Raw genomic sequence first — 69,306 nt, 5'->3', positions numbered from 1 at the left:
GACTCCAAATTATTCATCTCCATGTCTGATGTCAAAGCACTCTTCAGATCTCCAATTCCTTTCAGCTTTGTTGATTGCAAATACTCCCTCCCTTCTTCCCTCCCTCAGCAATGCCCACTCCCTGGTACCAACTTCTATCTTAGTCACTATTCTATTGCTTTGAAAAGACACCATGGCCAAGACAGTTCTTATAAAAGATAGCATTTAATTGCAGGCTTGCTTACAGTTTCAGAAGTTAGTTCTTTATCATCATGTCGGGGAGAATGGCAGCATGTACGCAGCTATGGTGCTGGAGAATCAGCTGAGAGTTCTACATCTATATCCGTAAGCAGAGAGAGGCAAAACATCCTCATTTGGCTTGGGCTTTCAAAGCCAGTCCCCACTGATACACTTCCTTTATAACAAGGCCACAGCTCTTAATCCTTCTAATCCTTTCAAACAGTGCCATTCCTTGGTGACTAAGCATTCGAGTATATGAGTCTGTAGGGGACACTCTTGTTCAGACCACCACAGAGAACATAGTAGCATACATACAGGCATGGCTCTGGAGCTGAGAACTTTACATCCTGATTCACAGGCAGCAGGGAGAGAGCCTGGGCCTAGAATTTTGAAACCCTCAAAATTGCTCTCCCTAACCCTTACCCCATAACACACTTCCTCCAACAAGGCCATGCCTGTTTTGTGTGTGTGTTCATTCTTCTAATCCTTTCAAACAGCCCCGCTCACTGATGATTAGGCATTGGACTATCTGAGCCTATAGGGGCCAGCCTTATTCAAACCACAACACTTGGTTATTCACCACAATTCTCTTATATTTGAACCTAATTTACTTACTTATTTACTTACTTATTTTGGGGTTTGGTTGGTTGGTTGGTTTTGGTTTTTTGAGACAGGGTCTCCCTATGTAGTCTTGACTGACCTAGGGCTTGCTATGTAGATAAGGCTAGCCTGGAACTCACAGAGATTCTCTTGTCTCTGCCTCACAACCATTGGGACTAATGGTATGCACCACCATGCTCAACAATTTAATTTCAGTGCTCTTTTTCTTACTCTCAAAAAAGAGGCTAGAGGCCGGGCGGTGGTGGCGCACACCTTTAATCCCAGCACTTGGGAGGCAGAGGCAGGTGGATTTCTGAGTTCGAGACCAGCCTGGTCTACAGAGTGAGTTCCAGGACAGCCAGGGCTACACAGAGAAACCCTGTCTCGAAAAAAGAAAAAAAAAAAAAGAAAAAAAAAAGAGGATAGAGACAGAGTCCATCTAGGTTTAATTGAAAGATCTCAATTAAAAGGGGTACAATTTCAAACATGTAGGATGTTAGGATAATAAATGAATCTTGGGTCTCCAGCATCTTCTCCTAGTCCTTTGTAATATCACACCACACACCAGCCTCTGGTGGGCTTCTTGCCCTCCATCCTGACAGTGGGAACATGAATGGCATTAGCTTGCACACATACTTGGCTGCTTCCTTAGCATATAGTACTTTGAAATAGACTAAAAAGTCGTTAATAAAGCTTGATAAGTACTAGGGGATATAGCTCAGTGGTAGAGTTATTGTATATCATACACAAGGCCCTGGGTTCAGTCCCCAGTATGCCAGAAGGGTATAGTTGATCCATTACATGTTTATGGTGGAGAAAACCTAAAAGAAAATAACTTTGTTGTCAATTCCTGGAATGTGAGTCAAAGTTTTTCGTCATTATTTTGGACCTTTATACTTGTTGATGGAATTTATAGATAGGCATTTTGACACTTTTCTGTTGGATAGCTCTTAACAGTTACCCCCTCTGATATTTAACTAGCACAAGATGGCAAGTCTGCTTTGTTGTACGTTTGAGGAGTGTGAGGAAGTGCGTTTTTCATTTGCTTTTGCTTAGCTAGGAGTTCAGTTAGCTAAGTTGTAAGGAAGATATCCAGAAGAATGAGGTTTCTCAATTGGTTTCTAAGTGGGTTTCAGACAAAGGAAACTTTGAAAAAATGGAGTCAGATGAATATTACTTCCATAACACCCAGACATCTCACAATTTGCTAAGAACCAGGTTCTGCTTATTCGTTCTCCATTTCTGTATGTGTTAACCCTTTTCTGTCTCCTCCTCCCCTCAAGAGGAAATCCTGAGCAGCCTGTTCAGCTAGAAAATCAGTGACCAACAGACTAGCTACCAGACAAGGTTTTGTAAACAGAATCTGTCACAGAAGGAAGACAGGGAAAGCTTGGGACCTAAGTGAGCATGCTCAGAGAGAGAACTAAAGTGCTCTGAGCCTTATGGGATCTGTTGGCCATCTTCCTTTGATGGCATCTAGATTTCTTCCACCTGTGTCAGGAATGTGGAGTATTGCTATAGAAACGTACACTTATTGAGTCACTTTTGCTCACTGCTTCTCTGTCATAAATGTTTTATGTGAATGGCTTTGATCCCCTGAGTAACATGAAGTAGATAATGGATGAGGAGACTAAGGCAGAGAGAACAAGAGCTAGAAATCAGCCCTAAACAGTTTGTCTCCAAGCCCATTCCTTGAGAACCATTAAGCTTATAATTATCTTCATTTATAATACTTAATTTTTGCCCTGAGTTCTGCGAAGATCTCACACAGAGCCATGAGTGGATGAAAATCATTTCCGGCAGAGTTGGAGCCCTCTTGAGTGTGCCTCCGCGGCATGTTAGATCTCCTGTCTTCAGTCAGGACCACCCATCCACCTTTTCTCTTCTAGTGCTGAGGAATGTAAGCAAGTCTGCTGGGCCCTGCGAGACTTCACCAGGTTGTTTCGATAGCTCAAGCTCACACTCCTGCACTGTGCCTGTCCTCCAGGTGAGTTGTGTGTACTTCTAGTTCTCTCTGGGATCTTGAGGGGAGGAGGGTTAAGGCCCATAGTTCAAATCAAGGAAGAGCTTAGTGGCTTGGCTGAAATATTGAGGACCTTGCTTCTCTTGGGCCAGAGCAGGCTGATCATCAGTGTTTCTGGAGAGCATTTTCCACTTGCTAGAAAGTACCTATTATATCAGAATATCAGAATGCATCAGAAAAAGTTCTACTTTGATGTGTGCTTGGTAACAATCAAGTCAGTACTTTTAGCCTCTGCTACTTTGCTGAGAACAATGGTGACCATAATTCCTGACACGTGTCTTCTCAGACAGACTTGCCAAAAATAGTCTGCAAGCTTTTATGATTGAAATGCCAGGGAGATGTAGGGAAGTAGAAGTTCCTCTGGCTGTCTCCTTATGGCGAACTTTCTCCATGGCTGTCCCTTTTGATCTGAAGCAAAGGAAGAAGCTCCACTAAAGAAAGGAGTGACAACTGGGTAGTAGTGTATGCTTGCCCGAGTTCACTAATGCGTACGTAAAGAAAGGCCGTTCTTTAACATCTTAAAGAGACTTTATTGTCTTGTTTTTGTTTTTTGTTTTTTTTTTTGTTTTGTTTTTTTGTTGTTGTTGTTTTTGAGACAGGGTTTCTCTATGTAGCCCTGGCTGTCCTGGAACTCACCCTGTAGACCAGGCTGGCCTCCAACTCAGAAATCCGCCTGCCTCTGCCTCCCAAGTGCTGGGATTAAAGGTGTGCGCCACCACCGCCCGGCGACTTTATTGGCCTAATAGGCAGTATTCAGAATCTATGGCACTTACGGGTGGTTTCTGTAGTAGATACATTAATAGGTCAGGTAATGTTCAGTGTGTCTTACCACACCCAAAAGTATACTAACTGTGGCTCTTCTATGAGTAATCATCTGGGGTTGTCAGGGTTTGCTTGTAAGCAGCTGTAGATGGTCATCAGGCCCTGAACTGTCAGGTATCATTCTTGTGTTGAATGTATAACCAAGAGAATCTTCCTGCAGCTTTCTGTTAACTGTTCTCATTTACAAAGAAGAAAATTGGAGGTCAAAGATGTTTAACAATTTGTTGCAGTTAGAAACTAGGGGAATTCAGGTGTTCTGGTACTAGGGTCCTCACTTCTAACCATTGTAATAAATGACACTTCTGTATAGCACTCTATCCATAGAATCTAGATCAGTGGTTGTTAAACCGTTGTTAGTAAACAGAGTGTTCTCTCAAAATTAAATCATACATGAAAACTCAGTATTTACTAACAAACTAAAGTGGAGCTTTGCTGATGGTTTTGCATAGAAGATTCCACTGTGTTGGCTTCCAGCCTTTACGTCATCCTGAGTGTCTGCAGCTCAGCACAGGAGGATGCCGTAAGCAATGTTTCAGCAAAGTGAATGTTACCTTGGAATTGCAAGTTGGAAAAAGCCAGACTTTGGTTTTGCTTGTTTCTTAACCAGAGTTCTGTAATGGAGCACACAGCACATGCCTCCAGGCTGGCTCTGACCCTTCTCACCCTGCTCACTTCCTCTGGAGCTCACTAGACTATCTCTTCTCTTTTGTCAGGAATGTCTTTTTTTATTAGAAGACAGGAAGAAAACAACCCAGACTGTGTCCCACAATCAGGAACCTCCATTGTGGCAGAGGGGCCCTCACTACCACCAGACCATCCCGCCACAGGGAGAGACTTCACCCTCCTCAGCATCCTAAGGAGTCCTTGTTTGGGACGTGAGGGAGAAACAGTGCGACTTTTAAGGATGGCTGCAGCCTGTCCGGCGCGGTGGGAGGGGAACTAGTTTCCTGGTGAACTTCTTTCTAAAAGGAAAAATAATTTAAGGAAAGTTAAAAAAAATAATAAGAAAAAGAAAAGAAAACTTTACAAAAAGGAAAGCTGAGATGAAACCAGAACTGAAATACGCACCTGGTAGCAGATGCTGCACGCACACGATAGACACACACCAGCATGCAGTGTACACACTGAAACATGACAGTGAGAACCTTCTGTGAGACAGACACATTACCTTAGGGAAATGTGGGAATGCAAGTGAGTAACATAGCTACAGTTGGAATTAAAGAGGTAGGGGCCGTCTCTGCTCTCCTGCCTTTAAACACAGGTGAATAGAGGAAACGCCCTGCCCTCCAACTGTTCCTCCACCTTTAGAGATGTCCAGACAAGGAGCCTGTTCTGCTTATATCATGGTTAGCGATGGTAGTCAGGACTAGCCAGAGTCAAAGTTGCTTTTCATGGAGATCCCAACACTGGTCCTATTGAGTTGGTACGTCCACTCCAGTTCACATGCCTTTGTCATCAGCCTTGGGGAGAAAAGCTAAAACTGGGGTGGGTGGAGAGGACAGATGTGTATTAAACCTTTCTCTCCTTTTTTTTTTTTTTTTTTGTGAATTATTCATCCACAAACATGGGGTGGGGGGGATAAAAAAGAGGGTGAAGAGTATGGAGGGAAGGTATTTACAGGGCTACCTGTATTTTGCTAAAAAAGTGTGAAAATTAATTGCCTTCAAGGGCACTGTTCTGTCCTGTGGTGTAGCCATCTTATGAATAAATCAACAACAACAGCAACAACAACAAAAAAAAAAAACAGAAAAAAAGAAAAAAATAAAAACCAATTTTTAAAATTTTACCAGTGTTTTTATTTCCATTCACTACCCACTGTTCAGAGGTGACTTGGCTAATCCACCTATGAAATCAGCTTTCATGGAACCTAATAGGCATCTGAGCAAAGAGTTTAAAAGGACTTACTGTCTTGTAGGGATAATCTCTTGCTCACTGTAAAAGCATCACCTGTCAATAAAGAGCTAAGCGGCCTATAGCAAGGTAGGATGATAAGGTGGGATATCCAACAAAGAGATGGGAACTTGGAAAGAGTCAGGCCTGAGAGACTAGCCACTGAGATGTGGAGGAAGTTGGACATAAGAAACTGAGAGGTGGGCTGGAGAGATGGCTCAGCGGGTAAGAGCACTGACTGCTCTTCCAGAGGTCCCGAGTTCAATTCCTAGCAACCACATGGTGGCTCACAACCATCTGTAATGAGATCTGGTGCCCTCTTCTGTTGTGTCTGAAGACAGCTACAGTATACTCATATACATAAAATAAATAATTCTTTTTAAAAAAAATGAAACTGGGAGGTAACCAACTCTGGTAGATGTAAAATAGTGTAATTGGGTTATTAGAGTTGCAAGCTTGTTGGGGAACAATCCTACTGTATGGCCTATGTAATGGTTCATAAATAAATAAGCCTCCGTGTCATTATTTGGGAACTGGGTCAGACATAGAAAAAACAAATGGTTACAAGGCGCTGCTGGTTCAGCATCCTTTCTGAAGCTCTTGCTGGGTCTCACCTTCTACACAGCCTCAGTGGGAATGAACTGTGTGCTCACATAATATATACAAGCGCTCATAAGCTGAGGATGTGTATATTTTATGCACATCTTCATGGTAGAGAGAGACATGTACCCAGTAGAGGTCAAAGGAGGGCCGTTTCTGTCGCCTTCTATACTTAAACCACCAGTATCAAAAACCTCACAGACCAGGAGGTAAAAACCAAATACAATATCTTGGATGGGATCCTGGACCCAAAGAGTGGGAGAGAGTTAAGAAATAATGAAATCCTAGCTGGGTGGTGGTGCCTCACCTTCAATCCCAGTTCTTGGGAAGACAGCCTGGTGGTCATTTATAGAGTGAGTTCTAGGACAACCAGGGCTACACAAGAGAAACCCTGTCTTGAAAAATAGAACAAAAAAATCCAAACAAAGCAAGGAGTTAATACTATTTAGTTAGAAATGGTGTAAAGTGTGTAAGAATGTTATCTTAGATGCTTTTCCACAAATTTGAAACTAAAGTGCTTACTAGAAGGTGACGGTTTCTGCTTTGAGACGGTCTTGATAGCCATGGAATGGCTTTGACCCAGTTGTCATCCTCATCCTCCCAAAGTGCTGGGAATCTGTGTTCAATCTGTGTACTCCACATCTGCTACTGTTTTTATTGACTGTTGACAACTGGAGCTGTCACTCAACGCTTCCAAGGTGGGGCTAGCACAGCGAGCCTTACGAAGCTGGCTCACCAGTTCCATTTAACTTTTTAAAAGTCTGCATAGACCATGTAACCATGTGAAAAGCTCCTTATCCTTGCTCGAGATAGGGAATAGGAGTGAGGTAGTATTTTTCACTCATCAACAAAAATCACATTTGAGAGTATTCTCTGTTGGTAAGACATTCCTAAATATGCATGGCATTTTTACCAGTACCTAACAAACATAAAGAGAGAAGAGTGTGCAATGCTAGCTTTTCTTTGCTATTATGATTTTATTATGTATATTTGTTATGATGTGAGTAGGGGAGTGTGTATCACGGCTCACACATGGAGCTCAGAGGACAACTTTGGAGACTCAGTTCTACCACGTAGGTTGCTGGAATTGCACCATTAGGCTTGGTGGCAAGCACCTTTACTGGCTGAGCCATTTCTCTGGCCCTCTCTGTTATTTTAAGAATCAATGTGGGAAACTCAAATTCTCATTCATTAGTAGTCAAAAATCACAACCTGAATCCAATCAAGCCTCTGGACTCCAGCAACATACAAAATATGTCACTCAGCAGGTGTAATTGGGAACAGTGCTGTTTCGCCACTAATGGAGAAGTTCTTTGGCTGCCTTAAATTTATGAGCACTAGATTGTGTGTGACGGCTGGTACAAGTTCATGTGAATGTGTATGTACGTATGTGGAGGACAGTCTCCTTAATTCTTTGAGACAAGATATCATAGAACCTGGACCAGTGAGATTTGGGGATTCCCTTGTTCTGCCTCCTAATGACAAATACACCTTAATGCCTGACCTACCTACCTTCCTCCTTCCTTCCTTCCTTTTTTCTTTTTTTGTAACATGGGCTGGGAATCCAAAGTTGGGTCCTTGTGAGCACTTTATTGACAGCCATCTCTAGCCTCATAAACTGGATACTTGGTAAGAATTTTTTTTTCTTTAAAGGAAAAATATTTTTTTTCTTTAATAGCTGGGAATTTTAGCTCACAACCTTAGAACATCCCCCCAGGGCAGGGGGCGGGGAATGGTTTTAGGAGGATATATATGAAATGTTCTTTCTAGTATTTACTTAAAAATAATCACTGTAGGGAGCCTGGCTGGGAGTTGCAATGAGAAAGAGTACATTCAATTGATAATCTTTAAAACTGGTACAGAGGTTTTCATACCGTTATTGTTCTATTTTCACAAATGTATAAAGTCTTCCATAATAAAAAGATAAAATGTCTCAGGCACGTTGGCACACATCTTTAATCCCATCACTGGAAGCAGAGGCAGATGTACCTCCTGAGTTCAAAGCCAGCCTGGTCTACAGAGCAAGCTCCAGGACAGGTAGGGCTGCATAATAGACCTTGCCACCCCCACCACCCTCATAAACCTCCCCAAAAAGATAAAACAATTGTTTGGACTAGAATATTCCTGAGCCACCAATTTGCATGTAGTATCCTAATATCAGTATTAGTTTCTTCGACTCTGCCTCAGCTTCTTAGACTCTGAAGGAGGGTAGCTGCCAGCCCTAAATGCCTGTCATAAATTCTTGTCATAAGGATGTTGAGAAGGTTCAAACTAGGGAACCCCCAAATCAGGCCCATTCTCTGCAGAAGCCCCACAACACTCCTTGGCAGATTTTGCTAGAGGGATTGGGGAAAACTTAAAAGTTGGCTACCCTGGGGTAATTCAAGAAGACAAGACTTGTGTTTTAAACATGTTCAGCTCTTACTGAAGGCTGCCTGTTCTAGGCTGGCTTTGAACTGCTTAGCTTCCTGTCTTAGGCCTCCTTGTGATGGGATTACAGGCGTGAGCCACCACACCCAGCTAAAGCTTTGTTTTGAATGTCTGTTACAGGGAATCGAACCTTTGGCCTTGTGCATTGCTAGGCAAGCCCTCTACCACTTAGGCTACTAGATTAGCCACTTTAGGAAACAGAGGCAAGGACAGAGATCAGGAGTTCAAAGGCAGCTTCAGTTAATACCACAAGTTTAAGGCCAGTCTGGCCTCAAGAAAAGAAAATTAAATTAAAAAAAAAATTCCAGGTTTTGATGGCCTGAAGTGCGGCTAGAACCCCAATTATTATTTCTTCATTCTCTTATGGGAAGGTTTGGACAGTTTTTAGACAGCACACATTCAGAATTCCACATTTGTCTCAGTCTGCTTCCTCCTTGAAAGCTAAACCAGCCAGGTGAGTGTGAAGGCCAGGTTGACTCACTGACAGGAAAGCAGGGCCTCCCCAGCTCCTGTGCCAGGCACCACTGCCAGAGAACAGGTGCTGAGGCCAGCTGACTGACAGCTGGACAGTTCAGGACAACAGAAGCCACTGGCACTGGAAACAGTCAATAAACAGGCAAACCTGCTTTTAACATTTATTAATCCAAAAATATATTAAATTCTTTCTGTCCCAGCTTCTTAAACTCTGAAGGAGGGTAGCTGTCAGCCCTAAATGCCTGGCAAAATCCTTGTCACAAGCATGATGAGAAGATTCAAACTAGGGAACCCCCAAATCAGGCCCACTCTCTACACAAGCCCCACAACACTCCTTGACAGGTTTTGCTCGAGGGATTGGGATAACCTTAAAAGTTGGCTACCCTGGGGTAATTGGACCTGTGTATTGAAGGCCTCAGGCTAGTGATGTTCCCTCCCTCCCACTGGGGCTGCTGGCTTCATTTCTTCAGAGCCAGGCATATTAAAGAAATCACCAGAAGGTGGTGCTCACATAGAAAATGTTTAGGGAAAATGTAACCTCAGGCCTCTCTTCTATGTCCTTGTTACCCTGACTGCTTCCAGGAGACTCAGAACCCTGCAGCCAACTAGGCCTGCTGGGGCTATTACATTGCTATATCAGTCTACACGGCTCCCCTAGGAAGTTCAAGTCAGCCACTATCTGTAGCCTCATTACTGCATGCCAACTGGGTGCATGGGCCAGGGCCCCTGGCCAGCATCAAGGCCTGCCACAGGAGGGGCCTGGACCATGGGCTGCAACCGCTGCTGGGACTGCCAGATGTGATGCAGCTCTTTGAACTGCTCTACCATGTGGTCTTTGAGATCCGGGTTTGAGATCTGCAGCCGAATGCTGTCTGCCGACCAAGAAAGTTCCCCTGAGAACATCTCCAGCAGCAACCGAGCTGCAACGGGTACCACCTGGGAAGCAAAGGGAAGACTCCTTAGGACAAGGAGAATTGTGCCCGGGCTCTTCAACCAAGCTGGGACTCAGCTGGGCTTGGAGACATCCAGAAGCAGATGGTAGAGAGTCTCCTCTAGCCCTAGCAACCAATTTCTCATGGCCTGGATGGCCCCACCTCGCCCTTGGGCCAAGGGCCCAGCCCCATATCTCCTAATATCCAAGCTACATCAGAACCGGCTAGGAACATACCTGTACAGTAATGAGCTTCTTCTCTCGGGGTTTGAGGTCAGGCCATTCTTCTCCAAAGCAAAAGAAGATCTCAAAAGGTGGTGGGGTATTGGTTTGGCCCTTCTGGAACAGGATGAGTTCTGCATCAAGATTAAGGCCTTTAGTTAGAGGTTACTACCCTATCCTGAGTGAAGAGCAGCCAGGAGGAGCACAGAACAGACCTCACCGTTGAGAAACTGCTCTAGGCTAAAGAGCTTTGTCTTGACTTCCCTCTGGATGGGGTTAGGGCAGGAGCCATGGGCCAAGGCGCAGGGCCCACTCCAGAACACCTTACACTGGCACAAACGGATGGCGTACAGGTCCTGGCCCTGCAGCTGCAGGATGAGCCCACGGTCCAGGACATCTAGCAGCTGGTTCGTATAGAAACGCTGTTTGTCACTGGGGATGTCCTCTGGGCTAGGGAAGCGCACTTGCTCCAGGGTCACAGGGCCAAAGAGTTCCACTTGCTCCTGGGTAGCCTCTAGCTGGCTGTAGAAGAGCCTACAACCTTGTGGGTTGCTGATGGTGAGGGACCGGGGTGGACGCCCCCGGTACTGGAACTTGATCTCTAGGTCGGTCACTGTGAAACAGAGAATCAGGTTGCCCTGGTTGTGAGCCCCATGGCTATTCATCAGTCAGCTGGTAGGCCCGGCTTCCCCAGCCTCCCTGGTTCATCCTGGATCTAGGAAGGTTGGCCTAAAAGCTTATTTTCTTCACCACCCTCCTTCCATGCAACCCTGCTCCATCCCCACTACTCTGCCCTGCCAACCTGCCTGGCCCACCAAGGTCCTTACAAGGCAACATGTGGGGGCTGATCAGCAGGTCAGGCAAGAGTTGTTCTGCAGGGGGCTGGCTGGGAGCCAGAGGTCCGGGTTCCAGGACCTCAGGGAGAAGCTGCCCGAAGCCAGCAGGATTTCCAGAAGGAGGGGCCAGGAGATTTGGGTCTGGGGCAGGGGGACCCAGCCCTACAGGTGGCTGGAGAGCAGGTGGCCACTTGGTGTCTTCTTTGGGTAAGGAATATGGTGCTATGGGAGGCCCAGGTAGCACAGGTTCTGCAGAGGATGGAGTGGATACAGCTGTTAATGCCACCTCTTAGAACTATCTCCCAGGCCTGCCTCCCAGAGCCTCTCAGTGCCCTCTCAAGTTCCTGGAACACCCATCGCTTCTTACGCTACATGCCCACCCCCAACCACACCATTGCCCAGCCCCACCTGTGATGCTCAGGCCTGGTAGCATTTTCTGGAGCTGAAGGGAAGACCCGGGCGAAGGAGGAGGGAAGGAAGGACAAGTTATTAAATCAGTCTGATGCTGAGGAAGCGATATTCAAAAAACAAAAGGCAACCCCTCAGCCTCCACCGCTGACCCCAGATCTGCCATCCTCAACAGGTCATGAAAGCTGTTGGTGTCCCCATTTCCAAATGTGCATTCTGCAGGCAGTGCCACCCACCACGCCCAACTGTTGTGGTGGTCAGGCAGACATGTGACACACTATGCAACAATAAAGCCTTAGGAGGGACAAGATGGCGACTCTGTTCTTCTCCTTCAGAACCATCAAAGGACGACTCAAAGAAGAGCTGTAGAGGACAGTGGGCTACAGAGGAAGGGTGTGCTCAATCCTAAGGCAGGGCAGGGCAGCAGAGCCCACCATGGCCGGCCTCATCAGAGCTTACTGAGTACAGGAGCTTGATGAGTGCAGCCCCTCCCCACAACTCATCCCCACACACCTCTTCCTCTTCCTCCTCCTCCTCTTCTCCCAGAGCGTAATCATCAGTGGGCTGGGACTCTGCGAGAGGAGGGAGAGAGAGCAAAGCAGGAAGTCAGTGATAACACGGGAGCCAGAGCTGGCTGTGGCTCCGTCTGAGCAGCCAGAGATTGCCCAAACTCCTGGGGTTCCATGTCAGCCATGAAGCTGCCCATATACGGGTGAGTCAAAGAGCTGGCATCAAGAAGCAGCAGACAAAGACCTCCCCTGAAGCCAAGACCCAGAGCAGGGGCAAGGGTAAGGAAGAAGCACCCAGAGCCAGGTGTCCTGGGGGATGAGCTAGCACAGCCCCCGCGGCGCACCCTGGAGGGTCCTTGGGTTTTCCTGCACCCAGAGGTCACAGCTTTCCAGGTGGTCACACAGGGCCAGGCATTGTACCTGTAGGAGTAGGGCCATTGGAGCAGACCTTGTAGATCTTGTAGGGCTGAGGTGGCATGTCTCGAGGGCCATCATAGAAGAGCTGGAAGTCACGGCTTTTGTTAAGGGCACAGCGCAGATTGGCCTTCCACTTGGCTGGGTCAGCCTCATCCACCCCTTCTGTGTACTTCCCTGTCTCTTTAGCCCAGGCCTATGGAAGGAAAAGAGGGCTGCGGATTACAGGGGACCTTAACTGTCACTGAGGCCCTAGCAACTCTCTTGTCGTATAGAGGTCAATGCTAAGAATTTTGGCCACCAAGCTAAGCCTTGCCAGACAGGCTCATTACTTGGATAAGACCAGACCTTGTCCAACCCTCCAAGTTGAGACAAACTCAATGAATTCTACTCACTGCTGCTAGGAGGGCAAAGAGGTACAATCTCAAAGGGACATGAGAAAACAAGTTAAAGAAGAGAGCTTGTGGCTTGGAGCCAGGCTGAGTTTGAAGCCAGGCAGACCAAATGGAGTTGCCTCTGTTTGGATCCTCCTTGATTGTACCTGAGAAGATTCAAGAAGTCAACACCTTTAAGGTACTCTGAACTCTACCCACACGTAGGTATGCATCAATGATCAGTGTTATTCTTGTGGCTTTGTTGTTGTTGTCATCTTCTTCTTCCTCCTCTTCTCCTCCTCCTCTTCCTCCTCCTCCTCCTCTTCTTCTTCTTCTTTTTCTTTCTCTTCCTCCTCCTCTTCCTCTTCTTCCTCCTCCTCCTGTCTTCCTCCTCTCTTCCTCTTCCTCTTCTCCTCCTCTCCTCCTCCTCCTCCTCTTCTTCTTTTTCTCCTTCTCCTTCTTCTGTTCTTTAGAGACAGTGCCTAATGTAGCCCAAGCTGGTTGCAAACTTGCTAAATGGCCAAGGATGGCCTTGAACTCTTGATCCACTTGTCTCTATTTCCCCAAGTGCTGGGATTATAGGGCCTGTGCCTCCAGCCCAACTATCATCAACATTATTGTTATTGTTGTTGTTATGTTAGTGATGGAACAGAACCTCACACTTGCTAAGCACAGCCTCCTAACCTCTGACCCTCACTCCTAATTGATCTTATTTTTGCATGACAGTTTGGTGATGCCAGGATTATAAGTGTGTCTTCTCTTTAAACTAGCAACTTAATTTTGATAGAACTATATAGAATATAGAAACATCCACACACATTGTGGTAAGGATTAAGTTCAAAGGCTAAAAAAAGAAGATTCCAAAGTTTTTTAAATCAGCATCTCTTTGGGCTAACAATTTTATTAAACTCTGAATGCTAGACCATTTAATCTGACCATTAAAACAAAGGGTAGAATTTAGGAGAAGTCATGCACGGAACCACAATCTAGAACAGTCTGAAGTGTACAGAAACTGGGACTGGGTGTCTGAGTTATACTGAATCCTTCCGGTGGGTTATTCAATGGTCACAAAAAGTGAAGCGGATGTTTCTTGGAGAGGAAAGCTCATCCTGACATTGGGGGAAAAGACACCAGTTACAAACGAGTATGTGTGGGCCCGTGAAATGGCTCTACACATAAAGGCACTTGCCACCATGTCTGACAACTTAAGTTTGATCCCTGGAACTCAAACTGTGGAAGGAGAGAACCATCTCTTCCAGGGTGACCTCTGACCTCCACACATACTGTGGTGTCTGCACACTCCCCATAAATAAGTAAATAAAAATATAAAAAAAAAAATGGGCTGAGTGTCTTGGTGAATATCTGTAATCCATCCAAGCACTTCAGAGATGGAGGCAGGCAGAATATCAGAAGTTCAAGGCCAGAAGCAGCTACATAACAAGTTTGAGGCCAGCCTGGGCTATGTGAGAATGTTTCAGGAAATATAAAATAATAAATAAATAAAGTATGGGGGTGGGGTTGTCCCTTAGTGAGAAATGTGTCATAGCATGAGCAAGGATAGCCTTGATCCCTAGCACAAAGAGTTCTTTGAAAAGTTAGCTAGGCATGGTGGCACCTGCTTAATCTCAACACTCTGGAGGGACAGGTAGGGGGACTGCCACAAGTTTAAGGCCATTCTAATCTACATAGTGAATTCCAGACCGACCAGCAATATATAGGGAGACCCTATCTCAAGCCATATTTAAACGTTCTTAAATGTGACTAGATTCCAATTTCGCCTATCATATACCTATATAGAAACCTTAAACATTATATATTCTGTTGTAAAACTATTGTAGCAGGGCCTGTTCAGGATTAGGGTTTGTTGGACATGGTGGTACATGTCTATAATCTCAGCGCTTGGGAAACTGAGGCAGGAAGATGACAAGTCAAGCTAGCCTTTAACTACTCAGGCGAGTCTGGTCAGCTGGGCATTATATAGTGAGACCCTGACACAAAACCCAGACCCAAACCGAAAGACGAGTGGGTTACGTCATTTAGTGCATGTGGTATAGTATGTGTCATGTGTAGTCCTGTGTGACAGTAAATCAAGAGCAAGGAGTCCGACACGGAGTTACAGGATGGCCTCCTGGAGACCTTCCATCTCCATCTTGCTCTAGGCTACAAACTAGAAAAGGTGGTCCTGTGTCCCTGAGTCTAGGTGTGGGATCCCCTGAGCACTGTAGCTGGCAGGAGATGACTGTACCTCTCTCTACTCGAGAGGGCTCTTTCCTGGGGAGGGGCTACCCCAGAAGTCCAGGCTGCACCTTATCCAAAGCTTACCTTGAAGATGGTGTTGTCTCCATCCTGGCTGGGACCATGCCTTGTGGCATGGCGCCAGGGGATATAGAAGAGTTTCTTTTCTCCATTGACCCACTGAAGGCCTGGGTACTGGCAGCTGTTTACCTGGGCCACCAACCAGGGCTTCAGCCTCACACGGCGGGGTGGTGGGGGGATCCCAGGGGCTGACTGGTTCATGGCAAAGGGCTCTGTGGGAGAAAGCAAAGCATAGCTCTACAAATTGATAGCAAGATGCTCCATGCCCTGGGTGGAGAGGTCATACGGATGAGCACCCCAGTCCGTCTAGGTGTCTGAGGCCATGGCTGCTTTCCCTCAGCTTCTTGTCACAGCTCGCTCAGATTGTGTGCTATGCTAGGGGAGAAGGAAACCTGTGCTAATGGGTGCTGTGGGCACTTTCGTTCAATGGACCACCCATTGTTGAGTGTGATCAGTACCCAGCTGCTGCTTCACTAGAGAATTGTCCGGGGTGCCTTATTCTCCAGGTCAAGCCACCCATCTCTGTGAAGTCACACCACAGTCAAAGCTGGCTCCCTTGCATAGAGATGGGCTAGTGAGATTGATGGGTGCTTCTCTGGGGTTGGCTATTTCACCATGCCTTATCTGTCCTGTCTCTGCTCAGCTTTTTCCTCTGCAGCTTACTCCACTTCTTTCCCCTGAAAGTGTCCTTTCCCATCCCTGACAAATCCTCTAACCTAGACTCTTGTCTCAGGCTTCCAGCACAAGTTGGCCTTAGACAGGAGCAAACTGTGTGAGAGGGGTTAGGGATGGGTTCATTCTCAGGACCTGGAGGTTTTGGCTTTTTGGCTAAGATCACGTGTAGCTCTGGCATTTCTCCTCAGTTCTCTCAGGAATGAAGCTTTCTTTCCCCTTGAGCTCTTTATAGAAATCCTCACTAATCCACTCCAGTGACACAGATACCTGGCTTAGATGGTGCCACCCTGAAGCCATCAATGACTTTGCTTCTGGTTCCTGCCCCTTCCCTCACATCCATTTGGCGCTCCTGTTTACAGACCTGTGCCACACACATGGTGGCAGGAGGCGCCGACCAAGCTCTAACAGCTTCCTGTTGAGGTCCCGTCTGTTGCTATGTACTGTAATGCTAAATCCGGGCCTGGTTAACCCAGGGAGGGGGAGATTCTCGTGCAGACCCAAGTGATGCTATGGAATCTTGCCCCCCAAATTATCCCTGATTGGTGAATAAAGATGCCTGCAGCCTGAAACTGGGCAGAAGAAAGATAGGCACTTTTGTTTCCCAGGCCTGGGGTCTGAGGAGGTCAACAAGCGAGAAGAGATGGTAGAGGAAGGAGAAGACGCCAAGGGGTAAGTGAGTCATGAGAACATGGCCATGAGGGCTGGCCAATTGGAGTTAAGAGCAGCCCAGATGGAACATGGTGGGGTTCTTGATGGAGAAGCAGACATAATGGCACAGAGGGTAGGTATCTGCCCAGCTCTGGTGCATTAAAGGGTCATTATAGATATAAAAGCTGAGTGTCTTCTATCTGGGAACTGAATGATCAAAGGCAGGGTAGAAACCCCCGACTGAGATGAAATACTACTACAACAGCTTGTAAGGTAAGCACTTTGGCAGGCCACGGTCTCTGTCTCACCAGAGTTAGGTCCACAGGACCCGTGAAACCCTGGTGCCCTTCCCTCTGCCTGCTTCCTGTCCTCCTGACAGAACCTGAAACCTACAGCAGTCCAGAGCTCCCTCTCTCTCACCCATCTTCCCTCCTGGGAAGCTCTTGACTTCCCTTGCCCATATTCTTGATCTTGAACTCTTGGACTGGGGGGGAGGGGTATCAGAGACAGTGAAGAGAGAGGCCACTGTGCCAGCAGCTCCTTAGAAGACGATCTCTTGTTCAGCAGGTCAAAGAACAAAACTGAGTGGGCTTACTTGGGTTTTGCAGCATGGAGCCTCAGTTTCCCCTACAGTTCCCCACCTAGTATCTTTTGGGTTGTGGCTGCCATATGCCCCATCCAGGCTGGCCAAGTATCCCTCTACAGACTTGGGAGCAGTGCATGCCTCAGCTGCCTGAGACCCATGAATATTAATGCCAGCTTTGGACTGAGAGGATGGAAAGGCTCCCAGCCCTGCCCCCAAGCTTAAGAAGAGGTGGCTTAGTTCCTCTTTCTACACCAGCCACCACCCTGACCTAAGGGAAACGAAAGTGGCCCGATGGGACAACTCAGAAATCTGACTCACTGGGCTGACTTGTGGGCTGATGGAGGGAGGGGTCATAGAGAAAATCCGTAAGAGTCTCTGCAAACCAACCCCCACCCCATCCTCTAGATCAGTCCCTGTCTCCCAAGTCTACTGACAACACCTATGTAACACCTATGTCTTTATAGCTTAAAGCAGCCTTGAGCTGAGAATGGAGGGTGATGTGGCCAGCAGCCAGCAGTTCTGACCATAGGGAGGTGGACACAAGGATAGGCAAGATATCCTGAAAACACACACACACACACACACACACACACTCACACACACACACACACAGTCCCACAGCCAGCCAAGAGTAGTATAAACAGGAAGAACAGAACACTCACTACCCTGCTTCAGGGACCAAGGACCACTGCAGCCTTCTGTGTCAGCCTGATGATGATGATGAAGATGAAGATGATGAATTAAATTCAGAGAAAGGTTTTGAAATTGTTGCACTGGCCTCGGTGTTAGGAAGTGGCAGTCCCTTTAGATGGTGTGGTGACATAGAGAAGGGATCCCCACAGCAGCCGCTGCCAGGGGCAAGAGGGTGCATTCATCTAGCGCCAGAAGGCTCCATCTGCAGCTAGATCCACAGGAGCCTTCCCCGAGCAGGACCAAGTTCAGCATCCACCCACAGAAGCTCCCTCCTGCCCAAAGAAAGGCTCAGAGCTGAGTCAGATCCTAGACCTGCCAGTTCTCAATTGGAGTGTCTAAACATGGCTGCCCTCTTCTGGGTCTGGAGGTTTGGGGTAAGATCAATGCTGACACCCCAACTGAGCTGTCTGGCTACGAACCCTGTAGAAGGAGAGATGAACAGACCCCCCCCCTTCCATGTCACAATGGGTATGGACCGCTGAAGACCTCAGGAAGCATCCCACAGGTGATGGGGCACAGAAGCAGCCCTTGAGTCCCGTTGGCATGGAGAGTCCCCGCAGCTCACCCCAGGGTCATGAAGTCCCAGGAGAGGCTGCCTGGGCAGTCAGATCACTGAGAACTGCGGAGGGCTGGTGGGATCCTGCCATAATGGAAGTTACAGAGGCAGAGCTTCACAGCCCTCCTGTCTCTCGAATTGTCTGGGTCTAAACCCTACACCCAGTTAAGGCAAAGGCAAGGGGTTACCTGCACTAAGCACGAGCATAAATCCCGCCCTCTCCAGGTGAGCGACACGCCCAGAGCCCTGCCCCTTCGCAGCGCACACAGGCTGAGATTCTGGGGCAGCAGGTGCGGCAGGAAGAACCCTCTCTCGGCTTCCTCCCAGGGGCAGGTTGGGGAAGGCCAGGGCGCAAGGGAAAGCCCCGAAGGACTTTTAGTTAATAGGAGTGGTCTCCTACCCACTCTTCCCTAGTCTTTAGCCAGGATCTTAGGGAGGAGGGAGCGAGACTGTATCACAGGTTCTCCCGAGAGGGCCTCCAGCTCTCCAGCCTCCGTCTGCCCGGCCCACATCCTTTCTGGTCCTGTTCCCTTATCCTCACTTTGGGGTTCAGACCAGGCCGTGTTTCCTAGTGATCATCCCTGCAGACTCCACCCGGGGCATAACGCTGGGGTTGGGGTGGGGGGTCCTGTGTCAGCCCCTGGAGGCACCTCGGGAAGCTGGCTTAGTATCGACTCCTGGTCCGCTCCTCTGGCCAGGGACGTGTTCGCCCTGCTATGCCAGGAGGCCAGAAAAGCCCCCACTTCCAACCCTGCTAGTAGGTGCCCGCTCTGGGTCCTTTGTGTGTTCGAGAGACACCTGAGGTCTGGGAGACACCTGCACCGAGGTCGGATGCTAGCCCGGGACATCTCTCTGTCAGCGTTTCGGCCAAACTACTAACACTTTCCCTTCACGGTCCGATTCTTACTTGTTTCCTTCTTAAGTTCAGAGGCATTATGCACCCCTCCGCCCCGATTCTTCTCGACTGCTAAGAAAATCAGCGTCCCCTTTTGAGCCACGAGTCAAGGAGCGGGGCGCCTATGTTTGACACCGTCTCCCCTCAAACTCTATTCCCACAGATTCCTGTCCTTGACTTTAAGATCCTCGGGAGGGATGGCTGCTTGAAACCTCAACCTCTTTAGCCGAAAAAGTGAGGTGTGGCCGGGAAGGAGGGACGGGCTGTGCGCGGAAAGGGTCGGGGTCGGAACCTCGCTCCTCGGTGGTCCCCGCCACACTGCGACAGGGCGCTTCGCATCCCTGACCCCGGCGAGGCGCAGAGAGGATGTCCACCGGGCCCTCGGGACTTTCCCCGCGCATGCGGAACGATGGCGGCCGGAGCCCGGCACTCCGAGCTGGCCCGGCACCGGGCGCCTTGGAGAGGTTCGCGCTGGCCCGGCGCTGCCTGCGATCGTCGCCCACCGCGGAGGAGCGGGATCCCGACCCCGCCGGCCCTGCTGGCAGGTGCCCCGGGCGAGCAGGTCGCCGCGGGTCGGAGCGGTGGCTTGGCAGTAGCCCGGGATGGTTCCCACCGCCCTCGGGGCGCGGGGCCCAGCACAGCCCACAGCCCCGGGACCTACCTGTCTGCCGTGCGCCCGCGGGGAGCCTGGAGCCCCGGCCTGGCGCTGCGGCCGAGCTGAGCTCTCGCCGAGCTGCGCCGCCCGCGGGTCGCCCAGTCCGCCCCGCACTTCCGCATCGCGCCGCCCCCGCCCGGGGCAGCGCCCCGCCCCGCCCTTCGCCACCACCCTGCGCCCCAACCCTGCGCCCCCTGCACCGACCCGTCCACCGCCCACCACAGGGAGGCTCGGGTCGGCAAGCAGCTCGGGGCCCCTAGCCAGACTCCTTCGGGAATCCGGGGAGACAGAGTCACCCATCACCCAGTCCCCAGACACCCTGTAGCCTGTCCCCACCTAGTCTGCGCCCGCCTGGAGCTGGAGATCCGCTGCGCACGGGCGTCAATGGAGCCACACTCCAGGGCATTTTGAGGAGACTGAGAGCTCCTTTTCAACATACCTGGGCCGCTGTCTCCTCAGCCTTACCTCTCGCCCTTCCTACAACTCCAAATCACCAAGTGACTGCCAAGCCCACCTCATCTTTCGCCATGGTTTGGGTTTGCCGTTTGAGCGGGTTCCCACCCCCATCACCCCTGTTTCCATACACGGGCCTGTCGACGCTGGCCTCAACTTTCACACAATCTGTTCATGTAGGAACATTATTCGCTGATTCCCATTCTTCAACGTTTGGGGTCAGCATCATATTATTTGATAGTCTAAGTGGTTTTCTCAGGAAGGTCTACTCCTTGAGTCAGCTTTGGTGTTATTGGTTGGTTGGTTTTATATTTGTTACTGATGATGGAACCCAAAATCTTAGGTTTCTGCTACTAAGTGAAAGCCTGCTATGCCCTAGCATAATGGACTGGATTATTGTGTTTGTTTGTTGGATTTTAACTTTTTTGTTTTTTGTTTTTCGAGACAGGGTTTCTCTGTGTAGCCCTGGCTGTCCTGGAACTTACTCTGTGGACCAGGCTGGCCTGGAACTCAGAAATCCCCCAGGCTCTGCCTCCCAAGTGCTGGGATTAAAGGCTTGCGCCACCACTGCCTGGCAGGTTTTTTAACCCTTTTTTTAAGGGAAAAAGTCGTGTTTCCTGTGCTGGTCTCCAACTCCTAGAATCAAACGATTTTCCTGATCTGAGATTTGGTGATTTTATATATATATATGTATGTTATATATATATGTGTGTGTGTGTGTATTTCCATCTTAATTCTTTTTATTGATTTATTTAATTTTTTATGTATATGAGTATTTTGTCTGCATGTATGTGCATCGTGAACATGAAGTTCCTGCAGAGACCAGAAGAGGGCGTTGGATCCTCTGCAACTGGAGTTAGAGACTCTTAGGAGCATGGCATGTGGGTGCTGAGAACTGAACCCAGGTCTGCTGCGAGAACAGCAGGTGCTCTTAACAACTGAGCCATCTCTCCAGTCCTAGAGATATTTTTAATAAACAAATATTCTGAATGAGTTATTAAATTAAAGTTTTATTACATGTATTTTGTGTGTATATCTGTGGGTGCACATAAGCACATAAGAGGACAACTTGTAGGCGTCAGCTCTCTTCTTTGTATGCCTGACACAGGGATTGGACTAATGTTGTCAGGCTTGTCAGCATCTTGCTAGCCCCTCCCCCTTGTTCACTTTAGCTAGTAAGTAAAATATATACATTGTAGACATACTGTTTACCCTCTACATTTTATAGCCTTGGATTGCTGACAGATACAATGGTATTAATTAATTAGAATTTTGGCTTCTTCCTTCACCTCTGCTGCCTTCCCAGGGATGTCTGGATTAGACTTCAATGAGCAAAGAGAATCCAGCGGGTTTGTTTTGTTTTTCCTTCTCTCTGTATATTTCCCTCGACTCTCATTGTAGCAGAATATAAAATGGAAATATATTATTTGTATCCGCTGAATATATCACCCTCTCACATATGCTAGGAACTTTACCACTGAACCACATATCCTTCTGTTTCATATTTTTTAAAAATTTTAAACCATGGTTGGATCCAGTCATGGAGGTGCATGCCTGCACTGGGGCAGCTGAGGCCTAAGCATCAGTGACAGGCCATAGGATAAATGGGGCTCTTGAAGAGATTCTGCTCCATTCAGATTCTGTTTCTCTGCCAAGGAGCCCCTTAGCCAAAAACTGTCCTGAGCCAGTGACATGTTTCTGGAGGAAGGAAAAGGGTAGTGCTCATTCAGTGAGCAGAACTCCAGCTATCCCAAGAACGAAGGGTCTTCTAGACTCCTGTGCACTGTCACGAGCAAAGGGGAAGTGAGGCCCCACTCTGATGCTTAAAATTAATCTCAGTTCCCCTTGCTCATTCAGGGGCCCAACAGGGTGCAGAAAGACTCCATAGTCCTAGGAGGTCATCAGGAGGCCCGGTGACTCCCCCACCAGTGACATGACCCTGTCACAGATGTGCTTGTGATAAGAAGTATCCTTGTCAGCTTTGGGCACAGCCAAGGTATGAGTAAAGGCACAGAGGGAGTTAGAGGAAGCTGTGCCCCCAGAGGGAACCGAAAGAAACCCTGTGTAAATGACAGTGACTTAAGGAGAAGCTAAGCACACTCCAGTCATCTCCAGGCCAGCCCACTTTAGATAGGGCCTGAGAACTGCCCGCTGCCTTTGCTGCCCAACCCCACTTTCTCTGGCCTGGGCTTTGCAGGTTCTCTGGATTGGCCTGTTTGTCAGAAACACCGGATGTGTGGGAAGTGAGTGAGACATCAGGCCGTGAGTCCAATTGGGCATCAAATCCCAGGAATTGTGAGACATGACACACACCTCCTCTGTTGGAGCCAGTTCTCCATCTGTGAAGTGATAATGGTCCCATCCCTGTCACATATCGAGGATGTCAGATGCTCATCAAGGCACCTGCCAGGATAGAGGGATAAACAAATCTATTCATCCCACACTTGCTCTGCTGGAGCTTCCAGTCTGTGGGGTGAGACAATTAGGCTCAACACCTATTGGGTAGCAGGGCTGGGTGAGCTTTGAGGGGCACCACGCAGGCAGCTTTGCCTGAATTCAGTGGAGACCTCAGAGCAGAGGTAGAGGTGACTCTGTAGCTTGGAATGTTCCAGTAGTTTTATAACCTGGGCTGTGGACACTGCAGCCAGCTTCCTCTCTGTTTCTTACTAACTGCTGCCTCCTCAGCCTTCTGAGGTATGATTTGGAAGTTCCCCACTCGGCTAGAACTGTCACATGGGCTTCTTGAACCTCAAGTCCTCACCTTTGCCAACCCACACTCAGTCTCTCTTCCCACAACCTGGGGCCGAGGACGCTGAGCAGACACCCACTGCCACCCGGCACTGACTCTCTGCTTCTTTGTCTCACTAAAAAAAGAAAAGCCACTTCCCTTTTTCTTGCTGGTCATCTCTTCTCTCCGTGATGTCCTGAGTGGACTCCATTTTGACTTTACTCCTTTTTGGGCCTTGCTCAAGCTGGCCCTAAGCCTTCAGGAATGCCTCCACCACCCTAAACTCAAACTCCAGCATTTCCTGACATCTCATACATTCCTATTTAAACCCCAGACCTAGGGGTTTCACTAGGGTCTGCCATTCTCATTATTGTCTTTAAACAGCTGAGGTACAGATGTCTCACTTTCCTGTGGGATTCATCTCCTATGGACCTTCCTTGGATCTGCTTTGCTGTTAGCCCCCTCTCCACCTTTGGCCAGGTTAGAAAGGCACCCAGACTCTGCTGGGTTAGATGACCACACCTCCCACACTCCCTGAATTTAGGTTTAGAAACTGCTAAACTCAGCATAAACATTGCCCCAAACAACTTCCCTCCCCCATTGCTGGACTCTGTCCCTGAAGGGCCAGGGCCTCCCCGTTGCCACCAGTGAAGCACTGTGGTTCACAAAGCAGACATCTGGCAAAGAGGGAAAGGAAGGGGAAAAAGAAATCTGGCTGTAAACTTTGGACTTTTGGGATTCCAGCAGTGTTCTTGGGTTGTCCCCACAGGAACCAGCTGAGGATTTCCTCGGAGTGAAAAAAGCAGAGAACTTGAGAGCTAAAGGCCTCTGAGAAGGCTCACAGACCAGGGACCTCTCCTTTCTTGCTTACAAGGAAGGGGAAACTGCCAGGCCTCACTACAGTGGACTTAGGGTTGAGTTCTTTGAAGGCCAGTGTCCTGTGTCCTCAGTGATTTCTAGAGTTCTCTAAGCTAAGACCCCGATGCCCAGTCAATCTGTTGTGCTGGGCACACTGGAGCCATGAAGGAGCTGAAGGTCCCAGAGACTATGGAGACCTTCTGCCCACATGGGCCTGTCCATCTGACATAGCCTTCCCTGTTTCCCAGACTTCTTTTCCTCACTGGTACCTCCAAAGCCACAGAGATGCTGACAAGTCTTGATGCTTGACCAGGAACCATTTCTGAGTGATGGAGATACAGGGAGAATGGAAAGAAGAGCCTCTTCCAGGGGCTTCTATATCAGCTCACAACTCTACAGAGCTTTGCTGTGCAGTAGTAGATTCTAGGAGTGCCCAGGACTAGGCACAGGGACACGAACAAGCATCCTGAATCCACTTGGGTCTTGGCAAACTTACTCCATCCTGGGTACCTGATGCAATTCTGAGGTTCGGAGTGAGCAGAGCAGCAGTATAGAAGGGGGGATCCTTGCACACAACAGCCTATCCTAAACCACCTAAAGTGGGCACGATACTGCCTCTCTTTCCCCGCCCCCTCACCAGGGGTAGGGGTGAGGAGGACAGCTGATGAAATCAGATGCTGGGTTTTGAAGTCAACTGAACCTCCAGTGATATTTTATCATTTTGGAGTCAGACAAATACAAGATCACACTGAGGTCTCAATATATGCCACTCACATGAGCACATCTGACATCTTAATGTGTTTGATTGCAGGCAGTCACTAGGCCATGGGGGTTATTTGTGCCCCCATTTACTGAAGAAGTAAGCTGAGTTCTTTGCTAATTAACTCCAGGAATTTTGGCACCCTCCCCAGCTTACATCTCTATACATAGGGGGTTAAATTTTATTTATTTATTTAAAACTAATTTGATGATTTTTTTGAAACTAACAGTAGGTTTCATTTTATTTATTTGGGGGGAGGCATGGGGAGAAAGTTTCACTATGTAGCTGGAGCTAGCTATGTACATCAGGTTAACCTCAAACTCACAGAAATCTGCCTCTCTCTACTTCTTGAATGTTGGGATTAAAGATGTGCACCACTACTCAAGTTATTATTATTATTTTTTTACACAGGGTTTCTCTACATAGCCTTGGCTATCCTGAATGGCTATCCTGAAACTTACTATTGTAGACCTGACTAGCCTTGAACACACCAAGATCTACCTGCCTCTGCCTCCTGAGTGCTAGGATTAAAGGTGTGCACCCAGCTAGAATAATTTTAAACTTTATTTACGATTATTGTTGTGTGTTGAATGTGTGCATGTGAGTAAGTGTGTGTATGAGTGTGAATGTGTGTGAATGTGTGTGTAAGTGTATATATGTGAGTGTGTGTGAATGTGGGTGTGAGTGTGTATGAGTGTGTATATGAGTATAAATGTGTGTGAATGTGTGTGTGAGTGTATGTGGGTAAGCATGAGTGTGTATATGTGAATTATGTGAATGAGGGCATGAGTGTGTATGAGTGTGTATGAGTGTGTTTGAGTGTGAATGTGTGTATGTGAGTGTGTGTGTGAATGTGAGTATGAGTGTATGAGTGTGAGCCTGTGTATGTGAGTGTGTATATGTGAATGTATGTGAATGAGGGTGTGAATGTGTATGAGTGTGTGTATGAGTATAAGTGTGTATGTGAATGTAGGTATGAGTGTATGTGTATATGAGTGTGTGTGAGTATATGTTTATGTGGGTAAGTATGAGTGTGTGTGGATGTGGGTGTGTGTATGAGTGTGTATGAGTGTGTGTGTATGTGAGTGTATGTGTGTGTGTGAATATGAGTAAGTTTGAGTGTGTGTGGATGTGGGTGTGAGTGTGTATGAGTGTGTGAGTGTGTGTATATGAGTGTGTATATGAGTGTATGTGTGTGTGAATGTGGGTAAGTGTGTGTGTGGATGTGGGTGTGAGTGTGTATGGATGTGGGTATAAGTGTGTATGAGTGTGTGTGAGTGTATGTGTGTGTGAATGTGGGTAAGTGTGAGTGTGTGTGGATGTGGGTGTGAGTGTGTATGAGTGTGTGTGGATGTAGTATGTACACTGGGAACTGCAGTGTGCTGAGCTGCTCCTGTAGTCAGAGGACTTCTTTCAGGATCTAGTTCTCTTCTCGCAGCATGGACTCCAGGCATCATACTCAGGTCCTGAGGCTCACTCGCTCCACAAGTGTGTGCTGGATTTCTATTTCAGGTCCTCATGCTTGCAAAGCAAGTATTTTTACCCACTGATGTCCTTCTATATACCCCACCCCCACTTCTTACAGTGTTAAGGATAAAAACCCACGGTCTGGCATTTGCTAGACACCCCTGAGCTAAATCTCCCACCCGACCCTGTTCATTCTCATTACTGTCTTTGATGACCCGCTGCTCATAGAAATGTTACCCAGACATCTGTCTTGATCTTCAAAAGTCAAGATGTCTTCTCTGAGAATGTCTCTGCACCTAAGTGTCCCCCTCTTTTGCAGTACTGAGGTTCAAACCCAGGGCCTTGTGTGTGATAGGCAAGCACTATACCACTGAGCTAAACCTTTGGCCCACAGTGTTCCCTTCTATAGTTGTATTAAGTAAGGACCCTTTAATGACTTCAACTTAACTAATTATGTATTCAGTGACTCTCTCTCCAAAGATGGTTGTGTTCTGAAGCACTGGAGGGTGAATTTGGGGAATCCGGCCACAAATCAACCTATGACAATATTTCAAACATCCTGTTCTCACTAAACCTGAGGCCATGTTTCGTTCTCATGCACAGAGCAGGTGTCTGCTTGCTCTTCACCTGAAGATGCTGAGACTCTGAAAGAGGAGGTGGTTTACCAGAAGTACACAGCAACTGGGAAATGAAACACTGGGATCCAAAGCCAATGCACAAAAGCCAAGTGCACATCAGTGCCTTCTCTCACTGCAATCTGGTGATGCTAGTTGCTTGCTCTTAGCTTTTGTACAGTCTCTCTGCATCTCAGAGTTCTCATTTGTCAAATGGAATTGATACACTGTCAGCAACAAAACACACTGCTTGGGATGAAGACCAGCAGTCCCAGTGCCTTGCACACAGGGTATGTGACAGGAATAAATACAACAGTAGTCATTCCATAGGGTAGATCCCACATTCTGTTGGTTCTCAGCTGCTTCAGTAATCTATTGCTTGCTGTAAAGAGACACCATGACAATGGCAACTCATATAAAGGAAAACGTCTCACTGGGGGCTGGCTTACAGTTAAGAGGTTTAGTCCATTGTTATCCTAGCAGAAGGAATGGCAGTATGCAGGCAGACATGGTGGTGGTGAGGTAGTTGAGAGTTTCACACCTTGATCAGTAGGCAGAAGGAGAGGAGAGACACTGGGCCTGGCTTGAGCATCTAAAACCTCAAAGTCTCATACTCAGTGACACATTTCCTCTAACAAGGCCACATCTCCTAATAGTGCCACTCCCTGTGGGCTTATGGGGCTTATTCAGACCACAGTGCTGGCTGTATCCCTAGATCAGGTGGAACCCAGGGGGCATGAAGATCCCTACACTCTGACAGCTCTGAGCCTCCTGACGCCCAGGACAGGCTGCCCCTGAGATCCTTGAGATGTCCCCAATTTTCACTCTCCTTTCTCTTCCCTCAGCCATATATGTGTCTGTGTGTCTTCCCTCAGCCATATGTGTGTGTATATAATATATATGTGTGTGTATGTATATATAATATACATGTGTATATGCATATGTATAATATGTACATACACACACGTGCACACACACATATATATATATACATATATATACATATATATATATATGGATATACATATATACACATATATAGAGAGAGAGAGAGAAAGAGAGAGAGAGTGAGCCAGCTGCTGCAGATTCCTTCCCCACAGCTGGACCCTAATATCGTGTGTACATCAGCAGTGCCTTCGTGCCTTGAGATGCTTGAGGCAAGCAAGAAAGAGAACTGCCTTAGCTAGAAATAGATCCTTGAGAAACCAGGGAAGTAAAAAGAGTGTGCCAGGGAACATGAACTTGGCTGGTCTCAAAGGAATGGTCAGACGTGATGGGAACGCCGTGTCTTCACAGAGCTGTGCCTTTTAAACACACACACACACACACACACACACACACACACACGACTGTAGTTGGCTTTGACTGTAATTAAAATAAAAAAAAAAAGAAAGTTTCATGTTTCCCAGGCTGGGTGCTGAGATTGTAGATAGAGGCCACCATACCTGGCTCTGGGGAGCAAACTCAGGTCTTCATACAAGTTGGGCAAACAATACCAACTGAGCTGCTACAGCCTCATTCCTAAAAATAAAATCCGAAGAAATTTAAGCCAGGCAGTATGGTACATACTTGTCCTCCCAGCATTTGGGAGATAAAGACTAATCAAAGCCAAGCTTTGGGTGCATGAGACCCTGCCTCAAAAAGAAAAAAAAGAAAGAAGAGTTAGAGGAAGGGAATAAAGAGGAGGAATAAAGGGAATAAAGTTAAAAAAAATAAAATAAAAACAATTCTACCTGGCTTCTCTGAATTATGCCCCAACTTGCCTCCCCATGACTCCGTCCTCGAGGATTTCCAGGACTCTTGAATGCTCAGCTTTAACTGAGCTGAGGTCTTAGAAGGACATGAATGACACTGAACAGAGGTTAGCTTTGTGAAGCGGCTATCCACAAAGGCATAAGCAGGGAGACAAAAGGCGTTTTGGAGGTGCCACCAGTAGTGGACCAGCCCTTCTTCAGAAAGGCTGTTGCCCTCAGGAGCTGGGGTACAACCAGGTGTGGGCAGAGAAAAGAAACCCTACTTGCTCTCTTCTTTTGAGTTCCTAACTATAGCAAATGTCTCTCGCCAGACATCAAACCCACAGCGCGTCTGGTCTTGCAGGCCAAGTGACCGCCTGTTCTGAGTGAGAGTAAGAAAGGAAAGGTCACAGGACAGCACAGGGAGGGGTGGTAGATAGAGAGAAGCTGGAGCCACTCGGGGAGAAGCCTTTAGAACACATGGTTACCCCAAGCTTCACCCCATGAACAGCCAAATATGCCAGCATTTTGCAGGCTGGAAATTCCTGATTGGATAATACAGTTGTGAGTGGGCAAAAAGCTACTGGTTCTCGAGGGCTCTGAGAACTGGGTGAGTGGTTTCCGGGATTCCCAGCTTTTCAGGTCATTAGGAACACTTCTGAGGACTCACTTCTGGGCCTCATATATATTGTGGACACAAGAAGGGGCCAGAGTATCTGTATAGTTGCTTTTTAGTTGCTTTTCAGTTGCTGTGACCAAATATATGAAGGTTTGCGGGCTCAGTCTGTCATGGCAGGGAATAACAGCGAGAGTTCACTGACTGAGATCTCACTGCATCTGCAGGCAAGAGGCAGAGACAAATGAATGCCTGTCCACACTCACGGTGCCCTTTTTATTTAGTCTGAGATCCCAGCACATGGGATGATGCCCCCACATTTGGGACAGACAGTCTCTCCTTCGTTAAACCTTTGTGGAAACACCACCACACACACATCTTCAGGTATGCTTCACGGTGATTTTAAATCCAGTCAAGTTAACAATAAAGATGGACCACCACAGTACCCCTACCAGGCACTGGGGAACCTGCAAGCCCTTCCGGAAAACCTCCTCCAACGGATGGGGTCCCTGAGAACTGCCTTCTCCAACTGGGCTGCTCAGGGACACAGGCTGAGTTTCTGGGACACAGCAGGGTGTCAGTTCCTCAGGAGATGAGAGGGACAGCTGTGTGCAGAACTATTGGTCTGTGGTTAGTGTAGTGTGCACATGTGCAAGGCAGCTGCTGAATCTCTCCGTGCACGCCCCCTGCTGGGAGGAGAAGAGAATGACCATAAGTATTTTCAGGCTGTCACGGAGACAGAGCTGGTGGGCAGCTGGTCCGACTGAGACTTGTCTCCTGCCCCTGGCTGGACAGAGATGGGCTTGGTACACAGGTCTGCAGGTGTTCTCTCTCTCCATCACACCACCACAAGCCCTGGTCTGCTTGTAAGCCACACCTCTAGACCCACATTCCAGGATCAGAAACTGAGGTCTGAGGAACAACCCTGTGACTGGGAGGGAGACTGAGGGACAAAATAAGAGGTAGAAGGCCTATGTCTGATCTCCTCGGGAGTCTCTCAGACATTGCGCCTCTTCCTCCTGCCTTGAACCAGACTTGGCAGGTAGCAACTTCGGTTACAAGGTTTAGGATTCCAGGAAGCCAAACGTCACTAAAATGAGGGATTGGGCCTAGGTGAAGGTTAAAGGACAGAGCTCTGATGAGGAAAGAATTCAGGAGCCTTCAGCAGCCCCTTAATCTCAATGCTCCTTGCATTCACACCCTGTGGTCTGCCCTATGTTCCATGACCTGCCCTCTAGGGGGCCTCGGCTCAGTTACTGTATTTTATGATCCTCTGTAAAGGAGCTCTACTCGGATAACCTTGTTGGTGCAAGGCCCTTGATGGGCAGCTCAGGGGTCCTTTCCGGTAGATGTTCCAGGGCAGGATAGCAGGCAGTAGTGGTGGTCACTAGGGGACCCTGACAGCAGCCATGCCACATGTCAACACACATACTTCTAAGGGCACTGACACTGTCCTGTCTCTTACAGTCTTGGGTGAGGCCCTACCGATCTCATCAAAGCTACGGCTCCTGCGTATGATAATTGAGCAGGCCAGTTCTCAGTTCTAGTTCCTGGGGATCTGTGGCCCATGGCTGTCCTTCCTTAGGCATAGCCTATAGACTGCTTGCCTAGTGGGGACAAGAAGGCAGCACAGTACACTGCCCTAGGGAAGTCAGTGAGAGAATAACTGTTGTGACCCAAAGCAGGTGTGTTTAAGGCTTGGTCTCCAGGTAATGGTGTGAAGAGGTGCCAGAAACTTCAAGGGCAAGGCCTGAGTTGGAGGAAGTATTAATTGATGGTATCCTCTAATGAGCATATCTAGGCCACAGTCCTTCCCCTCACCAGCACGGTGGTGCACAGCTATAATCCCGCACTCGGGAGGCAGAGGCGGCAGGCTTGAGGCAAGTCAGAGTGTAGCACTGCCTCCACAGTGAGGTGAGCTCACCAAGAAAGTTAAAACATCCCGTTTAGATGAGGAAAGGACAAGGCTTTCACCACTTGCTGTCAGCACTGGACCAGAAGTCTCAGTTAATACAGTAAGATGAGGAGGACTGGAGAGGTGGCTCAGTGGTTACAAGTACTGACTGCTCTTCCAGAGGTCCTGAGTTCAATTCCCAGCAACCACATGGTGGCTCACAACCATCTCTAATGGGATCTGATGCCTTCTTCTGGTGCATCTGAGGACAGCTACAGTGTGTATGTATGTGTATACACGTACGCATGTACACATACACACACACATTCATATGAGGAAAGGATAGAAAACACACACAAAGTAGAAAGGAAAAGATAAAACAGTCCTTGTCTGCAGATAATGCAATTGTCTATGTATAACATTTAAAACTTGAACTGTAACTGCTCATGAGGAGGGACAGAAAGGCCAGGAAAATCATGTGGAAATGAGAAAGGGCAAGAAGATTCCCACCCTGGATCCAGCTGAAGCCTTTGCCAGCAGCAGGGGAAAATTCCAACACAATTAGCAACTACTTGAGACGTCTCCCTTCCCAGCCCCGAGCCTATTCTCTAGGAAAACCCATTCTCTAGGAATCTTACCAAAACCTCCTATTGACAAAGGCAGGATGTGTCCAAAACCCCTTAAAAAACCCTGGTGGCTTCTGGCTTCACAGTGCCAGCAAGCCATCACTCATGGCTTTTATTCTATGAGGAAGAGAAAGTAAAGATGGTTTCACCACCTTCTGAGATGTAGCTTGAGAGTCAGCTAATAACATATATGGCCAATACTAAGACAGCTAACTACTTATACTTTTGTTGGAGAAGCCTGTTAAACTCCACTGAACATGTCTCTCCTCAGGTCTGACTTCTGGGGCCCCAATTAGTCATCCAGGGTTAGGAACCAGAGGAACCACTGAGTTTCAGGATTCCCCACCTCATCCTTGGGCTTAGGGGCAGTAGGAGGAAAGGCCCCCAAACATGTCCATCCAGGGAGGGACAGAGATAGCAAAGACCTTTAGGAGTTCACCTGGCCCAGTGCCAGAGGATTAGGCAGAGTCCCCAACAGAGGAGGAATTAAGTTGTATTGGGGAACTGGAAAGAGTCACAGAGACAAAACTATTGACATGAACTGTCTTGATAATTTTAGTAATGCATTCAAGTTGCCTTATGTTTAAAATATGAACTGCTAGCTGCATATGGCTTTTTATTTTGTCATAACTTAATTACAGTAAAAAATACAGATTCTAGATGAGTTAGCCTATTACAGGCACTCCATAGCACCACACGGTCACAAGGTGGCATAGCCCAGATACAGAACATATTCACCAACACCAGAAGTTCCATTGAGTCACCCAGAAGGCATTGGAGAGTCGGAGAGTGGGACCTGAGGGCTGAGAATAAGAGAGTGGAGGGAAGGACAGAAACTCGGCAGACAGCCACACTTCCACCCCTCCAGTCCTGTCCTGTAACCACTTAGCTGCTAACAGATTTAAATCCCAATGATTCTCCAGCGCCCAGTCCCTGGGAAAGAACGTCAAAAGGGACTGGGAAAATACCGAGATGAACCAAGTCTAACACCGGAGTTTAATCCCCAGGACCCATGCGATGGAAGGAGAGAACTGATGTTTAAAAGTTCTCTGACCACCACATGTATGGCACGGTGCATCCATGTCCCCACCAATAAATGAATGACTTTAAAAAGAGGAGCAAGAGGGCTGGAGAGATGGCTCAGTGGTTAAGAGCACCGACTGCTCTTCCAGAGGTCTGGAGTTTAATTTCCAGCAACCACATGGTGGCTCACGACCATCTGTAACAGGATCTGATGCCCTCTTCTGGTGTGTCTGGAGACAGATACAGTGTACTCACATACATAAAAAAAAAAATAAGTAAATAGATCTTTTTTTAAAAAAAGAGAGAGAAAAAGAAAAGGAGGAAGAGGAGGAGGAAGAAAAAGAGAAGGAGGAGGAAGAGGAGGAGGAGGAAGAAGAGAAGGAGGAGGAGGAGGAGGAAGAGGAGGAGGAAGAAGAGAAGGAGGAGGAGACGGAGACGACAGACAGGAGACCAGGCAGGATGCCTGGTCTGGGCGGGTGAAGCTCCGTCCTTTGCTTTTAGAATCGAAGGTTTGGAGATCACTGGCAGCTCTACAATATGCCCACCCACCAGGTCTGGCTATAATGTGAATTTCAGCAAAACTACATTGTTCTCTCACAAAAGCAAGCAAAACAAAATAAAACAAAAACCCCCAAACAAGATAACTCAAGCACACTCCTAAGATCCCAGCAGGTTCTAGGCGGCAAAAAAAAAGAAGGTGCGGTCCTAACTGTATTGTCCCATGAGCAGTGACCGTCAGGAGCTCAGACTGACTTTCACGCTTCAGCAAACATCCTGACGCTTGACACTGCCCCTGGAGTTCAAGACAGTGGACCCGAAGCCTACACTGGTTAAGAGAAGCCGGAAGCTCAGCCGTGGGAAGCTTAGCCGTAAAGAGAGAGCTCTGTGATGAACTCCATCTCGTTCCTCGGCTCTTTCTGCTGGATGCGTCTGAGTTGATGACGCGCCCTTTCTGCGCTCATTTGTTCTTGGAAGCCTCACCCAAGGGGACACTCTGCTCTGTCCTGAGACCCTTCCTATCGGAAACTCCAGCAGATAGCCTCAACAGGACTTCCCCCGCTGCTCTCTGCTGGGTGTTCTTCTATCTAGCTACGCACTTAACAAACTTATTCATTCAAAATGGAAAAAAGAAGCTATTCTAGACCATTTTCTGGACTGCATACACATAACAGGCATATTTGGTAGGCTTTCCGAGATGCTATTTCTTATAAAAATGAAAGAGGACTTAGAGGACGATGGTAAGGCTGGTGGTCCAGGGAGTGATGGCGCCCGTGACACCCAGCATCCTGCGCACCAACTGCTGGGATAACAAGGGCATCCTGTCTTGTGCTTCTGAAACTCTGCAGTGACTGGGTCAATATGTAGAGACTTCAGGGTCTCTGTGCACTTTCTTTTCTGCTTTTTCTTGTTTATGAAGACTGTTCACTGGTCAAGGTCACCGCCATCTCCACAGGCTTTTGCTAGAATGTAAAACTTCCTCTGTCTATGAGATCACAGGGGGAGACAAGAAAACAGGGGAAGGTACAAAAATCCAAGCAATGAAGAGATTTACCTGAGGCCTGCATAAGGGAAAAAATATATATATCTATAAAAATAAGGTACAAATAAATAAACTTTTTTTTGTTTTTTTGTTTTTTGTTTTTCGAGACAGGGTTTCTCTGTGTAGTTCTGGCTGTCCTGGAACTCACTCCGTAGACCAGGCTGGCCTCGAACTCAGAAATCCACCTCTCTCTGCCTCCCAAGTGCTGGGATTAAAGGCGTGCGCCACCACCGCCCACTATAAATAAACTTTTAAAAAAAAGACAAGAATTCTAAAAGGGAGCAAAGTCTTCATAATTAACTAACTTTTGGTTGCATTTATCCCCAAAGGGATTAAATCAATAGATCAGAAGTGCCCTATAAGGGCACATGAACAATTTAAGGTCTGAGTGTCATGTTTGTTATATTGGTAAGTTGTAGTGAGTTGTTTGAGCTCTTTGGGATGTTGACTGTGGAAACAGGGTTGTGTGCCCCCCCCCCCAATACTTGGTTTCCAATCCAAGCACGTTTATGTCAAGTGTCTTTCAGGGGTCCTGTCTGGGGATGGGCTGCCCCACCTGTAACTTGATCGAGAGGAAAGAGAAAGCAAAACACTGTGCCTGGGGGTAGCCCGTTTCCAACAGAGCTTCCTTACCCACTGTTCCCCCCATGGTTTAAAGGTGCCTGCTCTGGGGGAGAGAGGCTAACCCTGCAGCTGTGTGTCTGATCAGGAACTCCAGATGACTGCCTTAACCTCCCCCAGTGGTTTCTGCCGGGTGTTTGTAAGCCGTTGGTTGGATAATGTTTCTGCTTGTCGTTTGTTCTTCTGCTTGGAAGCCTCATGTGTGGGGACTCTGCCTGCTTGGGACTCTGAGGAGCTCCAGCTTACTGCTATAGCAGGGTTTGCCCGGTCCATTTCTGCTGGATGATTTGAGTACCTGGTTTGATATTTTGCTCTTTCCCTCTGAGTCATTTATTGATACATTGATCTGAGTCATTGATTTATTGATAAGTAATAAACTTACTTATTCAGAACCAAAAGATACTATTATATATCATTCTCAGGACCACACAGACAGCTACCTTAGACAGACGAGGCACTGATATTAACCAGGGGATGTGTACTTATGCTTTCTGCCCTGCTGCTGTGCAGAGAGCCTGTGTGACGACTGTATGACCAGTGGCGGTCTCTACCACAACCTGTCTGGCTCACCGTCCTTCCCTCTTTCGATCCTTGTATCAGAGATTCTGCTCCCTGGGATCACATTCCAAAATAAATTTGCTTGTAGGTCTTTGTCTTAGTCTCTGCCTTCAGAGGACACAGGCCAAAACAATCCTTGCAACCACTCTGACAGATGTTTTTTTATTTATTTAAAAACAGACACAAAACATAGTCCTGGTTGGTCTAGAAATTGCTGTGGGGACCAGGCTGCCCAAAACTCAGAGTTCCACTTACCTCTGCCTTTCAAGTCCTGGGATTAAAGATGCATGTAACCAATTTGGTTTGACAGACTACTTTTATATTCCCATTTCACAGAGGAGGAAGCTGAGAAGAGAAGTTTCAGCATCTATCAAAGATCCTTTGGAAGGTAAGGAGCAGGACCACTGGGCACAAGGGTTCTTCTGTGAGGGGGAGAGCAGGATGGAGTTCTAGGCACCTGACATTGAGGCCTGGCCCTGTGACTTTGAACAGCTTACCCAGGATGTCTCAGGTGGTTTATGGGTGACAGAGGGGCAGAGGCACCCCACCCTGCATGGCTGGAGTACAGATTAGAGTGGCACAGGCCAGGAATGGCTGCCCCTTCGAGGTGTGTGTGTGTATGTATGTATGTATGTATGTATGTATGAATGTATGTATTTGTGACGAGTTCCTCTGTGTAGCTCTGGTTGTCTTGGAACTCAGTTTGTAGACCAGGTTGACCTCAAACTCACAGAGATCCAACTGCCTCTGACTCTGGAGCGCTGGAATTAAAGGTATGCACCACCACGGCCTGGTTAGGATTCATATTTTCTTTCTTTTTTCTTTTTCTTTTTTTTTTGTTTTTTTGAGATAGGAGGATTCATATTTTCAATCTACACAAATAGTTTCTGAGGAAGGCAATTAGAAGTTAGGGCCAAAGATGAGAAATTGGCTCCTGTGGGCTGGTGGGATGGCTCAGCGGGATACAGTGCTTATAGTGAAAAGCCTGATGATCTAAGTCAGGTCCACAGTGGAGGGAGAAAACTGATTCCTGGAGTCACTGTCTTAGGTCCACGTACACACTGCAGCGCTGTGGCATGCACGTGCCTAAACATTACCCCCCAGCCTGTCCCCCGACACTAACAAATACATCTTAGAAAGAGACAGAAATCAGTCACTGAAAGTGATGTCTCTTGTCAGAGATCACACAGAATTAAGTAACAGGCCAGAACCAGCCTGAGGCCTGGCATCCTCGTTCCTGACCCATCTGCAATCCTAATCCCATTACTCTCGAACCGCTTTGCAAGAGGTACCCAGGAGACAGAAACTATTTTCCTGCTGGAGATGTGGCTCAGCTGAACGAGTGCTGCTTCCTTGCATGCATGAAGCTCTGGGTTCCATCGGGAACACTAAATGTAATCTTCATAATTGTAAGTTCCTGTAACCTCAGCACTCAGGAGGCAGGAGAGTCAGAAGTTCAAGGTCGCCCTTGACTACATACAGAGTTTGGAGTGAGCCTGGACTAAAGGCTTGTATCGAGGATTTTGATGATTTTCTTTCTTTCTTTTTTTTTTTCTTCTTTCCTTCCGTCTCTGTGTTTCTGTCTCTGTCCTGTTCTCTCTCTCTCTCTCTCTCTCTCTCTCTCTCTCTCTCTCTCTCTCTCTTTCTCTCTCTCATTACTTCCGGGGTTGGACAAGAGCTGCTAGTTCCTAGTTCCGTTGGCTTCCATTGGCTCTGGCTTTTCCTTTGCTGTGTGACCCTAGCTCCAAGTCGCAGAGGCAAGGTTTAGTCACGGTCTCCCTTCCCCCTGCAGCAAACTGCTTAGCCCCAGGAGGGGCCCTCACATCTGCGGAAGAGACCCTGCCCTCTTTTACTCAAGCCATGACTCCTGAGGGAGACCTTTAGTTCCTGCCCTGCCCAAGCTGGGGGAGGGTGACTTCACATTCCAGGTCTTCAAGGCCAAGACAGGGACTTCTTTGGCTGAATTTACAGCTCCACCCTCCATGTCCCTCTGCCTGTGGACATGGGGCCCCATCCTGCCTTCCCAGCTGCACAGAGTCTTCCTGATTTCCTCACTTTGGGCTCCTCCCCCACTCCCCCACCCCCACCCCCAGTAAGCCCAGGGCTTCCTACTGGGGCTGAGCCCTTAGTTCGGACTCTGGAAAAGGAGCTCACTGACCCAGAGAAGGAAGGCCGAGGCATTTGGTCTGAGTCTGGGGTAGAAGTGATATGTGGGCTCCAGGAAAGAAATGTAGACGTGAAAAGTGGGTACTTTTAATTGACACTGACTATTATTTGTTATTGAGTCTGACAACCACTCCCACTTCGTGTGTGTGTGTGTGTGTGTGTGTGTGTGTGTGTGTGTGTGTATTTTATTCAGGATCTCATTCATGGATCCCAGGCTGGTCTCAAACCTGCTCTGTAGCCTATGATGGCCTTGAAACTTCCGATCTTGATTCAACTGGGAAAGCTGGAGTCGCAAGTGTATGCTACCACACCAGTTTGCGCCCAGGCTCCTTGTATTTCAGCCCCCTAGATTCTCAATGTAGGTGACTGCGCTTGCTGTACTGTTCTAAAGTCGATGCTGGTTTCACTGCTTATAAACAGGGAGACAGAGACCCCTGAGGGAAGTTAGGAGTTATTTATTTAGTTTGGAGGACTTAGAAGGGACTAGGGTGAAATAAAGGTTGGAAGGGAAACAGGTAGAAGAGCCCAATAAAGGGGGGGGGGAGAAGAAAGAAAGAAAGAAAGAAAGATAGATAGATAAAAGAGAAGAAATATGTCAACATGCACCACATGCGTGTGTGGTGCTGGGGAGGTCAGAGCGGGCGTTGGATTCCCTGAAACAGGAATTATAGACGATAATGAGAAGCCGCATGGGCACTATGGACGACACTCAAGTCCTCTCCAAGAGCAGCAAACGCTCTTAAGCACAGACCCATGTCTCCAGCTCTTTGAAGAGGGTTTTCAATCCATCTCGGTCTTCTGTTCCCATAACCCCATGAGGTGGAAGAAAAGTCACTGGGACCCCCTAGAGGATGACCAGCCCAAAAGGACAGGGACATGAATGGTCCTGGTCACCCACCACGCACCCAACTTCCTGCAGAGCCTGGAAGACTGCAATGGGTCAGGATCCTCAAGGGCATCGGGGGTGAGAAGCCCAAGGTGGGGTAGGGGAGCCGGCACCAAGTGGGAGGAGAACCGCCGAGCCCTCTCTGAACAAAGACTGGGTGGGCGGCGGCTTGAGTCTCCGCACCCCGCCTCCCGCAGCGCACAGACCTACAGCAAGGCGGGTCGAGCGAGCATGGCGGGGGCTCAGGCGGCGCTGCTACCCCTGCTCCTGCATCTCGGGAGCTTGGCTCTGGCCGCACGGGGTGAGTCGGGGCGTCCTGGGTGTGTCCCAACTTCTGGCTCAGCCCAGCAGACCGTCGGGCCGGGCCAGACCACTTTTCCAGTCCCGTCTGGGTTGCGCGCCCCTGGCCGGCCTTGGTGCCTTCTCACCGTCCTCCCCGTCGGTGGGCGAGCAGGGTGGGGGCAGGGCGGCCAGACAGGGATTGCTGAACTAGGCTAGGTCCTCCTGCGGTCCCTGCCAAAGAATCCTGAGCAGCGGTGAAGCAGAGGCTGTCCTGGCATCTGGGTATCTGAAGTTAATTATTTGTATTGAGGAGAGGGGGATGGGGAGCGCTCTCTGTGGGAACTGACTTCCTCCTGTCAGGCTATAAGTCTTGTGGCTTGCACGAATGGATGGTCTCTGCAGGAGCAGGGTAAGAGGAGGGTGAGGGGGAACCCGAAGACAGTTTCTGGGGAGCAACCAGGTTCGTGCCACTTCCAGGACTTTCTGCAGATCTTCCAGGAAAAGAGACTGAGCCTGTCTTCAGCTGGGGATTCCAGAGGACACTCCGACTGACTCCGTGATTCCCTCTGTTGTGCTTGCTTAGGGAAAACCAGAGGAGCTGGTCGGGCGCTGGGGCTTTAGGGGTAGGGTAGGTCGAGGAGGTCACGCTTGGGTGAAGGGTTTCAGATACTGAGACCCTGTCCACAAGTGTCATCCTTGTGGATGGAAGTTGGGCGGAGGGACCATGACAAGACAGTGCCGATTTCTGGGGACAAGGTGAGAACAGGCTGGGTGGGATGCTGGTGGTGTGAAGGTGGGGGGGAGGCTGGGACCTGTGGTGAGGAAAGCTGCGCAGTGTTGTGGTGACAGAGGAAATCTTAACTTGCTCCTTGTGCTGTGTGAGAGAGGGGCGAACTGAAGTAGAGGGGGCTCACTCTTCAGTTTCTGTGAAGACAGTGGGAGGAGGGGTGGACAACTGAGGGAAATCAGAGGCTGGTGGCAACTAAGAGGGATACAGAGGAGTAGCACTGAACCCCAGGTTTTTGCCTTGAGTAACTGAGTTGGGGTGGCATTCATTGAGCCATGGAAATTGGGCTAGGGTGCTCCCCCCCCCACTTCGTGGTGGCAGTATAAAGAAAGGAGTAGGTGACATCCCCCTGCCTCCAGGCCTAGTGTCCCTGGGAGAAAGACTTTCAGTTACTCCAGCTCATCCTAGTTGAGTTGCTACTATAGGAAAGAAAGGCCGGCCATCTCCTTCAGCCCCTTTCTTGGTCATCACCTCTGGGGAACCTCCCACTCCATGATGTCTGTGGGAAGCAGCACTCGCTCTACCTTCCTGAGGTGGGAGTGGACGTAAGGTGAAGGGGAATGTAGCAGGGCCCCACCCCTGGCCTAAGCTCAGAAGCACACGCTTCCTTCCTAGACATAATGTTTCTAGCGCCAGGGACAGGCTGTCTTCCCTATGCCGCGTCTACTGGAGGCCTTGCCAGCACAGTGCAGCCAGCTTCTCTTTCCAGAGCCCACTGCATCCAGTATGGGGGTTCCTGGCTTCTGCCACACGCCTGTAAACAGTGGGATCAGGGAGAATATCTTCTCCCAAGGCAGTTCCTTTACTGGCAGGTACAGATATGTGGACACGTGTGTTCATACACACATTGGTTCATCAGCTATTTAAAGAGCCCTTCTTGACGTATCCAACATCCTTGTCTTGCGGTTCAGCCTGTGTGGTCTCTCTCTTTTTTTTTTTTTTTTTTTTTTGGTTTTTTGAGACAGGGTTTCTCTGTGTAGCCCTGGCTGTCCTGGAACTCACTCTGTAGACCAGGCTGGCCTTGAACTCAGAAATCCGCCTGCCTCTGCCTCCCAAATGCTGGGATTAAAGGCGTGTATCATCACTGCCTGGCTCTGTGCGGTCTCTTGATGTCAGACCTCTAAGCTATCTCTGACCCACAGTGGGTGGATGGTCCGAGCACCCCACCTCCATGACTAAAGATCCCCACAGTCGGTGCAGGCTGCAGGGGCCTGGGTTGGGATACTGCTGTGTCCCCTTTGGGAAACTGGTGTAGGCCACTTCATGGCTCTCACGACTTCTGTGTCCTCTGGTTTCTGCGTAGTCATGGTCTTCTCCTTGCTTCCACTCCAGCACCTTCATAGACCACGTCTTCTCCCCTGGAGAAGTAGGTGAAAAAGACGGAGCACAGGATGATCCTTGTCCCATGTATGGTTCAGAGGACAGAACCCAGGAGACCTTAGCAGCCTCTGCCTACAGGCCAAGCTGGGTTCTTGTGCCCTTCAGGTGGAGAGGTCTCCAGAGAGCAGCCTAGACTTGCTGATGCTCGTGACTCTCGGCAGCAGGCACACTCCCACTCCTTCGTCTCTAGTGAGACCCGCCAACAGCAGTGGTGCCCCCTGGAGGAGAGGCTGGAACGGCTAGAGGCAGAGGTGACTGACCTCAGAAAGCAGGTACTGTGGGGACAGGGAAAGGGTAGGATGGACTTTGTATATTGGGAGAAGGAGAGGGGTTTGAGTTTGGAGGCTCTGAAGACACTAAAATAGAGGGGTTTGTTGTTGTTTTGTTTGAGACAGGGTCTCTCTACATACTCCTGTCTGTCCTGGAACTTACTATGTAGACCAGGCTAGCCTTGAACTCACAGAGATCTTCCTACCCCTGTCCCCCAAGTGCTGGGATTAAAGGCATTGCACGACAGCAACCCATCTTTGTTATTGTTTTATTTTTAAGATTTATTTTTGTTTTATGTATATGGGTGTTTGTGTTGTGTTTTATAAAAAAAGAAAAAGAAGCCAGGGGTATGTTTGGTAGAGGCTCAGAGTGGTGCAGGGCGGGGTGGGGGCTAGGGGGTGGGGGTCGGGGTGGGAGGGGCTATGAAGGAGTGCCTCTGCTGACCCATGCTGAGGCATCCCTTCCCCCTGAGGTACCAGCCACACAAAGGTTTGAATAGAGTTTATTTAGGGAATGGGGAGGGGCAGTTGAGGAGGCCTGGCCATGAGCATGTGGAAAGACAGAGAGGAAGGGAATGGGGAGAGAAGGGACAGAGGGAAAGAGGGGAAGAGAGCAGGAGAACAAGAGAATGAGGAGGCCTGGCTGTTGCCAGGTAACTGTGGGGAGGAGCCAAAAGGAATGCTAACAGTTCGTATGTCTGTGTGCACAACATGTGTGTGCCTGCTGCTTTTCAAGGCCAGAAGAGGGTGCTGAGGCTCTTGGAACTGGAGTTATAGACTGTTACTAGCCGCCATGCGGTGCTGGGAACCAAACCAGGTCCTCTGAAGGCACAGTTGACCTCATAATCACTGAGCCATCTCCCTGGCCGTTGTTTTGTCTGTTTGCTTGTTGTTTTGATGACGCTTGACAGTGAACCCAGGTCCTCACGTATGCTGGGCAAGCACTGTACCACTAAGAGGTATCTCCCCAGCCCGTAGTGCTTTGCTGTGAAAACACAGGGAGGTTCTTATCTCTCCTGGTCCTAATTTCTTTTAGAAATGTAGAGTCTCCGGGCTTACATAGTCTTTCATGGATTTGGCAAAGAGAATGGATTGCTGCCAAGCATAAGAAAAGATTATGGCCGGGTAATAAATGACTTTAAAAGCCAGGCAGAGTGATGCATGCCTGTGATACCAGCACCTGAAAGACTGAGGCAGGAGGATTGGCATGAGTTTAAGATAAGACTGAGCTTTTTACAAGTTACCACCAGCCAGGGATCACTCCCCACTCCGAATTACTCTGTAATTATTGGGTCACAGAACAAGCCCTGAACTTCTGTGTTCAAGGAACAGTTGTATCTTCCCTGAAACAAGCTGATGGGAGGATACTCACCTCTGCTCAGGAGCCCTTCTCATCCTGCCTCAGTTTCTCTGTCTCACAATCCATGAAGGAAGCTGAACCTTCCACCTCCCGCCTTGCTTTCCCCAGAACAGGGATCTGCAAGCCAGGATGGTACAGCTGGAGTCCTGCGAGTGCTGCCCAACCTCCCCTCAGTGCTGGGGGCCAGGTCGCACCTGTCCCGAAGGAGCTCGCTGGGAGCCTGATCCCTGCACAGCCTGCGTGTGCCGTGATGGCACCACACACTGTGGCCCACAGCCCAACCTGCCCCACTGCCGTGGTCAGTATCATCCCATCCACCCATCGTGGCTATTTGGGGGCCTGGAGAATGCACTAGGGTCTCAGGTGACATCGCTGTCTCCACCTCAGGCTGCAGCCACAACGGGCAGTCTTATGGTCATGGGGAGACCTTCTCCCCAGATGCCTGTACCACCTGCCGCTGTCTGGTGAGTGCTTGAGACCCACCTGGATATCCTACACCTGTCGCTGTCACCCGTCTCTGACATGCTCTACCAGTTGTGTTACATGGAGTCTATCTGTGTGTTCTGCTGAGACTTTCATTTATGACCTTGGGATTCCAACAGGTTCTACTTTCTGGAGTTCGGTCTCCACAAACCTGTTGGGCCCCAAAGCTTCTTGGTGGGATTGTTCTAGAAAGAAGAATGCTTAAGAGGCCTCCATATTCAGGTACAGAGATGGGGAGACATGAGGCAGGAGTCCGTCTAACAAGACCAGAAGGGACAGGATACTGAAGTCATCAGTTTGGATTTCCTTCTGCAGGCTGTGGAGTACTGCTGAAGTCCAGAAGAGCCAAAGTGTGGCATGCTTTAAAAAGTGTTAGGAATGTCTGTCTGGTAGGGCAAAGATGCAGAGACCAGTTGGAAGGCTGCTATAGCTCTAGTCTAAGCACAGGGCTGAAAAGGGCAGGGGGCTGCAGGCAGGGTCTGTTTCCACAGGACAGGCCATCTGACTCTGGGATCTGTTCATAGTTCATCCCATGAAATAACAAGTCAGACTTGGGAAGTTGGAGCAGCAACATCAGTGACTTGCAGAGATCTGGGTGAGGGCAGGCAGTAGCTCTGTAGGTTTCTGTTTGAATCAGAGTCTCACTGTCTAGCACTGGCCTGGAATTTGCTGTATAGGCAGGATGATCTCAAACTCACAGATGTCCTCCTGCCTCTGCCTCCTGAGTTCATTTCTTCTTAGTCAGGCTTTGCAAAATCTGAATTTCAAACATGTGATTTTTTTTAATAGATTAAGTATATAAGTATACCCACATAATAATTGAGATTTTTTTTTTTTGAGACTGTTTCATGTTATTGAAGCTGGCTTTGAACTCCTGATCCTCCTGTGCCTTCCAAATACTGGCATTCTAAGTATGCACCATTGTGTTTTTTTTTTTTTTTAATTTCTTAAGATAGTATCTCACATTGTAGTCTGAAACTTTCTGGGTAGCCCAAGTTGGACAGGTAAGAGAATTAGGGTCTAGCCTCTGCCACTGTTAATGTCCCTGTTGCTCTGCATTACGCCAGCCCTGGCCATGCCTCTGGGCATTTGGGTCTGGAGCCTCCTAGACCTTTGAGGTCTGCAGAATACCCCAGCATGGACGGTGGGGAAAGTTCAAGGGAGGGCTTGGTGTCTCCTCTGCAGGCGGGAGCTGTGCAGTGCCAGGGGCCTTCATGCTCTGAGCTCAACTGTCTGGAGAGCTTTACCCCACCTGGAGAATGTTGCCCCATCTGCCGGCCAGGTGACCTCCTGTTCTTTCCCCTTCATCCCCTCAGCCTCAGTGGGGCCTCACCTACTTGAGGCGATGCATTCCCCTGGGTTATGTCCACCCATCGTGCTCTCTGGTGATCCCTTGTCTTCCTTCCAGGCTGTGAGTACGAAGGGCAGCTTCACCAGGAAGGGACCAGCTTCATGTCCAGTTCCAACCCATGCCTCCAGTGCTCTTGCCTGGTGAGTTGGTGCAGCCTCTGCCTAGGCCTGTTTTCTTGAACTTTCTGTCCCATCTTGCCATGTCAGTCACAGTTAGCCCTGTGCATGCCTTCTGAGCCTGGTGCCACTGAGGTTTCTCCCTCCATCCCTACTGGACACCTGCCCACCTTGAACCCACTGGAAGTCACACCCAGGGGCGTTCAGGACATTGTCCCTTGTAGAGGAGCCTGGTTCGATGTGTGCCTATGAAGTGCCAACCAAGCCCCTGCCTCAATCCAGTCCTGAGGCCTGGACACTGCTGCCCAGTCTGTGAGGGTGAGTACCCATGACCCTTTCATTTATTTATCCATTAATTTAATGTGTATGGTTCGTTTTGCCTGCATGTCTGTGCACCATGTGTTGCCATGCCGGTGGAGCTGGGTGCTGAGGATTGAACTCGTGTCCACTAGAAGAGAAGTCAGTGGTCTTAAACACCGAGCCATCTTTCTAGTCCCCATGACACTTTTTTGTGTACAGCCCCCAGCAGGCTATCCCTATTTCTCCGATTCCAGAGCCCTCCCTTCCAGACTGATCTTGGATCGGTCGGCGAGCAGTGCTAGTCCAGCACATTCTGGAGCCACAGTACCTGAGTTCAAATCTTCCCACTGTCTCTTAGCCACTTCCATGACTCTAAGTCTCTGTGCTTTGGTTTCTCCATGTGTAGGGTGCATGCGATATACCTTCTGGTGTTGTATGATCAGTGACTATCATCTGCTCTGGGTGCCCAGACACAGAATCTCCCTCAGGGATTATCAGTAGATGCTGACCCCGAGTCACATCAACAGTATTCAGTAGAGTTGCACAGGCGAGAGGCAGAAGCAGGGACCAGGTAGTGTTGAACCTAAAGGGAAAGAGACCAAGTCCTACAGAAGGACGGCATTCCAGGGGGATCCTCGCTGGAGCGACACTGGATAAAGAACAGTTAGCTGGGGGGAGAAGGGGAGATAAAGGAGACAGGAGTGTTTGGGAAGAGGCCTGCATGTGCAAGGCTTGGACTCGGCTGTGGATGTATGTGTTAGGAGGGTCCTATAGTAGGTAGGACTGACCAATGCTTAGAGGGAGAGGCGAGGAACAGCCACCACAGTGGAGCAAGTAGGTTGCTGTGTTGTCTAGGAAGATGTGGAAGAGCAGGCAATGAGGACTTTATCCTGCCCGAGGCATTGGGAGTCCCTGAGAGTCAGAGGTAGGAGCGTGAGAGGAGGGTGGAGAGAAAGGCAAGATGGGGCCCAAGATAATTCCCAATTCTCTGTCCCCAGCCTCAGGCTGCACAGAAGGTAACTCTCACAGGGACCACGGCCAAGAGTGGACCACTCCTGGAGACCCCTGCCGCATCTGCCAGTGCCTGGTGAGTCCTGGGGCTGCTGTTGACTGTCTCTCACCCTGCCACTAGGCCTGCTGGATTCTACATTTCATTCCATGGGCCACATCTACAGCCACTGAAAGGAGGCAGAGATACAGTCGATTGCTTTGTGGGCCCTGTGAGCATGCAACCTGGTGGGCTTGCCTGTTTGCCCACTCTGTTCAGCAGACTGGTAACCTTGGCTCACAAAGCTCATGGATCTGTGGATCTGTGGGCAGGAGATGTTGGGTGGCCAGAGCGCCGGGGAGAGAGGGCTACAGTTGGGCTATCCAATCTGGTGACACTGGATCCCTTAAGATGTGGCTGACCTGAACTGTTATGGGCTAGATGTGGTGCCAAACACCTTTAATGTTGGCAGTTAGGAGGCAGAGATAAGAAATTCATGAATTTAGGGCTAGCCTGGGCTACATAGTAAGACCTCATCTCAAAATATATATATATATATAAACTAGATGCGGTTATACATACCTGTGATCCCAAAGCAGGAAGACCACGAATATGAGGACAGCATGGGTTACAAAGTGAAATCTTGTCACAACCATCTTCCCTCAAAACAAACAAGCAAAGAAAGAAAGAAAGAGAGAAAGAGAGAAAGGAAGAAAGAAAGAAAGAAAGGAAGGAAGGAAGGAAGAAAGAAGAAAAACAATAAACAAAAAATGAAGAGGCAGAAGGACAAAAAGGAATGAAGAGCATCTTAATATCCCGTTGATTACATATAGAAATAATATTTCACATGTGATAGGTAAATTACAGTGTTAAGTTTTAATTTTCTGTTTCCTTTTCCGATTCAAAAGTTGACCTTGAAAAACATTTACGAGGCTTACGTGGCTAGCTTGTGTTATCTTGTTCTTCAGCAGCCTGGCTGTAGAACTGCCTGGGTAGGGTGGGGTTCACCTAGGCCTTGAAGTGTGAGCACAGAGGGGGACCTAGGGAAGGATACAGGGATACTGGAACAAGTTGTAAGTACTGGCTTCCTGAGACAGCACCCCCACCTACTCTCAACCCCTCAAGCCTATGAGCAGAGAACTACTATTGTCTTTTGTTTTCACATAGGTAAACTGAGTCACAGATAGCTTAGTAACATGGTAGACTGTACCTCTGTGCTAGGTTGTTTTTTTGGGGGGCGGAGGTTCTGTAACTAAGGACTTGAAATAATATGAATACAATCCATGTTTCTGGAAGCCAGAAGTTCAAGACCCAAGGGCGGGAGGTTCGGTTGGCTGGGAGGGAGGGCTGTGCCTTTCCTGCTTCTGGTCATTGGCAGCATTCTTTGGCTTCTATGGCATCCGTATTTTTTTTAAGGTTTTATTTCTATGTTTCATTTATAAAGTTGTGTGGTTTTTGTTTTGTTTTTTTTTTCAAGCTAGAACCTCACGATATAGACCAGACTGGCCTTGACCTCACAGAGATCCATCTGCCTCTGTCTCCCAAGTGCTGGGGTTAAAGCTGTGTGCCACTACAGCTGGCCTCGATTTTCTTCTTTTTTGTAAATATATTTCTTAAAAGTTTTAAATACGTTTCTTACATTTTAAAAAAAGATTTATTTCTTTTGTGAAGACATCATCGCTGTCCTCAGACACACCAGCAGAGGGCGCCGGATCCCACTACAGATGGTTGTGAGCCTCCATGTGGTGGCTGGGAATTGAACTCAGGACTTCTAGAAGAGCAGTCAATGCTCTTAACCACTGAACCATCCCTCCAGTCCCTTTATAATTTTTTTAGTTATGTAAATATACCCGTGTCTGAGTGTGGGTCTGTGCATGTGGGTGCCTTCTCCATGGAGACGGAGACCAGCCACAACTGGATCTCTGGAGCTGGGACTCCAGGTGGCTAGGGCTGCCTGCTTCCTCTGTAATGCAGTAAGCACTCTGAACTGGGAAGCCATCCCTCCAGCATCCCAATCTGAGTTCATCTTGTGACATTCTCCCTGTGAGAGTGTGTGAATCTGATTTCCCCTTTTTATAAGAGCAGTAACTCAAGTTGGATTAGGAGGACAGCCTAGTCCAGTAATACCCCACTAAGTAATCACATCTTCAACTCTGTTTTCAAAAGAGATCACATTCTGAGGTACCAGAGGCAGCCATTTCAACCTACAAACCTGGAGGGATGCATTTCACTCCGTAAGAACACTCAGTGTGCCGGGCAGTGGTGGCGCACGCCTTTAACCCCAGCACTTGGGAGGCAGAGGCAGGCAGATTTCTGAGTTCGAGGCCAGCCTGGGCTACAGAGTGAGTTCCAGGACAGCCAGGGCTACACAGAGAAACCCTGTCTCAAAAAACCAAAACCAAAACCAAAAAACAAAAAAACAAAACAAAACAAAACAAAAAAACCTCCACACACAGTGCATGTATCCACCTGGGAGTCTAATGCCATTTCTCTTTCTTGGCTGAACTCTGGTGATCTCTCCTCTGCCAACCCTTGCCAGGAGGGCCGCATCCAGTGCCGCCAGCGGGAGTGTGCCAGCCTGTGTCCATACCCTGCCAGGCCCCTTCCGGGCACCTGCTGCCCAGTGTGTGACGGTGAGTCAAGAGTGGGACAGAGTCTCTAGAGAAGAGCTAATGGCTGGGAGTGAGTTCCCCTGGTGAGAATCTGAGCGCCACCTTTCTCCACAGGCTGCTTCCTAAATGGGCGTGAGCACAGCAGTGGGGAGCCCGTGGGCTCCCAGGATCCCTGCTCGAGCTGCCGGTGCGCAGTGAGTATGGCTGCCTGGCAGGGTGGGCCTGGCTTCGGGACTTCCCTGCTTCCTGCTGACTGGGCCCTGTTGGCAGAATGGGAGTGTCCAGTGTGAGCCTCTGCCCTGCCCGCCTGCACCCTGCAGATATCCGGGCAGGATTCCTGGGCAATGCTGCCCTGTCTGTGATGGTGAGTGGGGACAGGGACACCATTCACCGTGCAGGGGCCAGGCACCAACTAGGGGCAGGCTCTGGGTGGTAGTGAGTTCTGCTTGCCTGGCACTGACACCCCTACCCCATAGTTGAGTCCTTCTCAAGACACACATCTCTGTGGGGGCTAAAGGTCATGCCTAGGCGATCATTCTCAAGATGAGGATGATGTTTCCTGCTCAGCTACTAGTCCTGTCCCCCCAGTCCCCTGTCCTCCTGCCCAGGCTGTAAATACCAGGGACATGAATATCAGAGCCAGGAGACCTTCACCCTCCAAGAGAATGGCCGCTGCCTTCGGTGCGTCTGCCAGGTGAGTGCGCCTACCTTCTGCCCAGCCCTGCATCAATCCTTAAAGGCTTCTTCTCACTTAGCCTTCTCCCTAGGCTGGTGAAGTATCCTGTGAAGAACAGGGCTGCCCAGTCACCCCCTGTGTCCACTCTGCCTCCGGTCCCCCGCTGTGCTCAGGTGTGTATGTGTGTATGTTGGGGGGCGGCTGCTAAGGGCACTATTACCATGGAATGGGGTTCAGGCGAGAACTCCGCTCCAGAAAGGATGGTCTACTAGGCATTTCGGAGTTTGAGTAGGGGCTATGAATCAGGGCACTCGTGGGCTAGGAAGGACAAGGATGGATGAAGGTATTTAGGTTGCCATGGTGACAGACCTCCTTGCTGCAGCCTGTGTGCTCAACGGTGAAGAGTTTGCAGAGGGGATCCAGTGGGAGCCGGAGGATCAGCCCTGTACTTCCTGTTCCTGCCAAGATGGAGTGCCAGTGTGCAGGGCTGTACTTTGCTCCCCAGTACCTTGCCAACATCCTACCCAGCCACCTGGTGAGTGCCCAGCCAGATCTTATCTTTCTTCCCCGGCTTTGACCAGCCCGCCCTGACCAGACTGCTCCACCTAGGTGCCTGCTGCCCCAGCTGTGTGAGCTGCACCTACCATGGCCTAGTATATGCTAATGGGCAGAACTTCACAGATGTGGACAGCCCTTGTCAGACCTGCTACTGTGAGGTACACTCCCAATCTTCCAGCTGCCCTGCAGAGCCCTTTCTGGGCCCCCTCCCATAGCCTCTTCCCTGCTCCCAGGATGGGACTGTGAGGTGTTCGTTGATCAACTGTCCTTCCACAACCTGTGCCAAGCCCCAGAATGGACCAGACCAGTGCTGCCCCAAGTGCCCAGGTATGCATTTATTGTCTGACTGGCCTTGGGGCCCAGACCCCATTGTCACACAGCCTAATGAGAAGCAACAGATATCTTCCAAAGCGATGGCTTTTGTAAGTGTTTTTGGTCCCATACAATTAAAAACTCTCTAGAATTCACAAGGTCATGGGCAGGAGGGAAATAAAGATTTGTTATCCTTTTGTGTTAGGGGACCACCCTTCCCATCACCCTACATATCCTCACAGTGGACTCACCAATGTACCCAAGTATCACTGGTTCCTGCAATGGGAGGTACAATGGGGTGGATATGTGTCCTAGGCACACACGTGTGTAAGCTTTTCTTCTCAGCCTTCTCAGAGACACACATTCATCTCCATCAGCAAATAAAGAGAAAGGGGCTCAAAATTTCCACACCCGTGAGAACGACACACATTGCTACACACAGCCCACTTTTCCTTGGGCTGAGACAACCTCCACACTGGTGGCTCTGGATTCTGGGAGCCTCAGAGAAGCCGCAGGTGACACCTAGCACTGCCTGAACTCCTGTCTCCGCTGTCCGCTGCCCAGACTGCATCTTGGAGACACAGGTGTTTGTACATGGGGAGAGCTTCCCTCATCCAAGAGATCCCTGCCAGGAGTGCCGGTGCCAGGAAGGCCAGGCTCACTGCCAGCTCCGTGCCTGCCCCAGCGCCCCCTGTGGCCACCCTCTGCCAGGCACCTGCTGCAGGAATGACTGCAAAGGTGAGGAGCCTGGGCTGGGGACGGGTGTACCTGGCATGGAGGACTCCCCCACAGGTAGTTACCCCTGGGGACAGTGGCCCATAGCTGCCCCTTCTTCAGGCTGTGCCTTTGGCGGGAAAGAGTACCCCAACGGAGCCGACTTCCCACATCCCACTGATCCGTGTCGCTTGTGTCGCTGTCTGGTGAGTGTGTGGACCTGGGGGGGGGGCGGGGGGAGGGGCCACATAAGGGGTGGGAGATTTGTAAAGGGTGGGGGCCACTTTGCACTAACCCCGACTTGGCTTCATTGGTGTGTGCTTTCGCAGAGCGGCAACGTTCAGTGCCTGGCGCGTCGCTGTCCTCCACTGTCCTGTCCGCAGCCAGTCCTCACTCCGGGAGACTGCTGCCCGCAATGCCCAGGTAGACACCGCTCCCTCAGCCACCCCTACCCTCCACTCCTCTTGCCTCGCACGATATGCCGAACTCTTTCCTCAGATGCCCCTGCTGGCTGCCCACAGTCAGGGAATGCGGTCCCCATCCGACACCAGGAGCACTTTTTCCAACCGGGTGACCCCTGCAGCCGCTGCCTCTGCCTGGACGGCTCGGTGTCCTGCCAGCGACTGCCCTGCCCTCCTGCGCCCTGCGCCCACCCGCGCCGGGGCGCCTGTTGCCCCTCTTGCGACGGTACCTCCTTTGTGGCACCTTAGGTGCAACTCCCCTCTTTTTGCCATCTGCTACCATCTCCCAGCCTTAATACCCTGCCCCCCCCACTTGGAGATGTGCCTTCCCAGGGGTCCTCCTTCCTTGTCTCTCCTACCTGGGTACTTTAGTAAGAACGTAGGGAACGAGGTCCACTAACACGCTCTGGCTACCAGCCACCATGGTCCCCCGTCACTCCCCTTCGCCCTAGGCTGCCTGTATCAGGGGAAGGAGTTTGCCAGTGGGGAGAGCTTTCCGTCACCGAGCGTCGCGTGCCACGTGTGCCTCTGCTGGGAGGGCAGCGTCAAGTGCGAGCCCAAGGCTTGTGCCCCTGCACAGTGCCCCTTTCCCACCAGGGAAGACTGCTGCCCTGCCTGTGATAGTGAGTTGGGGACCAGGGGAAAACATGACAATGACACACTGCTGGGGCTAGAGAGCCGGGCCAGCCTCCTCTTCACTGCCTCTAAGTTGATCAAAATAGTAAAATAAATTTTACAGCAAGAAAAAAAGGGGGCAGTGGTGACACGCACCTTTAATTCCAGCACTCGGGAGGCAGAGGCAGGCAGATCTCTGAGTTTGAGGCCAGCCTGGACTACATAGAGACTTCCAGGACAGCCAGGGCTATATATACAGAGAAATTCTGTCTTAAAAAAAAAAAAAGTCCTGCACTGATGCCTGAATTTTCCCCTTTCCTCAGATAATTTGGGTGTGTGAACTTGGGCAAATTACCGAATCCCATCAAGCCTGGTTTTTAGCCCCGTAAAAAAAGCTCTCCACTCTTTGTCACTCACATGTTAACTTAGCAATCTTTATTTATTGAAACAGAGTCTCATGTAGCCCATGTTGGCCTCAAACTTGCTATCCAATGGATGATGACATTTGTTCTGCTCCTCCTTCTCCCAAATGCTGGATTAAATAGGCTTCCATCAGCAAACCCAATTTATTTTAGCATCTTCTACCAAATCCAACTTTACTTATGTGGTGACTTTCAGGCATGTTGGCAATGCCTTTGTCCACTGAGCCGTCTCATTAGCCCCCTAGATAGATTAGATGAAAAAAATTAGTCTTGTCATGAATAGAAGATTGCCATTAAAGTGAATACAATTAAAACACAATACTGCTAAATTCTACCTGGGTGTGGTGGCCCATGCCTGCACTTCTAGGACTGAGGCAGTCTAGAAGCAAGATCAAGAGTTCAAGGCCAGCCTCAGTGACAGGAGATTCTGCTTCAAAGAAAAATCTAGGGGCCTGGAGAGATGGCTTAGTGGTTAATAGCATTAACTGCTGTTCTTCCAGAGGACCCTGGTTCAATTCCCAGCACCCACATGTAGCTCACAGCTGTCTGTAACTCCAGTATCTGACATCCTCACACAGACGTACATGCAGGCAAAACACCAATGCAGATAAAATAAAAGTGTGAATAAACTTTAAAAAAATCTAATATATCTCTGTGTGTTAGACTTCAAACTCTTTAATTCTGTGTGTACGAGTGTACTTTGTGTGTATAGGTGTGTAAAAATCCAAACACTATCATTCTTCTTTGCTTTTTTATTTGAGACAAGGTCTCTTCCTAAACCTGGAGCTAAATTGGCAGCCAGCAAGCCCCCTGACCTTCGGGTCTCTGTTTCCACTAAGTTGGGTCTGTAGCTGAGTGGACAGCCCTGTTTGGCTTTTCACTTGGGTATTAGGAGCTGAAGTCAGGTCCTAGTGCTTACTGCAAATATATTCTTAGCCATCGAGCCCCCTCTGTTACCTCCCATCCATTGTGTAGCTAAGGCTGGCTTTGAACTCCTGACCATCCTGTCTCCATTTTGCAAGTGCTGTGCTACTATACCCTGGTTACCTGGTTGGGTTTTATTTTGTTGTTGATGTTACTGTTTGTTTTTTAGACTTATTATTTTAGTGTGTGTGTATGAGTGTTTTGGCAGCACGTATGTCTGTGTACCATGTGTGGTGCCTGTTGCCCTCAGAGGTCAGAGTTGGGTATCAGATTCCCTGGAACTGGAGTCACAGATGATCCTGAGCCACCATGTGGGTGCTGGGAATTGAACTCTGGGTCACTTGCAAGAGTAACAAGTGCTTTTAACTACTGAGCTACTTTTTTATAAAGGGCATACAAGCAGTGTCCTAGAGGGGTGCAGGGCAGACTATCTCCTCCTTGTCAACCATTGTCAACCAATCCTGGACTTGACTGAGTATTGGGAACAGGCTTTCTTTGAGCCCACACCATTGTATCCCTAAGTCTAGTCCTGGAGAATTGGTGTTTTCTAGCAGGGGCCCACTAAGCATTTAACCCTGTGGGTAGAGCTTGTGGGTTTCCCCTATTGATGGGACTCTTGCAGGGTAGAGGGGGAAAAGCCTGCCCTGCGGCCTGGCCAAACCCTACCCCACTAAGTCTCCTTTACTAGAGCCTGGACCCAGCCCCACCCCTAGACCTCCAGATTAAGCTCAGGGAATGACTGCTTTCCTCTCGCCCCCTTCTGCCCTCCTCTTTGGTTCCTCTTCTCATAGGCTGTGAGTATCTGGGGGTATCCTATCTGAGCAGCCAGGAGTTCCCAGACCCTCGGGAAGCCTGCAACCTGTGCACCTGCCTAGGGGGCTTTGTGACTTGTACCCGCCGGCCCTGTGAGCCTCCAGCCTGCAGCCACCCACTCATCGTACCCGAGCACTGCTGTCCAAGCTGCCAGGGTAGGAGGACACCCCCTCATCCCCTCACTCCTGTTGGGGCTCCCAGGTGGCTAGGCACCAGTAAGCAGAAAGTCTGTATATACCACAGAACCTCATGAATTCAACCCTGAGATACGCACACACGCACGCACGCACGCACGCACGCACGCACGCACGCACGCACACAGCACATTCTCTTACCCCCCAGAATTCCCATATGCCTGCTCTGCCCTCTTCTCTGTCCCCATTGTCCCCTCACCCATTGGTCTTTTGTGTTCCAAACTTTCTTACTCTTAAACTGTCTTGCTTCCTTCCTAAAATGTCACCACCCTGAAAACTTCCCAGTGGCTCCCATTACCCTTGAGACACCAACCAGGAGGGGCAGCTTGCTGTCCTCTCCCATGCAGGCAGGACATGCTCCTTGGCCTTTCACCTCCATTTCCCACCTACTGTCTTCCAGCCTCTTCCTACACGCAAATCTCTGCAAAATCCTGTAGCCTGGATGACATCTTCCCTCCTGCTCCTCCCCTTCCCGTCCTCCTCTGACTATCTCTAGCTAAACTGTATGTGTTTGGGGGGTGGTCCTCAACATGTCTGTGTGTGTGTGTGTGTGTGTGTGTTCATGCAAGTGGCAGAGAGGGTTCTGATGACAGTGGCCCTTCCATTGCTTTCTCCATTTTGCCAGGATGTCTGTACCACGGGATCATTGCCGCCCTTGGAGAGACCCTTCCTGACCCTCTCGATCCCACCTGCTCTCTCTGCACCTGTGAGGTGAGCTGAATCTCTGGGGTCTTGGCAGCTTCCTATCTTTTATCTTCCTTTCTGGCCTGGAAAGGGTCATCTGCACCTAGGTTGCAATGAACCCATTTTGCTTGTGACATCTGGTAGGACAAGGTTGGGGTCAAGTCTCTCTGGCCAGGGGAGAAGGCTGGATATGCTTGCCCCTGCACGCTGGTAGTGCAGCCTGACTTGAAGGTGACTTGGAAATCCAAGTAACAGTGTGATCTCTCCCCCAGGAAGGTTCTATGCGCTGTCAAAAGAAACCATGTCCTCCGGCTCTCTGCACACACCCTTCTACAGGCCCCTGCTTCTGCCCTGTTTGTCACAGTGAGCATGGTTTGCCACTTTCTGTGTGCCTGGCACCTGTGCTCTTCCCCCTTCTCCTCCTGCCACGTCTGAGGTAGGGCAGGGTGGTACAAACCCCCTTCCCACAGGAAGTGTGTCTCCCATAGGCTGCCTCTCTCAGGGCCGGGAGCACCAAGATGGGGAGGAGTTTGAGGGACCTGAAGGCAGCTGTGAACGCTGCCGCTGTCTGGTATGTAGAAGCAAGGCTGGGCAAGGGTGGCCCACGCTTCTTGGTCCGAGTCTCCATGGCAAACCTGATCCTGTGTCTCCTGCCTGCAGGCCGGCCAGGTCAGCTGTATGAGGCTTCAGTGCCCGCCTCTGCCCTGCTTGCTTCAGGTCACAGAACCAGGGACCTGTTGTCCTCGATGCACAGGTATACCCAACCCTGTACTCACATTGAAGCCTCTGGCTCTGTAACCCTCCTGTCTCAGTTCTTGGCTGTCCCCCTAATCAACATTCAGCCTTTCCTCTCCCAGGGCAGTGCATCCCTAGTGGGTAGGTGGGATTCCTCTCCGTGCTGTCTCTCCCTATTTCCCAGTCATAATAATCATTGTTAGTAACATTTATTGGGCACTGTATATACACTGAACTAGACCCTGAGCTAAGCAACACACACACACACACACACACACACACACACACACACACACACACAACTCATTTTAAGGAGCACAGCTGTCTTATTTATAAATGATATCCTTGACCCTGTTTTTATTACATTTATTCATTTATCTTGGTTGGAGAGCACATCACAGCCTGCATGTGGCGATCAGAGGACAACTTATGGGAGTCCTTTATCTTCCTTTACCACGTGGGTCCCAGGGATCCAACTCAGGTGGCTCAGCCTGGTGTCCAGTGCATTTGCCGGCTAAGGTATCTCTCTGGTCCCCTTCCTCCCATTTTTTAAGGATGAGAAAAAGGAGACAAGAGAGGTGACATAATTTGCCTGGTCACTCAGATAGCAGGTATCAGGGTCAAATGTACATTCTGGCCAGTGGCTCGAGGACCTCAGCCTTTCTTGGCCAGCCTGCTGCCTCTCACCTCACCAAGTGTAGTTAATCCAGAACTGGTTCAGCATCTCTTGCTCTGTAAACAAGGCAGGGCAGATATAATTCTCATTAAATACAGGAGAAGATTGAGGCTTGGAGAGATACCTGGGGCACATGGGTAGTGATAGGACAATTCATTCATCCCATGCCCACCTACTAAGTGCCTCCTGTATAGCAGTGTTGCATGGTGGGTTCCCACAGATTGTTCTGCTGCTTGCAGCCTTGATCAACCAAGCAAGTGGCCCCTCACACCTCCGCAGACATGAGCTCTGCCCTACCCAGTATCCATACCACTTCCCTGCAGAGCCCCCTCCAGGTGCCCGTGTGTCATGCTGACCACAGGTGGGGTTGGGTGTGCAGAAGTCTGGATCTCAGACTCAAAGCTTACACCTGCCTGCCTGGCACACAGGCTGCCTCTCTCGTGGGGAGGAACATCCTGAAGGGAGTGTCTGGGTACCGGCGGACAGCCCCTGTTCCTCCTGCATGTGTCACAAGGGCATCATCACTTGTGCCCAAGTCCAGTGTGTCAGTGCCTGCGTCTGGCCCCAGCAGGGGCCCAGCGACTGCTGTCCTCGATGTCCTGGTACTAGGAACCTGGGATGTGTGGGGGTAGGGGATGAGTAGCCACACCTCCCTGCTTTTATGCTGAGCTGGGTGGCAGGGGTGGGTGCGAGGGGGCTCCAGGAGAAGTGGCCTTCATCCTTGTACACTCCTCAGCCCAAGAGAGGGGAGCAGGAGCTGGAGGGTGGAGGAGCCTCACCTGCTCTTGCTGCCAGCCTGAAGGCTCCTTGCTCTGTTCTGTTCTTGTCTTACCTCAAGGCTGTGAGCATGAGGGCAGAAGGTATGAGCCTGGGGAGAGCTTCCAGCCTGGGGCAGACCCATGTGAAGTGTGCATCTGCGAGGTAGGAGAGGGCAGAATGTGAGGCTGGAAGTTTGGGGTTTCAAACTTCATGGAGCAAGACCATGGGGATCAGACTGTGTCTCTGGGCCCAGGACTGAGGCTGAGCTTGGACAGTAGGGGGCAGGCCTGGATTTAGACAGGGCACGGGTCTGAGTCGGGAGGCTGGGGACAGACACCTGGCTGGTCTTTGGGATGGTGGTGTTCGGGGGTAATGAGAACCCCCATGGAAAGCATGTACACACTACTTTAAATGTAACAATGGGGATGTGTAGTTCAGTCGGCAAAGTGGTTGGCTAGTATGCACAAGCCCTGGGATCAAACCTCAGCACCACATACACAGGGTATGGCGGCATAGGTCTATAATGTTAGCATTGGGGAAGTAGAGGCTGAAGGACCAGGCCAGCTTTGGCTACACATCATTTGAGACCAGCCTGGGCTACATGAGACCTATCATCGAAACCAAAAGTAATGGTGAATGGTGTTATAAGTTAGGCAGTGAAGTGGGGGGATGGGATGAAGGGTACCCAAGGGTTAAAGGTCACATGATGGTTCAGACCCCAGGAATTTGAGAAAGTAAAGATCATCATCTCTGGATTAAGAGCAAGCTGATATGGCACAGCACCCAATGACAAGGGTGCGGCAGATGGGGCTGGGGTGAGGGGGTGAGGGGCGGAGTGAGGGGCGGGGGGTGGGGAGGAGCGGGTCCTGGTGCCCGGGAGCAGCTCGGGTTCATTGGCTTTGGACTCACCTCTGCTCATTCTTGTTGCAGCTGAAGCACGAGGGACCTCCCAGCCTTCACTGTCTCCGGCGGCAGTGCCCGAGTCTGCTGGGCTGCCCACCAAGCCAGCTTCTTCCTCCTGACCCCCAGCACTGCTGCCCCACCTGTGCCCGTGAGTCCTGGGCTATGGGATAAACTAGGAGGGCAGGGCTGCTCCCCCGGAGAAATGCTAGTTCGCTAGCCCTCCTCCCAGAGCCTCTCCTGACTCAAGCAGACAGTTCTGGAAGCTTTTGCCTAAGTTGGCCAAGCTTGTTCTACTCCAAAGGGAGAGCTTCTTGGCAAGCCGGGGGTCGGGGGGCGGGGGGGGGGGGCTTCTGCAGCCAGTGTGGGTTGCGGAACATCCTGGCTGGTAGGTGGCGCTGCAGGGTAATGGTTATCTTCTGACTCTGGGAGCTGAGGCAAAGGGACGCTGAATGGCTCAGCTGAGGATAGAGAGCCATCCTGTTTCTTCGAATAAGAATTTATAAAGATGCGGGGCAGAGCCGGGCAGTGGTGGCGCACGCCTTTAACCCCAGCACTTGGGAGGCAGAGGCAGGCGGATTTCTGAGTTCGAGGCCAGTCTGGTCTACAGAGTGAGTTCCAGGACAGCCAGAACTACTCAGAGAAACCCTGTCTCAAAAAAACAAAACAAAACAACCAACCAAACAAACAAACAAAACAGGAAAAGAATTTATAAAAATATGTGGGAGTAAAGAGAGTTGTATTTTTATTATAAATATTGTAAAATAGTGCAGTTGTTTCCTAGATTTAAGACTTGGAGTTTACTCAACCCTGCCATCTGTCTTCATTGCAGAAGCCAGGTATTATCGTGAAGTCAGTGAAATACAGCATCCTAGACGTGAGGGCTTAGCTTTGCTTGCACACTCATGTCGTCCTATACACAGGCAGGGTTCTCTGGTGGGGGTTGCCTGCCCCTCTGCACTCTCACACTTCTTACTGTAAAGACATACAGCTCTGTGGTAACACACAGGTTCACCTGAGCCATGTCTTAGTAACAGCTCAGGAGTATTCAGTACATTCATGATGTGAGACCATCACAGCCTTCCATCGGGAAGATCTATCCTTATAGCACTTGCTAGGATGAACCGCACGGGGCGGGAAGAGGCCTCCGTCCGTCGTTAAGCACCCACTGCATACCACACACTACTTGGTTGTGTCTAATACACTGCGACTCATCATTTTCACACCACCCAGCCGGGGTGATGGGGTTTTATTCCTTTTTACACATGAAAACAATGAGACTCTGAGAAGTAAATTAATTTGTCCATCAGTTGGTGGAACCACGACAGGAACCTGGGCTGCCTCATTACTTCCCGCTTTGGGAGATTATATGAAGGGAAGTGACAAGAACAGACCGGGCAGCCTGGCGTGCTTCATGTTCAAGAGAGAGCATGCCGAGGGAGCCATGCTGTCCGTTTCCAGCCCCTTCTCCCTTAGTAGCATAGCCAAGTTCTCCCAGGAGGCTAAAGATGCCTGCTTCGGCAGCACGTATACTAAAACTGGGTGAGGAAAGGACAGATGTCTTTGTTGTACGGATTATCATGGCCCCAGTGCATGGGTCACTCACATTGTGGGAACCTTCAAAATAAAAGTTCCAAACTTTTCAGGTTCTGGGGATATTTGTCATCTGAGACAGAGTTCTGAGGACAGAGCTGGGACTGTGGTTCCTGTCCCCTGACTCACCACACACTGGGTTTTTGCTTTCACAGAGGCTCTAAGTAACTGCACAGAGGACCTGCTGGGGTCTGAGCTGGTGCCACCGGACCCCTGCTATATCTGCCAGTGTCAGGTGAGTCCTCCTGCTATGGGGACCCTCAGAGCCCTCCAGCTCTGTGAGCTGAGGCTGAGCCCCTTCCCCTCACCAGCTCCTGAGCGCCTGCTCACTCTGACATTTGTCCTGAGGGTCATCTCCCACCTACACCCTGCTCCCAACTCTGCCCCCACAACCCCACAAGGTCTGTTGTTGTTTTCTCCATGTTGTGTTTACATGGTCACAAAGGATCTGACATGGCTCTGTACTCACCGGGCCTGTCCTGAGCTCAGCTGTCCCCTGTGGGAGCGCCACACAACCCCTGGCAGCTGCTGCCCTGTGTGTAAAGGTAAGTGACCAGACTGGGTCTCCCCATCAGAGAGAAGCCGATGAGGAGGAGGGAAGTGATGGCATTTGTGGATGCCCTGAGGTCTGCAGTTAGGATGTACCTTCCATGCTTTTGTGAAAATAGAGGATTTATTCACATGAATGGAGAGACGACCCATAAGGCAGAAAGAATAGAGACCGAACCCTGCGTTCTCAAGCCTGAGGATTTTTGGGGGGCTTCGAGGACCTCAGGCTCACTGTAGACATTACACTTTATGGGTGTGGGAGTTGACCCAGTGGAGGGTTCCTTTTGGGTCTCTAGGACTCCATAAGCAACCAGCCTGAGTGTGAGGTCAAATACCCAACAGACTTGCCAGACTTTCTGGATGCTTGCTGAAGAAATTAGCACCCTTGGGTGTCTGGTGGAACGAGACAAAGAGTTCCAAGATGGGAGAGTCCTTTGGGAAGGACATCCATTCCTCCTCCTCAGACTGCATGGTGGAGCCTCGCGGCAGGAGAGTTGGGTGTGGCGAGCCGGAAGCAGCACCCACATTACCTGCACCTATCATGTAACCTAGGGACAAGTGGGCAGGTAAAGGGAGACAGGTCTAACATCCACCAGCAAATAGGGGCTCCATTGTGCTGGGCAAGGAGCTGAGGCCTGGGCTTCATGCCCACCTGCACTGTTGGGTGTTCTCGTGGGGCAGAGGAGCTGTGGAAGAGGCGCTGCCTAAGACCCAACTCAGAAGGCCACAGAAATTGCAGGTCGTGGCCTGCGTCTTAAGGTTTCTTTTGCTGTGAAGAGACACCATGACTATGGCAACTGTTATGAAGGAAAATAGTTGGGACTGGCTTACAGGTTCAGAGGTTAAGGCCATTATCATCATTGGCAGGAAGCATGGTACGTAGGCAGACATGGTGCTGGAGAAGGAGCTGAGAGTTCTACATCTGAATCTACAGGCAGCAGCAAGAGAGTCACACTGGGCCTGGCTTGAGCTCTTAAAACCTCAAAGCCCTCCCCCTGTGACACACTTCCTCCAGCAAGGCCACACCTCCAATAATGCCACTCCCTGTCATTCTACTGGTAGCCATTTTCACTCAGCCTGTCTCCTGCAGGAAATCCCTATACAATGGAATCTGTCTTTAGTGGGGCCATGAGGAGAGGCAAGAGCTCTCTGTCCCTATGGCTAAAAGTGCCTAAGGCTGGCACGGGCCTTGAGCAGTGCCAAGGCGAGGGATGTGTTGATGGAGGAAGGGTAACATAGGTAAGTCCCCTCTGTCAGCCCCACAAGAACATCCAACAATGCAGGTGGGAATGGAGCCCGGCCTCAACTCTTTGTCCATCAGAACAATGCTCCCGTCACTCACATGGCCCATATTTGCTGATGGATGCTAGACCCACCTCCCTTCGCCGGCTGTTCCTCAGATCACGTGGCAGACGCAGGCTATGCAAGTGTTGCTAGCGTCCTGCCAACTCTCCTTCCATCACTCTCCTGCTGAGATCATCGTCCACCGCACAGTCCAAGGAGAAATGGATGTCCATCCAGAAACAATGTTATGTTTGAATAGGGCACTGAACCTATCTTGTTTCTCCTCAGACCCTACCCAGTCATGCACGCATCAGGGTCGCCGGATGGCCTCTGGAGAACAGTGGGCAGTGGATGCCTGCACCAGCTGCTCCTGTGTGGCTGGTACTGTGCGCTGCCAGAGTCAGCGCTGCAGGAACCTCGCTTGTGGCCTGGTGAGTGCCTTGGTTCAAGGTGGCAGGGCCAGGGCACATGGGGACTGCCATCCCAGTGCTATGAAAGGGAGCTTGGGCTTCTGTTGCCATCCCTGGAGCCAGGGCTGGTGCTGTTCCTGGAGTGACCACCAGGGAGTGAACCTGGGTTCAAGGGATCAGAGACCACGAGAAGGCTGAGGGGAGTGTCCTGTGACTGACTGTTTGGTTCTGAGGCCAGGATGAGGTCTCTGCCCTGAGTCCCGGCAGCTGCTGTCCCCGCTGTTTGCCCCGGCCAGCTTCCTGCATGGCCTTCGGAGACCCCCATTACCGCACATTCGATGGCCGCCTGCTGCACTTCCAGGGCAGCTGCAGCTACGTGCTGGCCAAGGACTGCCACGGCGAGGACTTCAGGTATGAACCTTTTTCCCTTCTCCCTGACACCTTAACCTGCCACCTCTGACCTCTGGCACCCGGGCCCTTCCTCCTCGTAGTGTGCACGTGACTAATGATGACCGGGGCCGGAGGGGTGTGGCCTGGACCCAAGAGGTAGCAGTGCTGTTGGGAACCACGGCTGTGAGGCTGCTGCAGGGCAGGACAGTCATGGTGAGCTAAGGACCCAGGGAAGGTCAGTCCTACACAGTTCACCTGTCTGACCAGCCATGGCTCCTCGCTTCCCCTCCCCCCTTCCCAGGTGGACCAGCACACGGTGACCTTGCCCTTCCTTCGGGAGCCACTGCTGTACATTGAACTTCATGGTCACACTGTGATCCTGCATGCCCAGCCTGGGCTTCAGGTGTGGACAGGGTGGTCGTGGGGCCTCAGCACTGCTAATGCTTCTTTCTGTAACTTCCAAGGCAGGCGGCTGCTCCTGCCTGGTGGGAGGAGGCAGGAGTGGGAAAGTGTAGCTACATCCTTAAAAAGAGCTCAGCATTCAGAGACCTTTGTACTGAGTATGGGTATATTCTGAGATTCAGGGCCATCAGCCTCCTCTGGGACTCAGTTTCCTTGTGTATAAAGTCGGTGGGGATCAGGAGGCAGTTAAGGTGTTCTGGGGGGGGCGGTCTCTGAGGACCCTCCCATCTCTCATGTGGAAAAGTGACTTGATCTCTTGCTTGTAGCCTGAGCCATAACTTACAACCCCCGCGCTGTGTGCCCTTGATCCAAACTCTAAGGGCATTCTACCTTAAGGTCCCAAGACAGTGATTCTCAGAAAGTGGGTTTTGTTCCACCTGGAGCCCAGTTGAATGATGCCCAGGAGCCGTGGGCAGCTCTCTATACCATCAGTGTTTGGTCAGGCTGTATAACAATGCATACAGGCTGGGAAAGTGGCCTTTCAGTGGTCAATGTGCACTTGTCCATCCCACAGCAGGGAGATTATCAGATTAGCACGTGAGTTCCCTGGGGTCTCTGTCCTTCCCCCTCCCTAAATCCCAGGCCTCTCTGCACAGGTGCTGTGGGACGGGCAATCCCAGGTGGAAGTGAGAGTTCCCAGCTCCTACCGGGGCCAGACTTGCGGTCTCTGTGGGAACTTCAATGGCTTTGCCCAGGATGATCTGCAGGGTCCGGATGGGAGGCTCCTGCCCACAGAGGCTGCGTTTGGGAACAGCTGGAAGGTGAGTAGCTTGGGAGCAAGAAGTTGCAAAAGGCTAGAGGAACTGGGTACTGGCCCCTGTTGTGGGACCCAAGACAGACTTTTGCATTGCCATGGACACTGGGGGCTTAAAGCCTGCCTTGATTAATGGAAAAGGCAGGATGGCCTGTTGGAAACCATGTCACCTGAATCCCTAGAGCATACTCTGTCACTCACTGGCTGTGGAACCTTGATCAAGGCATTTCCCTGCTCTGGCCTTCGTTTTGTTTTTTCTTTTTGTCAAAAGAAGACACAATGACTATAGACAAGATGGCAGGCACCCGTGCTTTTCTTTTTTTTTTTTTTTTTTGGTTTGGTTTGGTTTTTCGAGACAGGGTTTCTCTGTGTAGCCCTGGCTGTCCTGGAACTCACTCTGTAGACCAGGCTAGCCTCGAACTCTCGAACTCAGAAATCCGCCTGCCTCTGCCTCCCAAGTGCTGGGATTAAAGGCGTGCGCCACCACCGCCCGGCCGTGCTTTTCTTTATCGTCTTATTGTTTTGGGTTTTGATATAGAGTCTTGCTAGGTAGCCCATACTAGGCTCTAACCTGATACCTTCTTATCCCAACTTCCTGAGAACCAGGATCACACCTCGATGGGCACTTTTGCTTCTTTCTGTTTTGTTTTGTGACAGGATCTCACATAACCCAGACCGTCCTTGAACTCTCTATGTAGCCAGGAATAGCATTGAATGGCTAGTCCTGCTGCCTGTCTCTAAATGCTGAGATTACAGGAATGTGCCCCCATTTCCAGTTTTTCATGCCTCACAGAGCATCAGACAAAGGCCGGGCTGTGTGCTGTAGACAAGCGGTCTTCCAACTGTGCTGCATCCACAGCCCAGCGTGTGTGCGTGCGCGCTGTTCTTGAAGGGACAGCTTTGATTCCTTTGCTTTTTCTTTTCTGATACAAAGTCGTCATGTTATCTAGATATATCTAGCCCAGGATCCTCCTGCCCCAGCCTTCTAATGCTGGGATCATAGGTGTGCCTTGCTCTTAAAAATTAGCATATATTATTTATATGTAATAATTTATTTCATTTTGATATTTTCATACTTGTATATAATATATTTTAATCACCTCCCCTATCACCTTCCCTTGGTCTCCCCATTAATCTACTTCCTCTTCCAAGCTGGCCCTCACTTCTCCTTTCTGTAGTGGGTTATAGTGGAGACTTTGTTTACATGACATGTCCTGCTCGAAGGCAGATTTCAGCAGCCATGTTTTCACATCATGGTTGTTCTATCCATTTAGGTCCCCAAAGGGCTGGGACCTAGCCGGCCGTGTTCTGCAGGCCGAGAGGTGGACCCATGCCGGGCAGCAGGCTACCGTGCCAGGCGTGAGGCCAATGCCCGGTGCGGGATCCTGAAGACGTCACCGTTCAGTCGCTGCCATGCTGTGGTGCCACCAGAACCCTTCTTTGCTGCCTGTGTGTATGACTTGTGTGCTTGTGGACCAGGCTCCTCAGCTGACAGCTGTCTCTGTGATGCCCTTGAAGCCTACGCTAGCCACTGTCGGCAGGCAGGGGTGGCTCCTGTCTGGAGGGGTCCTACACTCTGTGGTAAGGGGGTGATACCAGTTTGCATTGATGGAAGGCATAGTACAGAAAGGAGGGGCAGCCCAGTAGACTCATGTCTAGACAGAGGGCACAGGGAGCCTGTAAAGTATGATGTAACAGCTAGAGGGGTACTGGGGAACCTCTGTGACATTGCTTTCCTCTCTGCCTGCAGTGGTGGGCTGCCCTGTGGACCGTGGCTTTGTGTTTGATGAGTGTGGACCACCTTGTCCTCGTACCTGTTTCAACTGGCACATACCCCTAGGGGAGCTGGCAGCCCACTGTGTGAGGCCCTGTGTTCCAGGCTGCCAGTGTCCTGCAGGCCTGGTGGAGCATGAAGGCTATTGCATCTCCCCTGAGGCCTGCCCACCAGTCCTGCTTACTGGAGACTAGTCAGCTCATATCCTGCCACTCCCAGTCAGGAGCAGCCTCTGGTTCCACCATGAGTTAAGAATACCCTCATCCAGGACTTTTCTGGCCAGGAGTCACCCCTTGGTACACAGCAACCTCCAGGCCACAGCTATGGAGAGTGCCCTGCTCAGGCAATGGGATTCTAGGTCTGTTCTCCAGACGTCTACGGTGTCAAAACACAAGAATAAACTCTACACTTGCCCATGACTTCCTTGTGTGTGTACTTCTTTCTGACATTTGTGTTGGTGGCTGGGCTGTTGGGAATGTGGGCCCAGTGGTCAGAGTCCTGAATCCATCCTTATGTCTGTATCCCTGGGCTGCCCCAACTGGCCACTTCCCGGTGCTGTCTCAGAAAGTTTGAAATGGAAAGGATAACCCAGGTGCCGTGGCCTCTGCCCCATACTCAGTCTGTGTGGTAGGCATGGCCTGCGACTCTTACCTGAGACCCTTTGTGGATCCATGTGGCACCTTGCAGGGGCTGAAGAGCCACTGAGAAGAGGCACAAATCATGCCTACCCTTCCTCTTTCTTTCTTCTGGGCTTGGTAGTCCTGAATGCTTTAATATCTTCTTGGTTACTCTAAGAACTGGTGACACAGGGCTCCATGCCTAGACAGAGAGAAGAAAGGTCAGCTTCAGGTGCAGCATTTGTGCATACGCAGGAGAAGCCTTAGAAACACACACGCATGCGCATCTGTGCGCGCTCACAGCCACAGCATCAGGTGGACATGCAGACAATAAAAACAGCTTACCAAGATGCCTACCACATGGAGCTGTGAGGAGGGATCACACGCAGAGGTGTGTGGGGGCTGACACATGTCATGCTGCCAGGAACTGCTGCTGTCACCACGACCCATACAAAGCATACTTACATAGTGACCATTTAACCCAGCTGGAAATTTCTTGTAAGCCTGGATGTACTCAGGTGACAGTTAGTTCTAATACTCAACTTGACACATCTGGGGACCATCTGAGAAGAGCATCTCAGGGAGGGATTGGCTTGATCAGGTTGCCCTGTGCCATGGAGGCCCAGCTTCCCCGTCACATGGTCTTTGACACTGAAACTGTTGAAAATTTGGCCGTTTCGTGGTGAAGGAGCCACAGGGAAAACTAGACTATCCTAGAAACTGTGGAGATGCTCTACCTACCAAAGCAGGAAATACTTTGAACTTAGAAGCCACTGTGACCTCCCCACATTGATTGGCTGTAACCTAGAATTGGAAGCTAAACCAAACATTTTCCCCCTAAATTAGTCTTAAAAAAGAAAGAGGTGTGTGTGTGTGTGTGTGTTATGTGTGTGTGTTATGTGTATGTGTGTGTTATGTGTGTGTGTTTGTGTGTGTATGTGTTGTGTGTGTGTGTGTTATGTGTATGTGTGTGTTATGTGTGTGTGTTTGTGTGTGTATGTGTGTGTTATGTGTGTGTGTTATGTGTGTGTGTTTGTGTGTGTGTTATGTGTGTGTGTTTGTGTGTGTATGTGTGTTATGTGTGTGTGTTATGTGTATGTGTGTGTGTTATATGTGTGTGTGTGTTTGTGTGTGTGTGTGTGTGTGTGTTATGTGTGTGTGTGTGTGTGTGTGTGTGTGTTTGCCTGCATACGTATCAGGGCACTGAGCATGTGCCTGATGCCCACAGAGATCAGAAGAGGGAGCAGGATCCTTTGGGGTTGGTTTTACGATGGTTGTGAGCTTTCATGTGGATGCTGGGGACCTGACCTGTGTCCTCTGAAAAGACAGCAGTGCGCGTAGCTGCTGAGTCATCTCCACGGGACCTACTAAGTTGCTTTTGTCAGGCCGTTTTACCACAGCAATATAAATAAAACCAGGATGCCTATGTACGACAAATATTCATTAGGGTCGTAAATAGGAACATGCACGGAGGTCTCTTGTGTCCGGCTCTGAGTTCCACCTTTAGTTCAGGAAACCTATCCCAGAGTGACCCCAGTGTCCCGGGAGGCTCCTGCACAGCCCTGCTCAGGTGTCAGGGCCCTGCATTATTGAGATCAGAGCTTTTGTTCCCTGTCCCTTGTCCTCTACCTCCCTTGAGGCCCCTGTTAGCAGATGCAGATATTGAGGAAGGAGAGAACATCTGACCTGTTCTCTTCCCCATGGCACAGGCAACCATTCCCGGGCACTCAAGACTCCCCTGCAGCCCCAAGCAAGCCTTGACCCTGTATGGACTTCTCTTCCAGCGCCCTGCAGATCTAGGCCAGCTCCAAAATGCATTAAAGCAGGTAAGGAAAGCCAAGTGCTGCTTCCAGGGAAGCAGACAGGGGCCCAACTCCACTCTTGATCCCCACTCCAGGTTCATGAGGACTGGGACTGTCCTCCAGGGCTGGAGCTACCTATGACACTGCTGAAGATGGAGGAGAGCCGGCGGGCCCAGGAGAAGGTAGGGGCTAGCACATGAGGGAAGTAGATGCAGGCAGAGCGGATCGCCTCACATTCATTTCCCATCTATCTGCAGCTTCTCTGGGACTTGGAGCTGCTGACTGGGGTAGGGCTGGGCCTCTTCTGGCCCCCCCGGGCCAGGTTCCTGAGCCAGAGGGACCAAACTCAGCATGTGTGGAGCCAGTCCAGCCAGTCCTGGGGCAGGAGTGTAGATGGAAACTTTGAGCAGCCGGTGAGTGGGCTGAGTAAAGAGAGGTTCTGTGTGACACTGAGGGAGTCCTGAGGGTGGGGAGGAGTGGAAGGTGCATGGGCTCTAAGGACTCACAGGTTCAAATTTCTGTTTTATGGTTTCCTGTGGACTCTAAGCTTCTGATTGCCCAGCTATAAATGTGGGTGATAATATATCCTTCTAGACCTTTCTTCAAAGGCCTTTGGGAGAACCACTGGACTCACTGGAACAAAAGGGTTTCTACCATACCCAACAAACACCATGTTCTCCTAACCTGGAGACTGAACAGTTAACAACTAGCTGGTGAAATCAACTGGGGGTCATATGCAAGTCTTCCCATGTGGCTACCCAGAGTCAAGGTTGCCATCTGGCAGATCCAAGAGGGCAAGGGCACTGGTGCCCACCATAGCCTTGAGCCAGAGATTCAGAGAGGACTTTGCCATGGGCTCCCTTCAAGCTGGGCTCTCCTTTGGAGAGGTGACTGGTCCCAAAGCAGAGCTGAGAACTAGGGACAGTACCTCAGTCCTGTCATCGAGCTCAGGTTAGGGGCTTCTCAGGCTGAGGCAACCTTGGTCGTAACCAAGGCTAGTAGTCACTACTACCGAAGAGTTCTGTCAGCCTGTCAGGAAGAGGTGTCACAGAGGGCATGAATGCCAGGAGGCAGAAGCATGGGGGCTGGCTTAGAGCTTCCTTCCACACTGGGGGAATGCTACCTTGTGGGTCTGGGCTCACTTGATCCTTGCAGAGTTCCAAGCTGCACCCTCTACCCCAGGCTGGGGAAGCACACAGTGAGAGCCATCAGCTCCTAAAGGGGTGAGTCTTGCTCCCCAGGGACTCTACATTCTCAATACTGCCTCACAGCGACAGAGAACATTCTTCCCTTTACAGTCCCCCTAGTGCCCCTCCTCTTGCCTCCATTTCCTGGGATCCACTGGGTGCAGGAATTAGGGGAGGCTCCCTGGATTCAGAGTTAGGCAGCCTGAAGGAACTAGGGAGACTAGTGGAGCCGGTCTAGGCTGCCTCCCCACTGCATCTGCTGAACTCCTGCAGGAGGCTGGCTACAGATTCTCCATCCAACTCAGATCTGGATGAAGCCAGGAGTGATGGAGATGCAAGGCTGGACGACCCCGTTATACCTGTTAACGCTGCACCTGGTACACCGACAGGAGACAGGCAAGAAGCCAGTGGAGCAGGAGCTTCTGGAACTGGTAAGCCAGACTAGACTGGAAAGCAGGGGCAACTTCATCCCAGGTCATTTTCATCTCATAGCTTTTCATTGGGTGTCAGAATCAATGGGGATGGCAAATAGGTTTTAAAATATATCTGTGTTTATTTTTATTTTTTGAGACAGGGTCTTGCTTGGATAGGCCATTTTAACCTGGAACTTGTTGTATAGTCCAGTCTGGTCTTGAACTCACAATCCTCCTGCCTCAGCCTCATGAGTGTTAGGGTTACAGGTGTACCACTTTGCTCAATGGAAGTAGGTTTGTTGCCTACTTCTCTATTGGCACTGTGTCCAGTGGGATTCTGAATTGAATTTGGATCTCAGACAGGAACAGCAGGAAGAACCA

The 69,306-nt window shown here is 49.9% G+C and overlaps 3 protein-coding genes across 5 annotated transcripts in view; 2 read left to right on the top strand and 1 right to left on the bottom strand.

The window, feature by feature from the left end:
- The window catches only part of Tnpo3 (transportin 3), a 74,874-nt gene extending 69,424 nt beyond the window's left edge, over positions 1–5,450 (top strand). For both annotated transcript variants that reach the window (XM_028762606.1, XM_028762607.1), the window contains 2 exons: positions 2,709–2,806; positions 4,378–5,450. In XM_028762606.1, the coding sequence (XP_028618439.1) occupies positions 2,709–2,769 (61 nt within the window). In that variant the 3' untranslated portion in view covers positions 2,770–2,806; positions 4,378–5,450. The remainder of the gene's footprint in view (positions 1–2,708; positions 2,807–4,377) is intronic.
- Positions 5,451–9,205: 3,755 nt separating this feature from the next.
- Irf5 (interferon regulatory factor 5) lies at positions 9,206–19,926 on the bottom strand. Of its 2 annotated transcripts, none has more exons than XM_028762609.1 (9): positions 19,783–19,926; positions 15,075–15,280; positions 12,385–12,574; positions 11,969–12,027; positions 11,456–11,489; positions 11,039–11,296; positions 10,432–10,824; positions 10,227–10,345; positions 9,206–9,994 (listed from the first exon to the last, which is right to left on the bottom strand). In XM_028762609.1, exons 2-9 carry the CDS (start codon positions 15,267–15,269, stop codon positions 9,749–9,751), a joined length of 1,494 nt encoding a protein of 497 aa, XP_028618442.1. In that variant the 5' UTR covers positions 15,270–15,280; positions 19,783–19,926; the 3' UTR covers positions 9,206–9,748. The 2 variants fall into 2 exon arrangements, with proteins under 2 accessions (XP_028618442.1, XP_028618441.1); XM_028762608.1 differs by having other exon boundaries at positions 10,227–10,363; positions 19,783–19,866.
- Positions 19,927–38,533: 18,607 nt separating this feature from the next.
- On the top strand, positions 38,534–65,325 carry Kcp (kielin cysteine rich BMP regulator). Its single transcript, XM_028762632.1, has 38 exons — positions 38,534–38,620; positions 40,874–41,040; positions 42,506–42,695; positions 42,785–42,861; positions 44,066–44,162; positions 44,289–44,371; positions 44,572–44,665; positions 45,646–45,734; positions 48,175–48,268; positions 48,362–48,441; positions 48,518–48,611; positions 48,856–48,941; positions 49,015–49,096; positions 49,306–49,458; positions 49,533–49,639; positions 49,715–49,808; positions 50,358–50,531; positions 50,631–50,713; positions 50,837–50,930; positions 51,006–51,194; positions 51,421–51,591; positions 53,721–53,897; positions 54,562–54,647; positions 54,893–54,983; positions 55,109–55,191; positions 55,281–55,374; positions 56,460–56,633; positions 56,870–56,952; positions 57,721–57,841; positions 59,439–59,518; positions 59,729–59,828; positions 61,405–61,547; positions 61,765–61,937; positions 62,018–62,129; positions 62,218–62,319; positions 62,975–63,139; positions 64,407–64,713; positions 64,883–65,325. The coding sequence occupies exons 1-38, from the start codon at positions 38,551–38,553 to the stop codon at positions 65,098–65,100; spliced, it is 4,677 nt and encodes a 1,558-aa protein (XP_028618465.1). The 5' UTR covers positions 38,534–38,550; the 3' UTR covers positions 65,101–65,325.
- The last annotated feature ends 3,981 nt before the right edge of the window (positions 65,326–69,306 follow it).

This window comes from Grammomys surdaster, unplaced genomic scaffold (genome assembly GCF_004785775.1).
Source record: "Grammomys surdaster isolate TR1022 unplaced genomic scaffold, NIH_TR_1.0 134, whole genome shotgun sequence".
Taxonomy (NCBI): Eukaryota; Metazoa; Chordata; class Mammalia; order Rodentia; family Muridae; genus Grammomys; species Grammomys surdaster.
The sequence above is the reverse complement of the archived record's forward strand: the minus strand, read 5'-3'. Positions and strand labels throughout refer to the sequence as shown.

Excerpts from the sequence above, each read along its gene's own strand:
- Irf5 (XM_028762608.1), bottom strand. The coding sequence starts at position 15,269 with ATGAACCAGTCAGCCCCTGGGATCCCCCCACCACCCCGCCGTGTGAGG. Across the intron at positions 11,490-11,968 it reads AGGAGGAGGAAGAGGAAGAG|CTCCAGAAAATGCTACCAGG; the intron begins GTGTGTGGGGAT and ends TCTTCCCTTCAG. Across the intron at positions 9,995-10,226 it reads AGAAGCTCATTACTGTACAG|GTGGTACCCGTTGCAGCTCG; the intron begins GTATGTTCCTAG and ends TTTGCTTCCCAG.
- Kcp (XM_028762632.1), top strand. The coding sequence starts at position 38,551 with ATGGCGGGGGCTCAGGCGGCGCTGCTACCCCTGCTCCTGCATCTCGGG. Across the intron at positions 49,097-49,305 it reads CGGTCCCCCGCTGTGCTCAG|CCTGTGTGCTCAACGGTGAA; the intron begins GTGTGTATGTGT and ends TCCTTGCTGCAG. Across the intron at positions 49,809-50,357 it reads GTGCTGCCCCAAGTGCCCAG|ACTGCATCTTGGAGACACAG; the intron begins GTATGCATTTAT and ends TCCGCTGCCCAG.